This window comes from Leuciscus leuciscus (genome assembly GCF_965113295.1).
Source record: "Leuciscus leuciscus genome assembly, chromosome: 23".
NCBI lineage: Eukaryota > Metazoa > Chordata > Actinopteri > Cypriniformes > Leuciscidae > Leuciscus > Leuciscus leuciscus.
Window position 1 is genome coordinate 10,726,229 of NC_138747.1, and position 60,948 is coordinate 10,787,176.

The 60,948-nt window shown below is 35.7% G+C and overlaps 1 protein-coding gene across 4 annotated transcripts; it reads right to left on the bottom strand.

Moving 5' to 3' along the window:
* Nucleotides 1-31,298: 31,298 nt before the first annotated feature.
* On the bottom strand, nt 31,299-59,336 carry alpl (alkaline phosphatase, biomineralization associated). Of its 4 annotated transcripts, none has more exons than XM_082155024.1 (12): nt 59,180-59,336; nt 53,378-53,503; nt 52,515-52,634; nt 50,621-50,736; nt 49,367-49,541; nt 48,437-48,612; nt 47,445-47,585; nt 46,950-47,019; nt 45,410-45,544; nt 35,570-35,761; nt 35,346-35,465; nt 31,299-33,540 (listed from the first exon to the last, which is right to left on the bottom strand). In XM_082155024.1, exons 2-12 carry the CDS (start codon nt 53,445-53,447, stop codon nt 33,275-33,277), a joined length of 1,581 nt encoding a protein of 526 aa, XP_082011150.1. In that variant the 5' UTR covers nt 53,448-53,503; nt 59,180-59,336; the 3' UTR covers nt 31,299-33,274. The 4 variants fall into 4 exon arrangements, with proteins under 4 accessions (XP_082011150.1, XP_082011151.1, XP_082011152.1 ...); XM_082155025.1 differs by lacking the exon at nt 59,180-59,336 and adding an exon at nt 59,013-59,156; XM_082155026.1 differs by lacking the exon at nt 59,180-59,336 and adding an exon at nt 56,554-56,885.
* Between the last annotated feature and the right edge of the window lie 1,612 nt (nt 59,337-60,948).

A 60,948-nucleotide genomic window follows, 5' to 3' on the forward strand; every position in this document is an offset into this window, starting at 1 on the left:
GCAAAAATATAAAGCAGCACAACTATTTTTTTAACATTGATGATAATAAGATAATAAAGGTTTCTTGAGCACCAAATCAGCATATTAGAATTATTTCTGAAGGATCATGTGACACATAATGATGCTGAAAATTCAGCTTTGACATCACAGAAATAAACTACAGTTACTCTTTATTTCAAAAGTCCAATTTAGATATTCTACTAAGTAACCTTGCAACTACATGTCAACTAACTGTCATTAGAGTATTAGTATACTGTTAGTAGACTGTTAGGTGTTGGGTTCAGGTTAGTAGGATAGGTTGACATGTAGTTTCAAAGTTACGGTAACACTTTAGTTTAATGTCCAATTCTCACTATTATTAGCATGCATATTACTAGGATATTGGCTGTTTATTAGTAATTATGAAGCACATATTATGAAGCATCTACCAGCAGAGTGTAACTGGCCCATGCTAACAAGCAAAACCATGACTTCCTGTTTTTTCTCATATTATGTTAGATTTTGAATCGAGCACCAAAAAGAGAGCATGAAAGTGTGGAAGTGTGTTTCTCTGTTCAGTGCAACAGTTAACATGTGATTTGTCATGACGCACAGAAATCTTTTGAGCAAACACATTTGTGCTTTCATCTTTTCCCCTCATGGAGCAGCATCAATGGGCAGCCTGATTTCCCTGTCAGTCTCCCAGGCACGCATTACCTTTCCCCAGCAGCGGCAGGCGGACAGCAGAGGTGAGGAATAATCACCTTAACTGTGATTCTGCAGCCACCATTAAAGCTCTGGCAGAGGCCTGAACAAAAGAGCTGACGGCCGAGAATATTTCTCTAGTTTTGGTGCATCACGCGCTTCCTCATATTTTTCTGAAAACCGCAATACAATTTTGATGAATAGAAAGTTCAAAAGAACATTAGGCCTATTCACTGTAATATATATATATATATATATATATATATATATGATCAATGATTTATGACAACATGACAACTTTTTTTTATAAGTTATTCAAGATTCAACTCATTTATTTCATTCAAATCAGTCAGTTTAGTCATTTAAGTTGAAATTACTTAAACATCCAAGTTGATTGTATATTTAAAAATTTAAGGCAGCAACTTTTTTACAGTGTTTATTTGAAATAGAACATTTAGTAGCATTCTAAATATCTTCACTTTCACTTTTGATCAGTTTAATGCGTCTTTGCTTTATAAAAGTATAAGTTTCTTTAAAAAAGAACTTAATGACCCCAGTCATTTGAACAGTATTATAGATTAAAAGTAAGTGATGTCAACATGAACTCAAATATTTTTCATCACAGAGGTTCTTAATCAAATGATCTGAGCTGGTATGCGAATCACGCTGGCTCTTCATCCTTATATGGCAGCAAATTGTCTCTTTTGTGTGCATTTTTATGTTTTCTAATGAATATAAAGCGAAACAAGTGTCAAGTCGATACTTAATGAAATATAACTCCAGTAAGTGTCATAAGCTTTGACAGAGTAACTTCTGAGCAGTAAAATTGTACTTTAGGGAGGCATAGAGATCTTGTTGCAGGCATAATTGTCTCTTTGTAAACAAGCCTTCTCTCTGTAATGGGCCATATCTTTTATTGCCATCTTAAAGGCTAGACTGTTTTATTGGCTGAATGTGAGAGCACTCCAGAAGTTTTCAGAGTGGATAAGTCGCATTATTATCAGCAAACATAACACAGGGTCATTAGACAGAGGAGGCTGACCTTTATAACGCTCTGTCAACAGTGAAAATCATCAGTCCTATAGACCCCTGTGAGATCTGAGCCAACACGGCCTGCTGTTTCTGAGCGCACACACTCCCAGCATCCTGCACATGGAGCACACAAGTCATGCATCAGTGTCATCAAACATGCATGATCACTCATACAGAACAGTGAGTGAAATATAACAGGGTAAAACACATTACTAATTATATTTTACAGAGCAAAGAAAAAAATATGTATTTAAGTGTGTTTCATTGAATGTTTGGGTCACATGGTAGCCTACAAATCTTTTGAATGAAGATATACTGCCCCCTAGTGAATAAAAACTATTACTATTACGTACATATACATTAGACCTGTGCCCAATCCTGTTCCTGGTGTACGGTGGTGCCACATACATATGGTTTTTTCCACTCGGTTATGTGGTAATAACGAGATGTTATGTATTGGAGATCTACCTTCATGCGAAGTTCAGCTCCAACTCTAATCAAAACTGAACCAGCTAATTAAAATCTTCAGGTACACACAGAGTTAACTGAGAAGGTATTTATTTTAAATAAGTAGGCATGTTCAGTAGTATAAATGTGTGTTGTACGAATGCAATCCTGGCATACTACATTCGCCATGTTGTCATTATCATGTGACCTTCCAACGTCAGTTACGTCGTTTCACTGCCATTCACAAATCGCATATAGCCTACTCTCAGGTAGCCTAGCCTACTTATTTTGAATAAGTAGGCTATGTATAAGGATAATTACTTCGTGACCAAAAAAAATAAAAATAAAATAAAAGAAGTAGTCCTCCTACAGTTAAACATGTTGTAGGCAATTAGATTTATAAGTGAAATTCCAGGCGCAGATGTGCTGGATGGAGTCAGGGTCATAATACCTCAATTATAGCAGACTATAGCCCTCTTTGATACTTTAGAAGTTAGATGCACGTTTTGACATTTAGGCCTATTATAATTCTTCCCAAAAAGATAACCCAAAGTCTCTATCCGCCTTTTCCGAAAATTCTTGTTTAAATCATCATCATCATCATCATCATCATAATTTAGATCCAATAATGTGACCCAAGTATTTTTTTTATTTACCACATTTAAAGGAGACATATCATGCTTTTAAATCGTTCCTTTTTACATATTGTACATTTGTAGTCTATATAAAGCGGAACTGCAATGCTTGGGTCTGAATTCCTCATTATTATAGCTCCACAGGACCCTTTTCTACCCCTTTTCTGATGTGCGTCTGAGAGCAACTCGTTTTGGTGCGGTCTCTTTAAATGCAAATGAGACACTTCATACCCCGCCCCCTCTCCAGGTTGTAGCGGTGACACTCGGTTCAATTCCACCCCGTTCGGCCATTTTTGTAGTTTGATGGCAGAGATACGATTATCTAGCGGCACAGAAACGTTTTATTCACACGTTATTAACAAAATGTCAACAACGGAAGACTTGTCCATCCAGCCTTACATGTTCGGGCCAGAGTCGGAGCCGGAGCGAGATGAAAATGAAGACGACGAACCTGCAGAACGTCTTCATATGGATGTATGTATCACAATGGTGTGTTACTGTATTTACACATGAAACTTTGGTCTTCCGACCTTTTACCACAGTGTCGATTTATTTTGATTAATATGTGCGAGGGAGAGAGAGCAAGATGGCGCCTAGTTTGGAGACGGTGAAGTCTTGTTTACACTTTCGCCTGGCTCCGAAGAGAGAGAGTGCACGCGCGCGACCGGGTCTTTCTCTCTGCTCGTTCTTTCAGTTAAACATGCGGCAGTTCATCTACATTAGACGGTGTAATGAAGCGTGTGGGTTACTACATCCAACAACCGAACATTTTAACTTACCCTCTCGTAACTTCTGCATCCTTTAACTTGGACTACAAAATTGCAGCGAGAAATAAAAATGGCGGATTGCTCGAAGTGGTGGGCCGGAGGTCAATGTCCTTATTTGGCAGTTCCGCTGCAAATACGGTGACATAATAGTTTAAAAAACGTCATAGATGACAGAAAAATCGGAACAGGTTGAAAAATATGACCAAAACAGAATATAAAGATATCAACGAAGCACCTGAAGAGAATAATTTCAACTTTTCTGTACTTCTAAACACTCCAAATATACAACAAAATGCATTTAAGGGCTAAAAAAGTGGATTTAGCATGATATGTCCCCTTTAACACCTGGTCACTTAAATAAAAAGAGGGAAAGTTTTGCTTAAGGTACTCTTTAGTTTTAACAATCATAATCACACTCTTTTTAGTATTAAATTTAATATCGTACTGCATACCATAGTATAACATAGACGAAGCAACTGTTGTAATCCAGCACTATAAGGGGACAGAATAGATCATCAGCATACATCAGATGGTTAATAAGACTATCACCTATTAAACATCCGGTCTCACAGTTATTTAAGTCAATAGAAAGATCATCCATCCATATACAAATTAAAAAGAAGAGGTGACAATATTCCACCTTGCTGAACCTCATTTGTCATATAAAAGGGTGCCGATACATTCCTACCCCATGACTTGTATTGATGTATTAACCAGTAATGTAAAATCCTAATCAAATAAGGGGGAACCCCTCTGTCTTGTAACTTTATAAACTGCTTACTGTTATTAATTTTATTAAATGCCTTAGAAGCATGCATCTAAAAAACACATAAATAAAGTAGAATTGTGCCTACTTACTAACCTTCCTTTATTGAATATATGCATTAGTTCCATGCTTTCTTTTAAAACCAAACTGATTATCAGTATCAAATATTCTTTGAGCCTATCCTTAAGTAGCCTATATGCTCAAATACTTTTGAAATGATGCTTGCTAAGGCAATTGCCCCGTAATTTTCTATACTCAAAATGTTACCAGTTTTATCTTTAATTACTGACAAGACTGTTAACATAGATTGAGGTAACACACCATATTAAAACATGTATTAAAAATCCTGTGAAACACAAAGCAAACCCAAATGTTTTGGCTAGCATACTTCAGATGTTCGCTGCTATTCAGGGCCACTTACTTTATTTAATGCCAATTTCAATTGATATCATCCTAATTCAAGGGGGGGTTTTTCTTGATAATAAGAAAGTTTAAAAATTCATCCTCCACTATAACTTGGCCATCAGTAGCTGTGTAAATCACTGATTTTACTGAGATTTACTCGCAGCACTATGTGCGTTCTTGCCACCATAGTAGGCCTAGAAATCCAACAGAACAGATCAAACAAATGAATTAAACATGGCTTTAAGTGTTTCAGGTATAGCCTAGGTCTAACATTATTCAGGTACAGAAATTGAATGATCAAATGTAAAATAACACTGTATATCACCCTCTTCACCCTATACTTTAAATACAGATTAATCCTTGTTAAAGCTACAAAAGTTTTTACCCATCTCTTCCAAAATGCATTTACCCATCTCTTCCACTAGAGGACAGCACTGTCCAAAGTAACGTTTTGGTCTTTCATTGATGTCCAGCTCTGTTGAATATTATAAACAGGTGTTCCATAGAGTACATTTTAAGTACATTTCCTTCAGGCAAGCACTTTCTTTGCTTATAGCAACTAAATGTTATGAACACATAATAGCCTACTTGGCAGGACAGAGTTGCCTCAGCTCTTTTGGGAAACTCCATGTATTTTTGTATACTTGAGAAACAGATGTACTATAGGCCTATTTGTTTTCACATCTCATGATTTCAGTGTTTATTGAAACACATTTGCATAAACAACCTGCGCCACACAATTCATAACGCACTAATAAGAAACGTATGCTCAAAAAGACATTACACTTGTGAAGAAAGAACACGTGTTTGCTCGAAGCTTCCAAAAATGCTGAATGTATTGACCACGAGTTGATAACTCATCAGCCTGTGCGGTTTACTCACATCAGATCTACGAGAATCAAACGGCAACTTCAGACAATCCCGCACAGAATACTAACAGCTAATGTGTTGTTTCGAGAAGCAGTTATGTAAGGAAATCAAAGTGATGTTTATAGGGAGCTGAGAACAGCCTATTTGTACTTTATTGTGCTTTATTTTTTTGATGTGATTTCCATACTCAACAAATCTCTCCCTCTATGATAATAAAGAAGAGTCTGTGGAATACTTGTCCATAAGTTATTTTTTTCAGGATTTGTAAACTAAAAATGCTCGAAATCTCACAAGAAATGACATGTAACACATTGAATTAAATGTGAAATTTTGAAGTAAAAAGACTGAAATAGTATTTTCTTGTAAAATGTGAAACAATTTTCTCTGTTTTATTTACAACTTCCGAAATCATTTGATGTCCAGCTAAAAAATATATATTTAAAGAACATTTTGCTAACATTCCCATTAAGTTATGAAAACGTTGTTTCTGAATGTTACCTTATTTTCAAGACATGTTGGGTTTTTTTTACGTTTAAAATTCCACTTTATCATTTTGGAAACATTATGGGAATGTTAATTTTGAATGTTCCATGTTATTGAAACAAGAAGTAACATTTAAAAAAAAATTTAAGCTAGATGAACTAAAATAATAATAATAATAAAAAACGTTAATGAATTTTGAGAACTTTATTAAAGATCAGACAACTTTGAACAAACATTCTGGAAGAACGTTTGTTCATAACTTTGAGAGAACCTTGCCAGAACGTTAGCGAAAGTTCTGAGAATGTTCACTGTTAGGGTGTTTTGTTCAATAACTTTAGGGGGTTCCTTGATGAGAAGTTACTTAAAGGGATAGTTCACTTTGAAATTAATTTTTGGTATGTTTTAGCTTATCTCAAGGGCATCCAAGATGTAGGTGTCTTTTTTTCCGCAGTAGTTTCAATTTTTATATTTTTAGGTCAAACCGTTCTTGTCTGTCAGTCATATAATGCAGGTCTATGGTCATTATCTCAAAACACAAGCACAGAGTCCAAATTAAAACAATTCCCCGTCGTCCAAATTAAACAATTCCCCATCGTAAGTACACATTGATGGCCTAAGACACAAAACGAGCGGTTTGTGTGAGAAAACGAACAGTATTTATATAGTTTTTACCTCTTATACACAGCCATGTCCGAGTGATCTGATCTGACGTGTGCGCAGACTGGTGCATAGATATATACACACTAGACGTCGCCTTGTCTACGGCAGTTCATTGGAACGAATGTCTTTAAGGCGACATCTAGTGTATATATCTATGCACCAGTCTGCGTGCACGTCAGATCAGATCACTTCGACATGGCTGTGTATAAGAGGTAAAAACTATATAAATACTGTTCGTTTTCTCACACAAACCGCTCGTTTTGTGTCTTAGGCCATCAATGTGTACTTACGATGGGGAATTGTTTAATTTGGACGACGGGGAATTGTTTTAATTTGGACTCTGTGCTTGTGTTTTGAGATAATGACCATAGACCTGCATTATATGACTGACAGACAAGAACGGTTTGACCTAAAAATATAAAAATTGAAACTACTGCGGAAAAAAAGACACCTACATCTTGGATGCCCTTGAGGTAAGCTAAAACATACCAAAAATTAATTTCAAAGTGAACTATCCCTTTAAGGACACCCCTTTGCTCGAACATGTTTATTATGCCCAAATACACAATGATGTTGTAACCCAACCTCATTGTGTCCATCTCAGTGGGTGGCATTTTCAGAAAAGGGTCTTTTGAACTGTAACTTAGCTTGACCTGCTGTGGTCTTGGCTCCTTGCAATGATCTAACTCAGAACAATATACGCATACAAACAAGCAGAGCAAGAGAACTTTTAACAGCAGAATAATTATGTTAAAGAAAACTAAACAAAAACCCAGGACAAAAGTCAGCGGGTTGGCTGTGATAACATGCAGTTCCTGAAATCTGACAGAATCCCAAGAAATCACATTCTCATGCTCGTCCTGATCCACACACTTCTGTTTGTTATTTTGACAATGCATTGGACTTGGGCATGCCGATGGTGACATCTGAGTAGAGAAAATGTCCTGGGTATTCCTGAAATTTTGACAGATGGAGTCTTGTTTAGGCTTCTGTTATTTCTGTTGCTGTTACTCTGTTATTATCATCTGCCTTTATATTGAACTTCTTGAACGAGGTGTTATTTTACTGCAGTTTGGCAGATTGATGTAGCCTATTCATTCCCTCCCACACAAATAGCCTTTCAGTGACTCGGTTGGAAAACTGACTCCTTATTTTTGAGATGAAATAAGCAACACTGTGTTTGAAAAAGGTGCATATGTTTTGTTCATATTATTCATTGTTTGTGTTGTGTAGTTTGCGTGTTTTAGTCAGCCTATACTGTGAATTCATGTTTGAGTGATGACGTTTCATTTAAGTCAAGTCAAGTCAAGTTTATTTGTATAGCGCTTTTCACAATACAGATTGCATCAAAGCAGCTTCACAGTATTAAATTAAAATAATACAACAAAGTTTGTTTCAAGAGGAATTTATTGATTGATAAAATTAAATTAAATATCCCCAAAATATCCCCAACTGAGCAAGCCAAAGGCAACAGTGGCAAGGAACCGAAAAACTCCATCAAGTGACCTAATGGTGTCCTAAAACTCCATCAGGTGCCTTAATGGAGAAAAAAAAAAAACCTTGGGAGAACCCAGGCTCAGTCGGGGGCCAGTTCTCCTCTGGCATTGGATAGAGGCCGGATTGTAGTTTGAACTGTAGGATTATATGAATGCCTGGCTGAAGAGATGCGACTTTAATCTAGTTTTAAACTGGGAGAGCGAGTCTGAGCAACGAACAGTATCAGGAAGACTATTCCAGAGTTTTGGAGCCAAATGTGAAAATGCTCTCCCTCCTTTGGTGGTTCTGGATATCCTAGGTATGACCAAAAGCCTTGAATTTAGTGATCTTAAAGAGCGCGATGGATTATAGGGCGATAGAAGATCCGTTAAATAGACTGGAGCTAAGCCGTTTAGGGCTTTATAAGTCAGTAGCAATACCTTGTAATTAATACGGAACTTTATAGGTAACCAATGCAGTGATGATAAAATCGGTGTTATATGATCATATTTTCTTGATCTCGTAAGAACTCTAGCGGCGGCATTTTGGACTAACTGTAGCTTGTTTATTGAGGATGCAGGACAACCAGCTAATAAAGCATTACAGTAATCCAGTCTCGAGGTCATGAATGCATGAACTAACTTTTCTGCATCAGAAACTGATAGCATATTACGTAGCTTAGCAATGTTTCTAAGGTGGAAAAAGGCTGTTTTTGTAACATAAGAAATATGATTTTCAAAAGACAGGTTGCAATCGAGTATAACACCCAGGTCTTTTACTGTAGAGGATAAAGTAACAGGACATCCTATGATGTTAAAGTTGTATTGTGCGAGGTTTTTTGGGCGGTTTTTTGAACCGATAAGTATTACCTCTGTCTTGTCTGGATTTAATAAAAGAAAATTACGCGTCATCCAATCTTTTATATCTTTAACACACTCTGTCAATTTGGAAAATGTAGCGTTTTCATCCGGCCGTGATGAAATATATATTTGAGTGTCATCAGCATAACAATGGAAACTAATTCCATGTTTCCTTATAATATTTCCAAGTGGCATCATATATATTGAAAATAACAGGGGGCCTAATACAGATCCCTGCGGCACTCCATAGTTTACTGGAGTTATGATCGATTTTTCTCCATTTAAATATACAAAATGGTAGCGGTCAGATAGGTATGATTTGAACCAGCTTAGTGCTTGTCCTTGAACACCAGTATAATTTTGTAGTCGATCTAAGAGTATTGTGTGATCTATAGTATCGAACGCAGCACTAAGATCAAGTAAAACTAGTATTGAGATACAGCCTTGGTCAGAAGCTAAAAGTAAATCATTTGTGATTTTAACGAGCGCAGTTTCAGTGCTATGATGCGGTCTGAATCCAGACTGAAACTTTTCATAGATATCATTTTGTTGCAAGAAAGAGCCCAGTTGAGCGGACACCACTTTTTCTAATATTTTAGACATAAATGGAAGATTTGAAATGGGTCTATAATTTGCTAGATTATTATGATCTAATTGTGGTTTCTTAATGAGAGGTTTTATAACTGCCAGTTTAAATGTTCTTGGAACATGACCTAAAGATAAAGACGAGTTAATAATATTGAGGAGAGGCTCTTCCACTACAGATAACACTTCTTTCAGTAGTTTAGTTGGTATAGGATCTAATAAACATGTTGTTGTTTTAGATGAAGTGATAAGTTTATTTAACTCTTTTTGTTCTATAGTTGTAAAGCACTGTAATTGTTCTTTCGGGGTGATAATTGAAGCTGAATTGTAAGGCGCGATTGAAGATTGAACGTTTATAATTGTGGTTCTGATGCTTTCTATTTTCTCAGTGAAGTAGTTCATGAAATCATTACTACTGAACTGTAACGGGATATTTTGTTCGGGTGACGTCTGTTTATTTGTTAGTCTAGCCACGGTGTTAAATAGAAACCTTGGATTGTTTTGGTTGTTTTCTATTAGTTTGCGGAGGTGCTCAGCCCTGGCAGCTTTTAGGGCCTTTTTATAACGTGACATACTGTCTTTCCACGCGATTCTAAAGACCTCTAAATTAGTTTGTTTCCATTTACGCTCTAAAATACGGGTTTCTCTCTTTAAAACATGCGTAGTATTGTTATACCATGGTGCTTTATTTTTCTCTCTGACCTTTTTTAATTTAATAGGTGCAACCACATCCAATGTTCTAGAGAGAATGGTGCTCATAGTGCTAGTTAGTTCTTCTAGTTCATCTGTTTGTTTGGGTTCAGGCAGCAGCTGAGACAGATTAGATAAGCAATTTGAGAAATTATCTATGGTGGATGGGAGGATTGTTCTGCCTGGTTGATAACGCGACGCCGCATGACATATTACAGCAGTACGTAATATGCAAGTTACCATGTAGTGATCAGTGACTTCATCACTTTGTGGAATGATATCTATATCGGTTGGATCGGTTCCGTGTGATATAATTAAATCGAGTGTATGATTAAGACGATGAGTTGGTCCGGTGACGTTTTGCTTGACCCCAAATGAATTTAATAAATCTGTAAACGCAGCTCCTAACGCATCATTTGGATTATCTACGTGTATGTTAAAATCTCCAACAATTAATGCTTTTTAGCCTACATTGCAGAACAAAACATTAGTCTTTTACAGCAATGTTATCCACTGCTATTCAGTTTATTTTCATAAATCCAAAAGGCGTTATTTTAAAAACCCACGAGATATTCAGAGGGAACCATGACTCGAAAACGCTAAACTTGCAGGGTTTTTTTGCCCTACGGAATCGCTCTACCCATTGTGGCGCTGGGTAGCCCTGCCCACAGTGAAATCTCATTGGTCCAAAATTTTGCTCCACCCTGTCCCAAATGGCGCACTTCATGTGGACTTTCGGTCTCGTGGACTTAAATTGCGCGTGCTTGCCCAGTCTACGAGTCCGTAGGCCGTCCCATTCAGCATTTTAACGCTCTGAAGTGTGCTCAGCAGCGCCCCCTTTGTACCCTTGAAGCGGTTTCCCGCATAGATGCAGGCTCCACACACTTTAACTACCCAGGAATCCTTGCGAAAGGCCAATCAGACAACGGATGGGAGGAGATTTCGCTCACGGATAATTGTTGACATGGCTGAGATTTTACTAACTGTAAAATTAGGCTGTGTAGTTGACATGGAGATAAGACGTCGGAGTGCAAAAATGTGATTTCTCCTGTCCAACAACAACCAGACCGTTATTTCTGGCTTGACGATCAAGTCTGTCCCAAAAATACCTCTCAATGCGCCCTCGTGGACTCGCGCCAAGGGCCCTACAGGTCTGCACTACATGACTCTGAGGAAGTCCACAAGTCCGGAGTGTGCCCTTTGGGACAGGGCCAGACTCTTTCAACGGCTCTGGCTCCACATAGCGGTACATCACAGATCAATGTGTCTGATTGGCTGTGACCGAATCATGTCATTGAGTTTGGCGTCCTGAACGGATGCAGATTAAAGGTTTACCCAAAAATGAAAAGTCTGTCATAATTTACTCGTTCTAAACCTGTAAGACTTTCGTTCATCTTCAGAACACAAATTAAGATATTTTTAATGAAATCTGAGCGATTTCTTTCCCTCCATTGACAGCCACGCAACTATCACTTTGACACTTCAAAAAGTTCATAAAGACATCGTAAAATATATCTATATGCAGTTTAGTCCAAAATTGCTGAGGAGACCCGATAGCTTTTCACATGACGGTGAGTAACTTAATATCTTAATATCTTAATATCTTTTCAAACTGGAGTCTGCGGTTATGGGAGAGGGAAAACTACAAAATCTGTTTCTTAAGGCTGTCAAATTTAAATTAAGATATGAATTAAATAGGCTATGCCTAAACCAATATTTTTGATATTAGGCTATTACAGTTTTGTTCTGATTTCTAAAAAACTGGTTGAAAATCATGAAATTAATCTCAGTTATTTTGTTTTATTGACATCCCAATATTTTAACAGCAAAAATTAAAAGCTAATAATAATAATAATAATAAATACAGTTATATTTTTCTTTCTATCTGTGTCATAGCCTTGTATGAACACACAGCAGTATATAGGCCCCACAGTATGTTGTGTTGAATTTATCTGTGTTGTGTTGCATGGCAATGTAGCATAAACTGTTATTAGCTATTGCTGAACTGAACGGACTCTTATTTTCTACCAGGCCTACTCTTTGTAAATATAAAACAGGGCAAATTGGCAAGATGCTATTCATGTATTTGCTGAAGAACATAGTGTAAACAGCTATTTGAACAGAGTTACAGAGTTCGTCCTCCAAAACATTACAGTCTAGTCTACATACATAAACAGAAGACTATGAGGGGACTGTTAATATTTTCCTATTTTGACTTTTGACTGTTCTTGTGTAAGACTGCCCATGTGTAACTTCTTTCAATTATGTTAAATGCACATCGTGGACACACCTAGACAAAACAAGAACCAGACCTTGGACACATTGGGACACTCAAACTCAAGATGTGGACATGTGTTTGCTCACACACATCTCTTACTTGTTACTATATTTCTTAATATGTCAAATACGGCTCAATAGCAATGTTTCAGATAATGAAATTAACTTAACCAATTATGTTGTTTACAGATCGGATAGGTGCTCCAGGGGTGGAGGTGTGGCTATATGTTTCTACAGGTCTTGTATGTGAATGAATTATACCTTCGATTGATCCTTTATATTTTGAATGCATTTTTGTTAAGGTGGTTTTTTATTTAAATAAATGTGTAATCATCGCTAGCATATACAGACCACCCTCTTCACCAGTGGAGTCCTTTAACTGCCTGATATCCACTATCAATTCAGTTTTTGGTAAAAATGAGCTAATCTTATTAGGCGACTTCAGTAAGAATTGGTTGGATACATCATGTAATAAAGAGAAAAATATATTTAATAATTTAAATCTTACCCAATTAATTACTGAGCCTACTAGAATTACTTCTCGCACACAATCTCTTCTTGATTGGATACTTGTCTCACACCCAAATAGATTTTTAAGGTCAGGTGTGATGTCTGATTGCTTTAGTGATCATTCGATTATATTTTGTGTTTGGAAATTAAAGTACCTAAATTGTCACCAAAATGAATTAAAATCAGACAATATAAAAAACTGAATTTAGATTTATTTATTCATGATCTGATTTCTATTAATTGGAATAGATATCATTTAATTCCTAATGTACAAGACGCTTGGGATTGTAGACAAGCATGCACCTTGGAAAATTGTTAGGGTTAAGGGCAATCATCTTCCTTGGATTAATTCGGAACTTATTAGTCTCTTTAGGCAAAGGGACAAAGCATGGACAACATTCCGTCAGACAAGAAGTACTGCTGATTGGGAAGTCTATAGGTATTTGAGAAATTTGAGCAAGACAAAAACTCGAAATGCAAAGTCTAATTATTATAAAGAATGTCTTTCTTTTCATTATAAAAATCCTAAACAATTCTGGAATAAAATTAAAAACATAATTAATACATCATATAAACATTCAGTTAATCAAATTAGAGTTAATAATAATACAATACTTCATGACTCCTTATCTATTGCGCAAGAATTTAATCAGCATTTTTCTTCAGTTTGGTCTACTTTAGTATCTGCCTCTTACTTGAATACTGATATTTGTAATGAGACTGCATCATGTAATAGTTCATTTTCATTTGGGAAGATTGCTCCAATTGATGTTCAGAGTGCCATTGATGAATTAAAAGTGACTAGTGGTGAAGGATTAGATGGAATTGAAAATAGGTATCTTAAATTAACTTAATTAACTCTTAAATTAAATAGCTGATTTATTTAATCTTGCTTTGTCTACATGTGAGTTGCCGGTGATCTGGAAATGTGCACGCATTACTCCGCTTTATAAGAGAGGTGATGTACTTGATCTTAATAATTATAGACCAATATCTATTATATGTTCTATATCTAAAGTTGTTGAAAAATTAATTTATAAACAACTTTCAAATTATTTATGTATTAATAATATTCTATCAACATCTCAATCTGGTTTTAGGTCTAATCATTCCACAACTACTGCATTACTTAAGTTTACAAATTATGTGTTTTCAGCTTCAGATAATGGCAAGCTCACAGGTGCTATTTTTCTTGATTTGACTAAAGCTTTTGATTTGGTTGATCGTTATTTGCTTTTAGATAAACTTCATGCTATTGGTTTTTCAAAAAATACAATTTTGTGGTTTAATTCATATCAGCACAACAGGAAACAATGTGTTGTCCTAAATGGGAATAAATCTGATTTTCTGATTCAGCAAAGAGGTGTGCCTCAAGGTTCAGTTTTGGGACCACTTCTTTTTTCTATTTATGTAAATAATCTACCATTACTTCTTAAAAACTGTCAGGTTCAACTTTATGCGGATGATACTGTCATATACATGTAATTCTGATCCTATACAAATTCAATCATCTCTTCAATCGGATTTTAATAGTTTACAAGACTGGCTTTTGGCTAATAAATTAGTGCTTAATAAAACCAAGTCATATACTATGATTTTTGGTTCTAGAACTTAATTCCAAAACCTGTTCTTGTGTTATATCAAATAAAGACGGTACTCCTCTACATAGAGTTGACACTATTAAATATCTTGGTGTATGGCTTGATTCTAAACTTTCCTTTATACCACACATTAATCATGTTTTACGAAAAGTCAATGTTGGAATGAGTATTTTGCATCGATCTCGAAATTGCTTCTCTTATAGTGTTCGTAAGAAACTAGTTGCTCAATTAATATTTCCGTTTTTTGATTACTGTGATGTGGTTTATCAGACGGCATTAACATCTGATCTTGTCTCACTTAATTCGGCATATAATAGAATTTGCAGATTCGTTTTAGGATGTTCTTTTTCCACTCACCACTGTGCAATGTATGATGCCCTTCAGTGGCCATCTTTGAATGTGAGAAGGCAGATTCACTGGCTCCAATTTATATTTAAATGTATTTAGTTTGATTATCCTAGTTATCTACAACAATACTTTGTACTCTTTTCTTCAAACTATCAAGTTAGGCATTCTGTCCAGACTTACTTTCTCGTTCCTCGTGTTAAAAAAACTATTGGTAAGAGAGCATTTAGGTTTAAAGCCGTATTAGACTGGAATAATTTGCCTGTAGATATTAGATCCATTACTTCATTTCGGTTGTTTAAACAATGTTTATTATCTTATTTTAAAGTAGATTGCACATGCTATCACTGAAACTGTCGTTGTTGTTGTGTACTGTTTTTTTCTTTTCTTTTTTTGTGGTGTTTTGTTGTTTGCCTGGTTGTTGATGTATTGTTCATTGTAATCTTGTTATGTTCTTTAAGTTGTAATTGTTTCATTGTAAGGACCCCCTCGAAAACGAGATGATACATCTCAAGGGGTTAATCCTAATAAATTCTAATAATAATAATAAATATGTTGAGGTTTGACCTCTGAGTAATATGACTGGATTCCCAGGACATCATGGATGTTATTGCCTGATTGTGTGTGTATAAATATGACCCATCTTCCTTAATATAGTATGTTATGGTATTACACTGGCTCTGTCTGCTTGATCGTTCTTCAGAGATATCTCTCTCTGCTGCTGCTGCCACACATCACAGGGGTTGAGGCGTCTGTATCTTCAACTGATGACTGATAGCATCAAAGCTTTAGATTAGATTTCGAAAAATGAATCGAACAGGGACCAATTTTATTCTTGCCAGATGCTAAAAGGCTACACGGCACAGAGGAGCTTCTCACATTGTGCCATCCCATTTCCGATGTGGATACAGGAACACCTCTCCCAGTCTAAACCAAAGTTTTGTTTGACTGACTGTTGGAAGACTGACGGGAACCTGGGACACTCTGAATACCGTCCAGTATCAATATAAGGAGGGGACATTGTTTGTAAGGAAGGAAAGTGTTTCCCTCTCAAGCTATACAATTTTTTGGAGTTTGGGTTTTTGGAAAAAGAGCTAAATATATCAATTCCACCCGGAGTCCCTGGCAGTATGCTGCCGGTGGTTGTGTAGCTCTCTGGAGTTCCACTAATAATCCCATTTCATGGGCAGATGGAAGAGTATGGTAGTGGAGAGGGGATTAGAGACTGTTAATTATCGCCTGATTTACTGAGGGACTGTTTGAAGGCACAAGCCAAAGCCAGGCATATACAGTAGTCACTGAGAGAGAATGTCCTTGGATTGTCTGAGGCAACTGCTGAAAGACATTTTGAGCACGAGCAAGGTGTTCAAGGATTTCATTGAAAAAGTGTTTGATCTGATGATGAGAATGGAGGTGGAGGTTGTAAGTGGCTCTGAATCATCACCCGTCAATTCAATTTGGTCCTCAAACTTACTGACCTCTCAGTATGTAGTTAGTCAGCTGTCATTGTTCCATCTAAGCACAAAATTCATACTGTTAAAAGAATAGTACAACAAAAAAATGTAATTCTGTCATCATTTACTTACCCACTTGTTCCAAACCTGTATGACTTTCTTATTTCTCCTGTGGAACACAAATGAAGATTGTAATGAAAGTCCACTGAAGGCGAGCAGAGTTGAACCCATGTGCAGTAGCTATTCATTAAATCCCAACAGATACAAGTAAACTAAGACTTGGCTTGACTTGATACATGAACTGGACTTGAGCATGAACATGAAACAATCACCATCAGCGGCCACTGGAAACACTAGACAAAAGAAAATGAAAACATGAGGGCTATATATACGAAAGCTGCATCCGAAATCACGTACTCTGAGTAGGTACTACATTTGAATTTTAACTTTGCAACGTTAAAAAAGTATGTTCTATATAGGATGAATGTGTGTAGAATGAATGTAATCCAGATGTACTACATCTGCCATGTTGTCATTACCATGTGACCTACCAGTGGTGATGGCAATTTCAAAACAGTGCCTCATGAAGCTTCAAACCTTTACGAATCGTTTGTTCCGAATCAATAGTTCGGAGCGTGTATCAAACTGCCAGAGTCACATGATTTCAGTAAACGAGGCTTCATTACATCATAACTGTTTTGAAACGTTTTGAAACACTTCGAAATTTCAATGGTTCACCGCTAGGAGCGATGATCTCTGTCAACCCATGAATCATGAGGAGGCACTCAGAACCAATGAACAGATCAACATGAAACTGTGGGTTTTACCTGATCTCTTATCAGTTTTATACATTTGTATATGTTTTAATTACATATTAGTATATAATAAAAATGAATAATGGTAGTTAATAGTCTCTTATTGGCCTGTTTAGCTGAGCCATTCATAGAACAAACAAAACAGACCTTGATAATTGATTAAAGAACATATAGACACTTGATAATCTTATTTGAAAGATTTTACTTTTAATAAAAATATTGCAATAGTTTTTTAAAAGGTGATTTTATGCATGTTTGGCCCGGTTTTTGGTTGCATTTATACTGTTCTGACCACTAGGGGGTCACCATGGAGACGGGTCTTGGATTGTTTGGAAGCCTCGACACAAGACGGCACATTTGCTTAAACTTTTTCAGTGTTCCACGAATCCTTGATCTGCCCTCCACTACCTACCAGCGTCAGTTGTGTCCCTTCACCTCCATTTATAATTCCTCTCCCGTGGCCTCATGGGATAGTAAAGTGTCCATCGAATGCCTACTTCAAAATCCAAGGACTTTTGGACATAGAACTCTGTTGGCGTACTGTTTTTCACATACTATATACACTCACCTAAAGGATTATTAGGAACACCATACTAATACTGTGTTTGACCCCCTTTCGCCTTCAAAACTGCCTTAATTCTACGTGGCATTGATTCAACAAGGTGCTGAAAGCATTCTTTAGAAATGTTGGCCCATATTGATAGGATAGCATCTTGCAGTTGATGGAGATTTGTGGGATGCACATCCAGGGCACGAAGCTCCCGTTCCACCACATCCCAAAGATGCTCTAGTGGGTTGAGATCTGGTGACTGTGGGGGCCATTTTAGTACAGTGAGCTCATTGTCATGTTCAAGAAACCAATTTGAAATGATTCGAGCTTTGTGATATGGTGCATTATCCTGCTGGAAGTAGCAATCAGAGGATGGGTACATGGTGGTCATAAAGGGATGGACATGGTCAGAAACAATGCTCAGGTAGGCCGTGGCATTTAAACGATGCCCAATTGGCACTAAGGGGCCTAAAGTGTGCCAAGAAAACATCCCCCACACCATTACACCACCACCACCAGCCTGCACAGTGGTAACAAGGCATGATGGATCCATGTTCTCATTCTGTTTACGCCAAATTCTGACTCTACCATCTGAATGTCTCAACAGAAATCGAGACTCATCAGACCAGGCAACATTTTTCCAGTCTTCAACTGTCCAATTTTGGTGAGCTCGTGCAAATTGTAGCCTCTTTTTCCTATTTGTAGTGGAGATGAGTGGTACCCGGTAGGGTCTTCTGCTGTTGTAGCCCATCCGCCTCAAGGTTGTGCGTGTTGTGGCTTCACAAATGCTTTGCTGCATACCTCGGTTGTAACGAGTGGTTATTTCAGTCAAAGTTTCTCTTCTATCAGCTTGAATCAGTCGGCCCATTCTCCTCTGACCTCTAGCATCAACAAGGCATTTTCGCCCACAGGACTGCCGCATACTGGATGTTTTTCCCTTTTCACACCATTCTTTGTAAACCCTAGAAATGGTTGTGCGTGAAAATCCCAGTAACTGAGCAGATTGTGAAATACTCAGACCGGCCCGTCTGGCACCAACAACCATGCCACGCTCAAAATTGCTTAAATCACCTTTCTTTCCAATTCTGACATTCAGTTTGGAGTTCAGGAGATTGTCTTGACCAGGACCACACCCGTAAATGCATTGAAGCAACTGCCATGTGATTGGTTGATTAGATAATTGCATTAATGAGAAATTGAACAGGTGTTCCTAATAATCCTTTAGGTGAGTGTAAAAGGGAAGTATTTGATTTCGGTTGCAGCAAAAGACTAATGACTAACAAGAAACACTGGAGCATGATCAAGACAATGAACCAATGACAAAACAGAACTGATGAACACATGACCAAAACAACCAATCAGAACATGACACATTCACAAGGGGAGCACATGGCAGGATAACATGAGGAGCAAGGGAAGCAGATGAAAAACAGGAAACATGACTGAGAATTACAAAACAAAAGTCAAGAAACCCAAAACAGACGTGACAAAGATATTTTGGGGAAATAAATCTTAGTGTTTTGTTGTTGTTGTTGAAAATCACTGTGGTCAGATGTTGTTTGAGCCCCAATTTTTCCTCAAAATATCTTCTGTTAAAACCCATGCTAATAGAAAAAAAAAAGTGCTTCTGGTGACAGTTCTGCAAAATGATAATGTCTTACTTCAAAGGGAAATTTCCAGTAAGTGCTAAAAGCGTGTTCGGTTTTATCCGAAACTGATGAATGTGAAACTGATAAAAATGTAGAGGCATGTTTTTCCAATGAGCCTATAAGTTGTTCTTTCGTGTTCCAAAGGAGAAAGACATTTTGGGTGCACTGTTCCTTTAAATAAAAGTGCTATTGTTGTAACTGTACAGCTCATAATTTGAATTAATTCATGTGAATGCATTAACGTTGCACTGGAATTTCATAAAATAAAGCTACCATGACTGAACAGTAACATGAAGAGTAGCCTGCTGCTCTTGGATAAAGATACTATAATGAAGTCTGGCCTAATGTCCTCTTTAATTTGCTACATTATCCTGTGTAGTCACTCAGTGGGCATCATTCAGGTTCACCGGCCAGGTTAATTGGATGTTAACAGAGTTACGCAATGCATTTGAAACAAAGACAGCCAACATGAATCCGAGAGGCTGTTTGTTATGCATTCTGTGATGTGATTTACTGTCAACTAATGAAAAACGGCATTTACATCGGGCATCATCATTGTTGGAAGAATGTTGTGACAGAGATGATGCAAACACAGACTCCACAACAGGCACTTTGAGAGATTTTGGTCTGATTTTATGTGTCAGCCTTCAGAATGAGTATTTTATCATAAAGGAGAAATCTGCTCTGACTAATCATGTCAACATTCTTGCGTACAAAGACAGAGCATTGATCCACCCCACCCGTCGAGATTCACTTATCAGGAAAATGCAACTTTAATAATATTTTATGTTGTAGATAAATGTAATTAAATAAGAAGATAATATTTCAAACGTCATGTCTTCCTACACCCAAATGGTTTCAAACACATTGAGCAATCTTGGCTTTGATACATGACATGTATTGTCACAATCTGACCATGGTTCTTTGTTAATGACTTAACTGTGTAGGACTAGTAGTCGTTGTAAAACATGTCTTGGATGCCATTATGGCCCCACTTTGGAATGTAATTCCAAAGCCCCCAGCTTCTTTTGTTATAAATTGGTAAGGAGAAAAAGACTTGGCACTGTTTCATTTAGCATTTGGGGGGATGGTAGTAGCTTCAGTCTCAGTGGCGTGAGTGCTTGACAACTGTTATGAATGCAGAGTAGACTTAGACTTCATCCTGACTTCTGACTATTGCTATGAGTCATGACACTTTTCATTAGTATGTGGCAACTGCTATTATATTGAGTGGGCTTTTTGAAGGGCTAAGTTTGAAACTTGGAAACTCAATCATTTTTATTATTTATTTATTCACAAAGTTAGAAACCAAACCACACATCCAATGAAGCACTGCAAATTATGCGAATTATATCAAATAAAAAAATGATGGTGCACTATAAAACTACCCAGACAGTATGGTAACATTGATTCAATGTTGAGTTTTGATACAAACCATCATTTTGGTTGACATCAAAATTTCAATGTTTAAAGTGTGTTGGATCAGCATTTAAATTAGGATGAAAGGGAACAGCACACATGGGTGAAGACAGTGACATTGAACTAACAGTGAGTCTTAGTTTGTGAGCACAAGATCTTGCACGCATGTATCTGTGCAAAACACTACTGGGTGTTTCCCAATCAGTGGGGCGTTTCAGTTCATGATGGACACTTTCAATGGTGTTACCTCATTTGCTCTAATACACTGTGGGTTTGGTTTAGGGCTGGGCCCTCATGATGTTAGCAAGTCTTTTGAAAAATGGTTGAAAAAACACCAATTGTAGTTTGAAAATTAGCACTAATTGGTATACACCCATTTTGGTTTTGCATGTGGGCTTATCAGTAGTTAATTGATGCTTCCTTATTAGAGAGAAAACACAAGGTGTGTCCTATAAGGAAGTCTGGTGTGTTTGACATGCATGAACTCTCTGAGTTTCAAACAATAGTGCATATAATGTATTTCTGTTTTTAGCTTGCTTTTTACTTGCATTTTATTTATTGTTACTAAATCTACTAACATACATTCATTTTCAAAGTAAGTAAAGAGTTGAAATAAATCGCACAGATATGGGGACATTGATACAATGTTGAGTTTTGATCCAAACCATAATATTGGTTGAGATTGACATTTCAGTGTTTAAAGTGTGTTGGATCAGCATTGAAATTTTGATGAAAGCCAGCAGAATACATGGGTGGAGACAGTGACATTGAGCTAACAGTGATTTGTAGTTGATGAGCACAAGATCATTCAGGCATGTATCTCTGCAGAACACTGGTGGGTGTTTCTCTATCAGTGGGGCGTTTTCAAACCACAATGGGCATTTTCAACCGCTTCACCTGATTTACTCTAATCCACTGGGGGCTTGGTTTAGGGGTGGGGTGGTTTGTTGCAAGTCTGTTGAAAAATGGTTGAAAAATATTTATTGTAGTTTGAAATTGGCCACTGATTGGTAAACGCCCATTTTGGTTTTGCATGCACACTTCTCAGTAGTCTAATGCTTCCTCATTAGAGAGAAAACATAGGTGCCTCATACAGAAGTCTTGTTTGTTGAAGCACCTGGAATACTTACATGACTTCTCTAGCACAGTTTAAAAAAATGGTGCATCTACAGTCTTAAAAAATGCACATTGCTTTCGTAAAGTTTATTACGAATTTCCTGAATAAAGTTCTAACTAATTCTGTCATCATTTATTCACCCTCAAGTTGTTCCAAACCTGTATGAATTTCTTTCTTCTGCTGCACACAAAAGAAGAGAGTGAAGAATGCTGGCATCCAGACAGTTGATGGTAGCCATGGACTAAGCCATGGTATTTATTTTCTACTATGGAAATCAATGGCCACCGTCAACATTCTGGTTACCAACATTCTTTAAAATATCTTCTTTTGTGTTCAACAGAAGAAAGAAACTCATACAGGTTTGGAACAACTTGAGAGTGAGTAAATGATGACAGAATTTTCATTTCGGGCTGAACAATCCTGAAACCTGAACCGTTGGACCACCTGTAGTTATGACATCAGACTTCTGAAGCCAATTTTATTTTTAAAGGTTGAAATGCTTTTGTCCTATTTTTCCCCCTTTCTTTTTTAAAGAATTATCTTTTAATATATTTTTTGTCATTGATTGATTGAATAAAATAAATTGACTCAACTGCTGGAAATGTGTCATTTATATTTGAAAAGGTTTTTGCCAAATATTTTTTGCCAAATATCAACATCACATTGTAACATTGATCAAACCAAATACCAAAGATTATTTCTGTTAATTTCAGTGTTAATTCAACAGCAATGATGTAGATTCAACATCATAGTGTAACGTTGATTCAACAATATTACCATTGATTATTTTTGTTAATTTCAGTTTTGATTCAGCATCGGTGATGTAGAATCATAGTGTAATGTTGATTCAGGAGCATTACTATTGATTTTTTGTTCAACAGTTTCAACATTAACCGAGGGTGCAAAAGTGATGTTGATAAAATATAACTTTGTAATGTTGAATCAATACTATTACCGTTGATTTTTGGTTGAAATCTCAACATTGCTTCACCATTAACTGAGGGTGCAAGAGTAATGCAAAAACAACATCACTTTGTAATGTTGAAGCAATATTAACACCATTGATTTGTGATTGAAATCTGAACATTATTTCAATATTAACCCGAGGGTGCAAGAGTGACGCTAAAGCAACATCACTTTCTAACGTCATTTCAATGTAATCAGCGTTGACACATGAACACTGACTCAACATTGTTTCAATGGTTACATGCTATCTGGGTATAGACTTAATTTAAGTATAAAAACAATATACATCAATGATGATTATTTTATATCTTTACGCCAATAGGTGCCAGCAAGTGACTGTTTTTATGAGTGAATCGTTAATCATTCATTCAACGATTCGTTCAAAACACTGCACAGACCGATCGGTGTGTGGCATCAAAGTACCGCGAGAACGATTCGAAAGCATGCAGAATCGTCCTCTCTATAATTGCTCTCGAAAGCATCGTAAGCATAAGTAGAGCGAAAAACCATCATCACCATGGTCTCTATAATCAACTTGGCTCATGATGCTTTTGGAAAAGGCAGCCAATGAGTGAATCACTGAATCAGTTACTTAACCGATTTGTTATTCAATATTCATTCAAGAACGCCCCGATTATACGCTTGGATCCTTGTTTGCAGAGCAAAAATAGACAAAGTAACTTGTGTCGTATATATAACAACTTGTTTTTTAAACTGCTCAACTGAGCTCTGTTGCAAATTGCCACATTTTTCATTGCCATTGTAACCAAATCTCTTGACAAACTTAGGTGTTAAATATCTTTTATGTATGAAGTTACACATATTATGGGCATATCACCTACTATAGACAGAGTAAATAAGTAAAAGGCAGTGAAATGCTGAACTTTTGTCATCATAAGCTCACTCTGTCAAAAATATTAATGTTTAACAGTCTTTGGATAACAGATTTCCTTTGAAAGGTCTCAAAGTCCCTTACTTCATTATGTATGTTTCTATACATAAATGGGCCTTACATTGTTATAGAGTCAAGAACTAAATATTATGGTCACCACAAACAACACAATGACGTCTCAGTCTAAACCAAAAGATTTCACTCTGGCATATTTGTGTTTAGTTTTTATTTCCCAGAATGGGCTGTTCATGATTAAGCCTCTGTCTACTGCATGTAATGTTTGTAAAAGCATTAAACGGATGCCCTTTGTAAGTCTCTGGAGCTGTACTGTTACTGGAGAACTGTGGGAGAGACTAATGAACACTTTTTATATACCATGGCCTGCTCTGTTGTTTGAACATTTGTTTTCTATCACGCAGGGCACGGTACACGCTGTGCGTCTGGTGGTCCTTTTACTGCAAACCCTGATTTCAAAGTTTCTTTCACTGTCTTTTTATCTCTCCCTTACAAGTCAACATGTAACCTGTTTTGACTATTGACTTTTTATCATTCTTGATGAACGTAAAGTTACTGAACAGTCAAAGCCAAAACAAATCATCACACTTAACCCTTTAATGGACACACTCAGAAGAAAATTACCTGAAATATATCTTTTAGTCTGATAAAATAAGACTAGCTTACTGCATAATAGTGCAAAACTGATAAATGTATTTTTATACATTTTATTTTAATTATTTAATTGTATTTTAATTAATAAGTACAGTGCTATGCATAAGTTTAGACACCCATGCTAAATTTGACTAAAAATAGGAATACAAAATAATCTTTTGGAAATTGAACTTAAAGCCTTAATTACATTTTTTTTTGTGGAAAAATCCAACCTTTAAGGACACCAATTTTCTTTGTGAATGAATAATGTATCGTAAATAAATAAATGTTCTTCCTTAAAATATAGGGTGCATAAGTCTGGACACCCCTATTTTAAATTCCCATAGAGGCAGGCAGATTTTTATTTTTAAAGGCCAGTTACTTCATGGATCCAGGATACTATGCATCCTGATAAAGTTCCCTTGGCCTTTGGAATTAAAATAGCCCCACATCATCACATAGCCTTCACCACACCTAGAGATTGGCATGGTTTTATTTCAGTTAGCCTAATAGCTGGTTTGATTTGCATTGAGAGATGATCTTATGGAAAGTACTCCATGCCAATCTCAAGGTGTGGTGAAGGCTATGTGATGATGTGGGGCTATTTTAATTCCAAAGGCCAAGGGAACTTTATCAGGATGCATAGTATCCTGGATCCATGAAGTAACTGGCCTTTAAAAATAAAAATCTGCCTGCCTCTATGGGAATTTAACATAGGGGTGTCCAGACTTATGCACCCTGTATTTTAAGGAAGAACATTATTCATTCACAAAGAAAATTGGTGTCCTTAAAGGTTGGATTTTTCCAAAATTTTTTAATTAAGGCATTAAGTTCAATTTCCAAAAGATGATTTTTCATTCCTCTTTTTAGTCAACTTTAGCCTGGGTGTCTAAACTTATGCATAGCACTGTATGTCAAAGTATTAGTATTTAGTATGTCTTGTATTTAATGGAATATTCCAGTATTCTTTTATTTTTTATAAATGATGAACTCTTGCACATCATTATTATTTAAAAAATGTATGTCAAAATCCAAATCAAGTCTGGGCCGACATTTTTTTTCTCGTTTGAGAAGCCGCTTTATATTCGCCACAATATGGAAGAAAATACAATCGCATCTTCTGCTTTAGGCCAACTTTAAAACATGGTAACCCTAGGTTGTTAAAAATAAATTGCCATATAGAGTCTATAGTGACTTTTACCTGGAATAAAACTGTAGTAATTTGCAATTAGCTACCAATAACATTGCAAATAGGGTCAGGTTGAGTTGAGCACAAAAATAATTTTAACATAATTATCATGGCTCAAAGTGTGATGCCAATGCCTATTAAAGGGTTAAAACAGAGGGGTTAAGTATGAGATGGGTAAATATTTTCATTCAGAAACCTCATGTATTCCCTGTGTTTGTGCTTTCATAATTCACAAGCTGAAAACCATAGAAAAATGTGCAAACATTAACTTGTGGCATAAACACCAATACACCAATGCCAGCTGTACTGTAATTTTCCACTACATTGTGTGATTGTTAAAACTACAGCACAAGTTCTACCAACACAGGACAATGAATGTTCAGTAAACATGTTTGATCCTGTCTGAGGAAACAAAAGATGTATTACTCGTTGAGTAAAATAAAAATAAAACCAGTGTGCACTCTTTGAAGAAAAGGTTCTAAATAGCATTCTGTCACCGTCAGGCGATTCCCATGGGATCATTTTATGGATTTAGTTCATTTTGTTTTAATTCAATTTTTATTTTGATTAAATTTGATGAATTTAACAGTTAGTAAATAATAATAATATCATAATAAAAATCGTTCTCCTTTTATAGAACCTTTTTGGCACAAAAAGGACACGCACTGAGTGTGAATGAAGGATTTACTCGCCCATCTTTCAAAAGTCATGACCATTACAAGCTTGTGGCTTTTGGTGCAAAAGCAAGAAAAGACCATGAAGGATCAGGATTTGGGAGTGATGGATTTAGGAGGAACAGAAAACAGAATAGTGTCTTGAAATCATGCCGGGAAATCCAGTCTGTAATGGCAAAAGATAGACACGTTTCTTTTAGGTGTTAATCCAACTGAATGCAAACTGTGCTTGTAAATAGAAAGATTTAGTGGTTGCATAATTGTGCTTACATTTAAAAATGCAGGGTTGAAAATATTTGTTTTAAATCAAATATAAAACCTCCATCTGCATTAGAAAATGATACGCTTTTGTATTGTAACACTATATAATTTGACAAACTAAATTGGCCTTTTAATAGCATTAAGAATCTTCTCAAAAATGTGCTTTTAGAATGGGCTAAAGTGTTCGGTTGAATTCATTTTATGTCTTTTCATCTGCGGACTCATTTATGGCTATTTCTTCTCATTATTCTCATTATGCTGAGCTCCTATGAAGAACAAACCAAAGCAATATGTGGGGGAGGCCAAGCAGAACTGTTCCCCTTCTCAATTAATTTAAAGACTGAGGCAAAAATCACCCTGGAACTTGTTATTATGTGTATAAATTTAAAATGATGTGAGCTGATGAATGGATGATATTCAATGCCAAAGGCTCTTAGATATCATGCTAGATCGTCTTTAAATTGACGACATAAAGGCGATTTTCTCAAAGTTTCGATTTTTTTTGCACCCTCAGATTCCAGATTTTCAAATAGTTGTATCTCGGCCAAATATTGTCCAATCCTGACAAACCATATATCAATGGAAAGCTTATTTATCCATATGATATATAAATCTAAATAAAACTGACCCATGTGACTGGTTTTGTGGTCCAGGGTCACAAATGAGACAGCCAAATATTTGTGAACTGCATGCCTGTAACTACTTGGAAGTTCATTTGCTTTTCTTAGGAAAAAGGCACTGGATAGAGGATAGTATTCTTGTTTGTGTTGTGAACGTTCATCATGGCTGTCAATGTGGACACTCATTTCTTTCCTAAAATCATAACTAAGAGTAAAGAGAACAATATCATCAACATTCGACAAATCCAGGACTCAATGTCAGATCAAGACTCCAGAATTTGATCCAGAATCTATTAATGAAAAATCGAATGAAATTATTTATTTTATTATATATCTGTAATCTGTCTTTTATTTCTTGATCTGGAATGTATTTTTCATATTTTTAGTCTAAAAGAAAAATTAAAAGTAATAATTTGTTATTAAAATAACATTCTTATTCATATAATCGGTAACACTTTACAATAAGGTTCATTAGTTAACATTAGTTAATGTATTAACTAACATGAACCAACTATTAGCAATACATTTGTTGCAGTATTTATTCATATTTGTTAATGTAGTTAATAAAATAAAATACAGCTGTTCATTGTTTGTTCATGTTAGTTCACAGTGCAATAATTAACGTTAACAAATACAACCTTTTATTTTAATAATGTATTTGTAAATGTTGAAATTAATATTAACCAAGATTAATAAATGCTGAAGAATATTGTTCACTCTTAGTTCATGTTAACTAAGGTGTTAACTAATGTTAACTAATGAACTTTATTGTACAGTGTTACCATATAATCATAACATTTAATTGAATTAATTAAACACATTGTATGTTATAATACAATTATTAAATTAATAATAATGTTGTTCATTGCTATGTTGCTTGTAAAATTTGTTCTTCAAAATGTGTTCTCAGTGTATTGACCACGTTGGAAAATTAGCTTTTGGGTGAGGACAGAGATGACAGAAAATGACAAAAAGATTATATAACATAAAAAGCTTATAAGTTATGGGAAACTCTCATAACCAATGTGTACAGTACTAATGCTTTGTCAACACACTTAAAAGCCCTCTTTTTCAGTAAATACTTCATGGATCCGTCACCACTCCTCATACAAGGATATCATAAAGCAATCCAAAATAGATCAAGACAGATGACATGTTAGCAGTATATTATAGTTTCTTTGACGTATGAACACAAAATTACTGTGTTTGGTTTGCTAAACCACAATAAAGCCCACATTTAATCAAATATGTAGTTTGATCTGAAATATTAGATGCTTTGTTCGAGATACATTGTCACTTTATGACTGCTTCTACATTCTGAAGGCTTGTGTAAGAGGTCAGGGAGAGAGCAATAGGGGTTAAAGAAGGATATGAGTTTTGCAAAAGGGAGCATTACTGTCTTGTTGCAGCCTCAGCACTCCTTTTATGAGGGCAGTCGGCTGTCAGCTTGGCCCTGCTCTCTGGATTTGATCTGAGAGAGCAAGAGTCCGTCCCAAGCCCCTTCCCCTGAAATTATTCAGCCCAGTTTCGGACGCCTTATGCCAGACCTCTCAAAAAGACAGATCATGAGATCAGCTCTGCAGAGGACGCAGTATTTCACACAGGGTCCTTTCTGGGAAAGAGGATTTGGAGAGAAAGCGAGAAGCAGATAAAGTCGCAATGGTGCCACGTGCTAGCGAGTTGTCAGACAGTGCCCTCATTCCCAGCTCTCACAGATAAAGACTTCCTCTGATGGATTCACTATGTCAATCACAGCCGCTCCAAAAGAGGCTTCGAAGATACGATCAAATTCTCTTCAGGGTCATCTGTAACTGGCACTTTCCTGCCAATATGGTATTCCACGTTTTTTTGTTTTTGTTTCAATCAATAATCAAAATCAATAATCAAAATCCAATATGTTTAATAATAGAATAATATTAGATAGGATGATGTTTGTCTATGCAAACGTTGACTGGATTGGTCCAGCTCAACCATTCAAGCCCATTACCCAATTATCGAAAAATTATTTTGAAATAATCAAACAATGAAAAAATGATTAAAAAAATAGGTTACACTTTATTTTATAGTGTAATTGATACATGTTACATGTAGTTACTGTAGTAATAACTATAAATTATGCATAATTACATGCAATTAACCCAAACCAAACTTTCATTCTAACCCTATAGCAAGTACATGTAGTAAATTATTATTACTATTATTATTAGTACTGAAATGTATAATTACACTGTAACACTGACATTTTTAAATAAAGTGTTACCAAAAATATTTTATGGAAAATATAAACAGTATCTAAAAGTAAAAATCCTCATTTGGTCCCAAACAAGCCAATATTTAACCTAAAGCTTAAGTGAGCATGTTTACTGTTTCCACTATTTGCCATAGTTTTTATATCAATGTTCATTCAATGTTTATTGCAAGAAAATATAGTTTTAAACTCTATTTGATGTGTATTATAACAGGGTTAATAGAAATTCAAACCTCCTATAAAATTATTAGATAATTATTAGAAATAGAAATGTCAACATAATAATATTTAGTAAATAGTGCTGTCAAATCGATTACTCATGATTAATCGCATCTTACATAAAAGTTTGTGTGTTTGTATATATATATATATATATATATATATATATAGCCTATATATAATATTATACAGTATATTTACTAACTTTTATGTTAGATGTGATTAATCAATTTTACAGCACTATTACTAATATTTTGTATTGTTTAGCATTTAATATTTTAATAATAATAATTATATTTTAGTTAAATATATTATGTCAGGGTTATGTTTGTTGTTTGTGATCTGTTTCCCTGTTTTGTTCATGTCTGAGTTTTACATGTTCCTTTGTTCAGTTTCCCGCCTTTGTTTAGTTTTAATGATGGTTACCGTCATTATTAGTTCATTGGTTTCAGCTGTGTGTCATTTATTAGCTCGTTTCAGTTTGTTATTTAAGCCTCACCCTTGCCTTCACTCTTTGTCCAGTCTGTTATGTTGAGATGTGTTTGCACTGCCTGTTTGCTTGCTTTTTGAGTAAGAATTAAACGTATTAGTGTTTTGTGAGAACCTGAGTCTTCTGTCTTCAGCTTCCCTGCATGCATCGTATTATTAATTAATATAAATAAATATTAAATATGTATAGATTACATAAATTATATATAATACATTACTATACATATTTTAATATATAAGTTATATATTATAAATATTTATATTTCATATTTTCTATTAATAGTTTAATTGAGGTTTCTCAAGGTCAAGCGATAACTTCAGTCGCCACATCCCCCACTGTTCCTTATCGACAGAAGGACACTAGCGCTCTCAGCCTATGGAAATGAACAGCTTTGGCATTTGAATGTCAGGGTGATATAGGCAGATGTACATTATAAAAGCTGTTAGCCTTGGAGAAGGGGGTGGGGAAACTCTTGGCAAATTGTCATGTAATGCAAAATGGGTAGGTGATGATAAAGTAAACTCGACTGGGACTCCGACAGAGGTCAAAGAAGCTAAAAGAAGATGAGTTTGGGGCCATGATGTCCCCTCATTTCCATAGAGGTAGTCTCTCAGGTGACATCAAATACAAATATCACATTCCCTCATTAAAGCAGCAGGCCGACCGAGAGAGAGTTTGGCTGCTTTGTCACACTCTGGGACAGACATGAGAGGATAAAAATGTGTGTTATAATCTATCTCTAAATCATGATGTAGGACAGAATTTTGCAAGCTGCCTCCACTGACTTGCTTTACCACAAATTTGTTGCAGTCCTGCATAAGTGTTGTTTTTTATGGAAATGCATCTAAACACTGTGGTCACAGTGTGTCATGTTGGACTCCTTTCCCATATTGCTCACTCAGGGCCATTTACTGCGGCTGAGCTCCATGTGTTTCACTATAACCACAACAGTGAATGAACGCCACCTAAAACAAAATGACCCATGCAAAAATGGTTTTCCCAACACATTTTTCCTTTATTGTGAAATCTTTCTTGTATCGCCAGAGCTTTGTATATTTTTAAATGACTTTTGAAATATTTGAATTTCGGTCCAAGTGAATAGCCAAGGAATATAAACTCTCATTTACTTAAGATAAAATCCATATGTTTGTCATTATTCATGAACTGCCAACATTCATAGAGACTCACAGACTGCTATAAACAAACAAACAACGATTGCACCAACATTCAGATTCTGATTTCAATAAAATGTGAAAACATGAAAGATTAACAGTATTTCAAAAATATACACCACATTTGGTCTGATGATCATCAAACATGTTACAGATACAGTTATGTTTCAGATCAATCAATATAATGAATCAAGCATTTCCAATGAATTTAAACGTACATTTTTGTTTTGCATCCAAGGGATTCCTCTAAAAAAAAGAAAACGTGGCTTGACTAGTCCTTTGTCAATAGTAATAGTTGCTCAAAATGAGTGACTTGCTTTTGTTGGAGTTTTGAACTGGTCATCACATGCCAGTGAGGTAGATTGTATTTGATTTCAAATGTAGGAAAAAACATTGAAAAATGCTGAATGAAAGAATCCTTTGAGTCATTTACGCATGAGACTTGATGATATGTTACAAAATCTTTCTTTAATAAGCACAGACTGTGATTTCTTCTTGTTGTACTTCTAATCATTTAATTTATTTATTTTTCTGACACTTTTTGGGCAACCGATATTAGGTAACTAAAAAAGGCCAAGTTCACACTACACAACTGTCAAACTCTTCTGTTGTTATTATTCTGTACATCTCATAAACTTCCCAAAAGAGCAAAATCTCATAAAAACATCATCTGTTGACATACAGTACTGGATCAACAAGGCTGCATTTATTTAATCAAAAATAGAGCGTTCTCTGCAAAACTTTGCGTTTGCGCACACAATTTTGAAGTTCTTAGCGAGTGAATGCAAAGTTTCTCAAGGGAACACAAAACATTTGTGAGAGTATGCCAAAGCATTTAAATATTTTTTTTTTTCTCCCATCCCATTTTTTTTTCACCACTCTGTCCCTTTAGGGTCTCCATAAAAATACAGTATTATTGTGAAATATTATTCAGCTTTAAAATGGCTGTTTTCTATTTTTATATACTTTACAATGCAATTTATTCCTGTGATGGCAAAATGTCCTTCAGAAATCATTCTAATATGCTGATTTAGTTCTCAAGAAACATTTCTTATTATTATCAATGTTAAAAACAGTTGTGCTGCTTCATATTTTTGTCGAAACTATGATACTTTTTGGGGGGATTCTTTGATGAATAGAAAGTAAAAAAAGCTTTTACTTAAGTATAAATATTTGTGTCACTTTTTGTCACTCTCTTTGTCACTTTTGATCAATTTAATGCATCCTTGCTGAATAAACATTTCTTTCTTTCAAGAAAAAAAAAAAAAGTACTGATCTCTTGTGACAGCAGACCTCACAAAATCTCAAAGGTAAAATGCTGTAATGTGAGCTTGTTAAGCAACAATTCGTTCCACAGACAGATGGTCAATCTGCATGTTGCCTTGCGACACAAGAAAGCGTGATTTTTTTTTTGGCGTCCTTCTGAAGTAATTTTGCTGGCCAGATTTGATCTCAATTATTCATTATTATGTTCTTTAGAGAACAGCAATATCACACTCACATTTGCGCTTCTGTACTGAATCACAGCAGTTCTGATATTCAGTACACCAGCAATCTTACTTGTGTGATATCACTTGAATGCCAAGTAAAAGGAATTAACCACGTTTTACAATTTGTTTCCATTATTGCAACAGAATCTCTTCAAACTGTCCTCTTTAAAATGCCCACTCATTGGTCCTGAAGTTGATAAATGCTTTAAAAACGAATCACATATCATAAAAAAATCATAAACTCCACTTGAGAGAATCAGCTCCCGATCTAATCACGGTAGGATAAGAGATGATCTGAAGAAGAGGGGTCAGCACAGAAGCCATGAGACTGAAAGAAGAACGGCCAGCACTGGGGAGATGTGGCTGAGAGAAGAGGAGCCGGACTTTGTACGGCAGTGGTCTTTGTTTTGGCCGATGCACGCGGCGTAGGCCATGACATGGGGAATGTAATGCTGCTCCTGGACTCCATGAAGAAGATGAGCCATGGGGCCTTTGGAGAAGATAGCCACGTCTTCACCGCCGTGAGTCTCCGAGCGCAAGGGAACGGCAGACTGAGCCAGATAGTTGTTTTCCTCTGAGGGCAGAAGAAAGAAGAGTTGTCATGATATCAAAATGACATTTTTTATTGTAATTTGTTCATATTAATCTTAATATTATATTAAAATTAAATTACAATTAATATTAATTTAATATTTAATAAGAACAGTTTACATTTAGTTAAATATAAATATGAATATAAAAAAATTACAATTAAAACAATTATTGCTTTCAGGCTACATACTATTGTTTAATAGTTTACAATTGTTTAGTAGTTTACAATTACTATTTCATATTAATTGTAATTTAGTTTTAATATAAATGTATTAATTTATAGTTATTCATTTATTTATCTTAATTTTAGAGAAATTCTTTCAGGCTACATACTATTAAGATAAATAAATGAATAGTTATATTTTTAAATAAAAACTTAAATATTTATGATACACCTTAGTTTAGTTAAATAGTAATATGAATATTAACAAATCAAAATGAAATGAAATTCTCAATGATTAAGAGAAATAATTGAATAATTATAAAAAAGATTATTCCAATTAATATTAAGTTTAATATATTAACATTAAAATTAAAACAATAGCATGTAGACTGAAAGCATTTCTCAATAATTAAGAGAAATAAGTGTTATATTAAAACTAAATTCCAATTAATAATAAATTAATATTGAATAAAACCCTACTTTATTTAAATATGAATATTAACAATTAATTTCTCATATATGAATAATTATAGTTAAATTCAAATTAAATTACAATTAATATTAAGGTCAATTTATTATTAATATGATTATTAACAAATTTAAATTAAAACAGAAGTATGTAGCCTGAAAGCATTTCTCAGTAATAAGAAAAAAATTGATTAAAAAAATTGATCACAATATATGAGCAATATAAAAAACAAAATAAATAATAAAAATCACTTCATTTTTTGAATAATTCAAGTCAACAGTAATAAATAAAACAGTTATTATTATTAAAAAAATAAGAGTAGTGAGTTTTCTATATTGCTGTTTACTTGTCAATACTAATAAAAAATTGGTACAGTTCCATCTGTCTTTGTACTGGAATATTTGACATCCCCAGAAGAATGTCAACAGTAGGGATGACAATGAATTTTTCTTCATTGCTTTTGGATTGTGTTCTATCAGTGAAAACAGAAATTGAAAGAGTCAAACCTATGCTGTGGAATAGTAATGAGACAAACAGGGAGAGAGAGTGATGGGGAAGAAAATGAGAGAAAAGAAGCCAGAACCAAGCCAGAACAATGGCCATAATTCTATGGCTTGTCAAACATATAGAGAAAGAGTAAGAAAAATGGGTGGTGGGAACTGAGAGAGATTCACTTTACTATCATTCAACTAGATTTTTACATCTGCTCCATCTCTCTATCCATGAAGAAAACCCTGAATGCAAGGTTTTAACCTTTACTGCAATGAAACAGGATGAGAGAAGCAGATCCACAAATCTATAATACGCTATATTCCCACTTGATTTCTAAGCAGGCTCTTTCCATGTCCTCAAAATGAATTGTAAGCATTTCAATCCATCAAGATTAACATCAACATCAGAGCTGTTTTCCCACCCTTATTGTATGGAATGTACACCATCTGGAGTATAGGCTTTTTACATTATGTTTTAGTGGCTAAGTAACATGCCATAGAATAATTAAAAAAAGTAAATAATCTCGGTTATGTCGTTCCCTGAAGAGAGGAAAGAACGTTGTGATGTCGAACGTGACCGAATGAAAGGGAACCCAGCATTCCAAGTCTCCCAAAAGTAGGTCCCCGGGGCAGAACCAGGAAGCGATAAACCTGTTATTACTTACCGTAGTCCACAGTTGAGACATTTTCTCTAGAACCGTTAACCAACTTGAACCCTGGGCCATTTCCATACAAAATGGATGTGAAGGGCTTCTGGTCAATATCACTCAAAGTGGGGGCCAAACCTGCGGAAAGGATATTGAAAGCTCTGAGTCTGGGCCATAAACCACCAAGACATCACTCGGTAATTAAAAGTGCTCCCAACATGCCTTGAGCCTTCAGTGCCTACCAAAGATTGAGTTTCCCCGTGGTGTGTAACCTCCAAAACTGAAGACATGAGAGTGATCAGCCGTGACGACGGTTAGCGTGTCGTAAACGCTGGTGAGGAGATCAGCTCGAGTAATGGCCCGATCCATTTCCACGGCCTCGTGTAAGGCCTGCTTCGCTTTGCCCTCATGGTGTCCGTGGTCAATGCGCCCACCTGGTCAGAGGTCAGAGGTCTCATATAGAGCATGTAGACATACAGTACATTTATTCTGTAAATATCTTTCACTACAGTAGATTAAAGGGTTGTTATAGTGCCAGTACCTGACAGCAGCTGAGATGTTATAGTGCTGCTTTTAAAATGCATTCAATTCATTTAAAAATATTTAATAAGTGGTTGATTTTGACATTGTCACATTGTATATCTATGACCAAACTGGGGCAATCAACAAATGAATTTGAATGAATTATTCCAATGAATTTATTCAACTCTGTCACCATCCAAATGTTTAATGAGACGAATATTTAAATACTGCAGTTTATACTATGTTTGTAGCGGTGTAGTGTTTTTATTTTTCTTGTTTGTTTTTTCTTTTCTTTGAATTTCTTTTAATCTTTTTTTGATCATCGTCTTTGCTGTTTTCATGCTACACAAATACTGCATTTATTAAATAAATTTTAAACTGGTAATATAGTCAAATATTTAATTAAAACACACACACAAACATACTATATATATATATATATATGTGTGTGTGTGTGTGTGTCTGTGTGTACTCGTCTACCTATCTAAGTGGGGATCTTGGTGTCGTTACACACTCACCAACAGGGGACCGCCGAGCCAAGTGGGGACATTTTTCAAATCCCCTGTTGGTCATGCTTAAAATCAGCTAAAAAACGCTCTGGTGAATTTGTTACATTTTTTACCAAGTGGGGACCTATGTGTGTGTGTGTTTAAGTCCTTACTCAGCAGCGCTCCTGTAGGCTGGAGCAGGAACTGCAATGGCCCATTAACACACGTCGTTCTATGGAAGTAAAATAATGTCAAATGTTTTTGAAATAAAAAGCCTGTTGAATTGCACTACTTGAAAAAAATAGGCATTGCATTAACCATGCTTGCATTTTAATGCATTGTATTTTTAGTGCTTACATTTTTATGGGCTGAAATTCAACATGGTTGAATATCTAAGCTGTGAATATTTCAATTAAAAACATTTCAAACACCTTTTCATTATTAAAAATTCAATAATCCATATTCACCTTTCATATTTCACTTCCAAAATATTCAAACTGTTTAAAAATACAACCAATAATATTCAACAGGCAATTTTCGGTCCATTTTATTTCGCTTTGCAAATTCGCTTCCACAAATTCAGAGGTTCAAATTCGACAGGAAATTCAACATTGACGTCCAGGAACTGCAGGAAAAGCAGTAGATTGCCGAGCATACTCTCCATCTGCTGTTAGTCGACCTCACCATCAGATGGTGCAAACGCGCTTGTTGTTGACGAAGACATTCATTCATAAAATGAAAATGATTATCTGTGTCAGTATATGCGGAAAAGATGATAAACACACAAAAGCTGTATTTATGTTTCATTCAATAACTTCATTGTTACTTTCCCTATTCTACATGTCATCAGCTTTCTCTACCATGAACAGGATTATAATCGGTTTTCCTCAATACCTCATACTCAAGGATTTCCCTTCCGTTGATACAGTGATATGAAAGACCAATCTTGCACCTTATTAGGGAAGTAGGCTGTAGGCTATTATATAGGCTACAGGCAAGAAGATGGACTCAGAATATGAGCTTAACGCGCAAAGTTTCATGCTGAGCGTTTCGTGATATACTGGCATAAAATCAACACATACATATAGTATGCATACGTGTATTGCATTAGCTTAAACTGTCACAGCACTTGCATATTGTCCTCCTGTTGTTAGTTTAACTGTAAATCGCTTTGGATAAAAGCTTCTGCTAAATGACTAAATGTAAAATTGGCTTGACATTGGACATTCGCACATTTAGGGACCGTCTCTAAAGTTGCATACAACATTGGCATACACGTCTAACTTCAATAGCAAACTTACATTTATTTGAATAAATATCAAAAATCCAAAGGGTGCACATTATGCCTGACACTAAATTAACACTTTAGCCTACAGTTGGTTTTATGACTGTAAGTCGTTCTATTCAAATGCTATCGGAGTTAGAAACGTGTATACCAAAGTCGTATGTACACTTTAGAGACGGTCCCTAAATGTGCGAATCTCCAACATCAAGCCATCTGTATGCCAATCTATCACTGGGAAACGCTCAGCATTAAGCTTTGCGCGTTATTCTGAGTCCATCTGCTTGCCTGCGAGTTTGGTCTTTTACATCACTGTAGTCCATTAAGCTACGTTAAGCGTTGTATATGTCCAGCAGGGGAATCCTGAAGTATTGAGGGAAACCCTAATAGCCTGCATGCAGCACATCGCCACAATATAAAATTAAGGCAACTAAACAACCAAGAGAAATATATGTCAACCTCAAAAATGTAACATTGGATATCCGCATCGGGGAATAACATTATAATCTCTTTCACGGTAGAGAAAGATGCATGTAGGCTACACAGGAAAAGTAACCGTGAAGACACTGAATTTAACATAAAACAGCCGTCATAATAATCACAAATACACTTACATTGCTGTAAATGAGTTTTATGAATGAATGACTTGTTCTAACTGCTGCTGGTCTTCAACACGCGCTTTTGCACCATCTGCTGGTGAGGTCGACTAACAGCAGATGGAGAGTATGCTCGACAATCTACTGCTTTTCCTGCAGTTCCTGGACGTCAATGTTGAATTTCCTGTCGAATTTGAACCACTGAATTTGTGGAAGCGAATTTGCAAAGCGAAATAAAATGGACCGAAAATTGCCTGTTGAATATTATTGGTTGAATTTTTAAACAGTTTGAATATTTTGGAAGTGAAATATGAAAGGTGAATATGGATTATTGAATTTTTAATAATGAAAAGGTGTTTGAAATGTTTTTAATTGAAATATTCACAGCTTAAATTTTCAACCATGTTGAATTTCAGCCCATAAAAATGTAAGCACTAAAAATACAATGCATTAAAATGCAAGCATGGTTAATGCAATGCCTATTTTTTTTTTCAAGTAGTGCAATTCAACAGGCTTTTTATTTCAAAAACATTTGACATTATTTTACTTCCATATCGTTCACACTTCTCTATTGTTTGAATGTCTTGCTGTCCTAGAGAGGCTCTGAGACTGTAGAGCTGCTGTTTAACTGGCTGCTTAGTTGAGGAACTTTCAGTAACACTTTATAATAACTCCACGCTATTAATCATTGGTTAAGCATTAGTAAACAGTTCATTCATTTATAAAGCATTAATATACATTAATAAGCAGTTTATAAATACAGCTATAAATGCTTTATTCTTGTTTTAAAATCATATCTATAATGTGTTTAATAATTGTATTTTCATACTTTATTAATGATCAATTTATCATTTCTAAATGAAATATATCATTATTTACAAACCAGTTGTTTAGGAGTTGTCAGTGGTTCATAAGATCACTTAGAAAGTGTAAGTAAATGATTAATAAACTATTTCTATGTACCTTCATACATCTTATTATTCAGACATTTAGTAATAGTTACTTAATGTGTTAATAAATGGTTTATTAACATGTATTTCTCCTGTAATTCATGATTAATTCAAGTAGTTATAAAGCATTTAGTAGTGGTCAGTGAACTATTTTTGTGAGCTCATTGTGACTAGTTATGCCTTGTAAAGCATTTATAAAGGAGATTTAAAGGCTCAGTTAAATATTTGTATGTTCTGTATCACTGTGTTGTGTTTGTTTCCTTTTTCTGTTTAGAAGATCAGTGAGCCTTTAAATCTCCTTTATAAATGCTTTACAAGGCATAACTAGTCCTCACTTTAGATGAGCTCACAAAAATAGTTAAATGACCACTACTAAATGCTTTATAACTACCTGAATTTGCAACATTTACTTCCACTTAAGTGATCTTATGAACCACTGACAACACCTAAACAACTGCTTTGTAAATAATGCTATACTTCATTTAGAAATTATAAATTGATCATTAATAAAGTATGAAAACACAATTATTAAACACATTAAAGATATGCTTCTAAATAAAGAATAAAGTATTTATACAAGAATAAAGCATTTATAGCTTTATCTATAAACTGCTTATTAATGTCTATGCTTTATAAATTACGAATTAACTGTTTATTAATGCTTAACTAATGATTAATAGCGTGCAGTTATTATAAAGTGTTACTGAACTTTCAAGTATTTTCAAACATGCCCAAACGCGCGCGCGCACACACACACACACACACACACACACACACACACACACACACACACACACACACACACACACACACACACACACACACACACACACACACACACACACACACACACACACACACACACACACACACACACACACACACACACACACACATATATGCAACAGTTCAAAAGCATCTCATTCATGAAAATTATTCATAATATTATTTTTCTTATTTAACGCTCTCTCTTCATAGATACTTTCTATGCTTGGTTATGCAGTCCCTAACAATTTACTTGCCATTGTTATGTGCCATTGCACACACACACATACATGTATATATTACTAACAGAGCACTATTGCTCTACAATGGCCAAAAGGGGACTCTCTGACAGATGTCTACCTATCCAACAGGGGACTCCCATCAAGGTTATTGTAGTCTGGCATTTTTTTATTAGTTTTTATTTTAATATCATTTTCAAATTTCAGTTTAGTTTTAGTAAGTTTCATTAATGGTTTTGTAAGTTTTAGTTTAGTTTTTATTTTGTGAACACATTTCTATTTAGTTTTTATGTATTTAGTTTCAGTTTTAGCTTTAGTATTTATAGTTTAGCAGAGTTAAAGGAGTCATGAACTGGATTGTTTTATTATTTTATAATGTTGCCTGGGGTGCCCTTATAATGTTAGTATGATTTTTACATCAAAAATTGTCATAATTTATAAATAAAAGCCATTTTTCCAAGCCTAATTTCAGCCTCAGATTTGAACGCTCTGTTTTAAGGGGCGTGTCTGCTGTGAGACTGCAGTGCAAACGCCCACTGCTGTGATTGGCTGACATGCTTGCATATGAAATAGCTAGTAGTATTACATGAACTCTGTCGAAAACTTTTACTACGTTTTTACTATTACAGCTATCGAGATGAACAAATCGTGAAAAGTATCGTTTAAAGCATTATATTTAAATCTATTCCATCACATGAAAGGTTGCAGCATGATGAGCACTGACTGAGCAGATGACAGACAGTCTGTTGATCGCGTGAATAAAGATCTTATCATTGCAACGCAATTTTTGTAAAATGTTTAGCACAGACACCTAAGCCAGTGGGAAGGGTTGTAGGAACCGCGTCATTAAAAATGAATTTAATCCACTGGTCCCTGATAGCTTGGTCCGTTCTTGGAAGAGAAAAAACATTTCCATGTTGATTCTGGCAGTCAACAACAGAGAAACTCACATGTGCACCACGTTTCTGCATCTTTCACGGTCGAGTGCGTACTTCGAATCGGAATTCATGGCGGCGCTCGACTGAATATGAGGGGGAGAGGGTCAGGGCGGGCTTCCTGCAGCATAGGTCTGCGGTGTCCATATATGGTATATCCTGCGCCGACTTGACGTCAAGTCGGCGCAGAAATTAACATCACGTATTTGAGTGCGCGTGCACGTGGGCTGGTTGACGAACCCAGGGGTAAACAAACGCTTCACTTTTAAATATCGGCTTCCCGGCCAGTGTATAATCGTTAGGCAATCATAACATACATTTTTTTCTCGTGGAAAAGTGAAAATTACAGGTCATGACTCCTTTAACAGAACACTTCCAGTTAAAGACAATTAATTTCAGCAAAGTTTAATGTTTGCAGTTTACAGTTAACTCTTGTGAAAACCTCTTAATAATACAAATAAAAGAATAGTTTGAGGATGAACAAAGAACCAAACATACGCAACTAAAAAGTACAAATGATTAATTCATACTCATTCATATAAAAAAATGTAATCTTGTTAAACATGGTGTATAAGAAAAGGGGAAAAAATATGCGTATGATTATTATGATTATTCTTTAAGGTTGTTTCTATGATTAATCCTTTCAAACATTATTCTTGTATTGATACATTTATGCTTTTTGTCTATTGCATCGTTTAAAATCATATACTCATAGTTATACTCATATTCAAATGTTCTATTCAGACCAGACATTTAGTATAGGCCTACTTCTACTCTACTTTTCCGTTTTCTGCTCAGTGTGGTATCTAATCTAATATGTGTGGTTTTGTTTCACATGAGATGGTTATCTTACCTGGAATTAAGGCGAGACACAGCAGGCAAAAACGTTTTTTTTTTTTTTTTTGTCAATTTTGAGATTTTTTGATTGTCTTCTTTCAGACTTGTGGAGAAAAAAAGTCCGAAATACACACTTAGGTCTTTATTTTACTACACTTTGTCTGTTTGCGTCTGTAAAATCGGTCTGTAAAATTGGTCGAAGTCCACAGTAGTTGATTGTCGAGTTCACGCGCGTGATCATAGATCATAGATACTAAACCTATGCGCGTGAATGTGCGCTGGCTGAATTAACATCATTTTTATTAATATCTTTCACATCTACTGCAGTCAGATTAACCGCGTTCACTCTGAAGGAATCACTCACAATGGCTGGGCACTTGTAATGACACATCAAGGATGTTAAGAGGCTAAAAGCAGGTTTAAAACTGGCCCCATTGAAGTCAATAGGGTGCAAATTTTAAAAAGAGGATAACACGGTGTAGGCAACACCGATTTTTGTCGTTGTTCTCTGTACTGACAGCACTCCAAATTTACAAAAAAATTAGCTCAATGTTAAAATTGACCGGAGTTCTCCTTTAATCAACATGCTGCTCCGCGATCGCTGCCGGCACCCTGTCATCACATGCACCGCTGGAAAGCTCTCTCTCTCCTGTACAATGCTGTCGGATCCAAATATGGTCATTTCCTTTTTATCAGCAACCAATTGTGAAAGTAAAAGGACTGAATGCGCGATCTAATTGGCTGATGATAAATCTTTAAAGCCCGTTTTCTCAAAATTATTTTTCTCTCATACTCCAAGTCTGAAATCTCCACTTCAGTAGCACCTATATACACCAAACTGTCCAGTCTTGTACCTAGATATATTATGAAGACATTTACAGAGGGATTTGTAAATATATTATTATATTTATATAGCCTAGCCTGATTTATATAACATTTTATTCCAAAAAACATGGCGAAAATCATTTTTTTAAGGCTATTGACAGTATATTCTGATTTACAGGAAAACAAAAGTAGATATCCATAAATCCCTCTGTAATTTTTTTCCCATCTAATATGTGAACACAATGAAAAAAATATTTTTAACCTGGCTTTATCCAATACTCAGATTTATACTGCAAATTAGCACATATTTAATTAAATATTGCCTAATTTGCATATTTAAACATTAAATTACAGAAAATTTGTAATATATTTTTTTCTCATCTTAATGTATGTAATCAACTGGGAAAGTTTCATGGTGATATCTGCTAGTTAAAATGTTTACCCTATTCACTTGTAGTGTCTCGCCTTAATGTACAGCTGTATTTGCATAAAGTCTAGTCATGATAGAAATATTTAATTGGCTATTTCTGCCTCTTAGGCTGGTTCACACAGAAAGCGGTTTTGCTTGGAAAAACGGAAAAAAGACGCGGGCAGTGGAATGGGAAAAAAGTGCAAGGTCTCGAGACATCTGTCATTAGTTTCGTTTAGTTTTAGTTTTTCATTTTTGTTGAAATTTCTATTTTATTTTAGTTTACGCAAATGTTTTTTGACCAATAGTTTGTCTTAGTTTCATTTTTCGTTTACGAAAAAAACCTTGACTCCCATAGCCTGCAATGGAACTGTAGCCGTTTCTCAATGTCAAGGAAGGATCCTCGGAAGCCAGAATTTCGAGGATGCTACGTCATCGACATCCGTCGAAGGATTGTTCCAATGTCGAGGATCCTCGGAATTTCAACCAAGGACTGAGTCCTTCGTTCGAAAAATATCCCATATACAGGAAAGGATGCATATGTGTAGCCTTCGCCCTCTTCGCGCTCTCAAATCACCCACAATCCTATGCGCGCAGCTTTGCTATCTTTTTTTAAAAATTCTAAATGTCGGACATTAACGGAGTCGGAGCGTTAACGGGGCAATATGCTTTCAAATGTAAGTATATTTACGTTACCAAACATTTGTTTTAAAAAATAATTACATCCATTATGTTATGGGTCAAATTGACCCGCACTGTTTAAACACACTTGACAGTCAAAGAATCAATATGATTAAAAAGGAGTTTATTGATTTAAAAACGATTATATTGCCTGAGTGAACAGAACTGCGTCCATAGCAACGCTCTGTTTTTCATTTTCACTGACGTAATGACGTGCACTTGCTAGCCTGTTCCAGAGCCGTTGAAAAACGTGTTTTCCAAATGCTAAAGAGGAGCCTCGCCTAACCTCTGAAGGAAGTGACTTGGAAGGACCAGTCCTGCCAAGGAAGTATCCTTGACATTGAGAAACACCTTGTGTGTGTGTATATTTAAGTTCAGTAATTTCACTTAAATGGCAATGAAAATTACCTATTAATTGTCATTTAAATGAAATTACTGAACTTAAATATACGAGCTTGATAAAAATGACCATTCTAGAAGAAATTTTCAGATGCATCTGAGCTCTTCATATATATATTAGTATAAGTTACAAAATGAAGACAGACTTCACTGCCAGTTCACTTTACTGTTCACACACACACACACAGTTCCAATGCAGGCTATGGGAGTCCCCTGTTCGATAGGTAGAGATCGGTCAGAGTTGCAGGTCCAAACTTGGCATGTTTTTTTTAAATAAAAAAAAAAATGCATTTTTAAAGTTATATTATGAAAAAAGACCTTAAAAGAAAATTTGGTATGTCATTTTTGTTTCTTCAAAATGACCAGAAACACTAGTCCCCTCTTGGCCAGTGTAGAGCGATCGTCCCCTGTTAGTAATATAGACATGTATGTGTGTATGTGAGTGTGTGAGTGTGTGTAATGTATATATATTCCTCCAGAAGGAAACACAATGCATTAAGCCAGAGGGGTGAAAACATTTGAACAGGATGAAGATGTCCAAATTTTTCATATTTTGTTTAAATATATATAAATATATTTTTCATTTAGCACTCCCCTTCGAAGCAACAGAAGATGCTTACATGTTTCCCGGAAGACAAATTAAGTACAATTTAATGCATCGTGTTTCCTTTTGGAGCATCAGTGAATGTTTGAAACTTTTTTAATAGGTGTGTTTGAGTTCCTCAATTGTCCTTGGTGTGAAAAGATGGATCTCAAAATCATACAGTCACAGCTGGAAAGGGTTTAAATATGTAAAAGATGCTGAAAAACTGAAGAATTTGCAGGTCCTTAAGGATTTTTCTGCAGAACATTGCCGTTTAACTGCTCAGGACAAACAAGGGACTCAAGAACAACCATCACAAAACAAAAGAACAACACAGTATTAAGAATCAAGGGTGTGTAAACTTTTAAACAGATTAATTTTTATAAATTCAGCTATTTTGCAGATTCTGCAAGGTGTATGTAAACTTTTGAGCACAACTGCATATAGAGTCGTATAGCTTTCCCAGCACTAAAAAAATGCCAAATAATTGATACTAGTTTAATTAGATGTTAAAATGTCCTTCCGTTGCACATCGGCGGTCTAATGAATAGTGATGTACAGTATATTTTACCTTCCACCAGCAAGTAGAACCCGCGTTCATTTTTTTTCAGGATCTTAATGGCCACGTCTACCATCTCAGTGAGGGAAGGGTCGGTTTCTATGTTTCTCTCAAGCTCATAGGACAGGTCTCCTGGCTCAAACAGACCTGCAGCGGAAATAGAGCAGGAATTCAGTAAAACATTGGGTTAAACTTTATTACACCTTATTTTACAGTGTCCTTGTTACATGTACTTATCAAAGAAATAACAGAAAATTATGCATAATTACATGCAACTAACCCTCACCCAAACCTTAATCCAACCCTAACCCTATAGTAAGTACATGTTGTTAATTAATATTACTCAGTACTTTAATATATAATTACACTGCAACACTGTACAAGTGTAATCCTTTATTTTAAGAAGCCGTAGTTACGGTGTACTTACTCAAATAAGTACTGAGTAGTATTAATTAACTACATGTACTTACTATAGTGTTATGGTAAGTGTTAAGAGTTTTGTTTATGGTTAGTTACTTGTAATTATGCATAAATGTCACGATTTGGTCTTGTTTTGGTCATGTTTCATGTCATTGTCATGTTTCTGTGTCTTGTCATGTGATTCCCTGTTTGTCATGTGATCCTGCCATGTATCTTGTCATTGGTTAATCGTCTGTTCATTGTTCACAGGTGTCCCTTGTCTTTTCACTTTTTGAGAGTGAGCAAAAACGCACCGTTTTTGTGTCTGTCCCTTTAAATGCAAATGAGCTGCTGCTCCCAGCACAGGGGGCGGAGCTTCAAGAGCTCATGTCCGTTTACCTCACACAGACATGCACTGAAAATTTCTAAAACTTTTAGCCTTTTATGTTCAAACCGGAGTCAGACAAAGGTGGAGAGACTAGAAGAAGTGACAACATGTAGACAACATTTCTGAATGGTTAGTTAATGAATTTATGTACCTTATGTGTTATCATCCAGTCATTGATAAGCATATTCTGTCATGATAATCTATAAATCGCGTTCCCGGGGACAGGGTTTATGTAAATTTTAGGGTTGGTGATGTCACTAACCCCGGGAGGAAGCCTACCAGCCGTTTGTTGTAGTCCTTAAAAAACGATTTCTTTAAAAGCAAATATCTCCCTTTGCTTTGAACTTTGAGCATTGTAACTTTGCACATGTTGTTTATGCAAACAGCAACATTACATACTAACTAAAATTAAAAAAGTGAAATCATAATAATCAACCACCCCTTTAAGCCCTCATGTTTGTCATGTGTCTTTGACAAATATTGTTTCCTTTTATCTCTGGTTGTAAGTCTATGTTCATGTTCCTGTCTTTCATGATCTGAGTTTTCATGCCACGCCATGTTTTTGTTTCATGTTTGATCTTGTTCGTAATAAACTGCACCTGGGTTGTCAATAACCTTGCCTCCAGTGGATCCCTATGTTGCAATAATTTACTGTTATTACTATAGTAAATACATGTAGTAACGTGTAACTAAGTCACCTTAAAATAGTGTCACCAAACATTATCTCAAAAAAGGTCACTTAACTAGAATGTTTATAAAACTCACCCAACAGATAATCCACATTATTTGGATTCAGGGAAAGGAGATCCTTCTTGTTCCAAACATAGTAACCTCTCTGATTACGCAAAGGTTAAGAGAGAAACAACAAATAGGTTAGAGAAATAGCAGTACCATCTTATATTTAGATGCTTTATAGAATGTATAACAAAGCTTTGATCCAATATCCTGCAACCAAATCTCTATAATCCAGTTTCACAACAAGTACAAATTTGTCTTCATTTGTTATTAAGTGCACAGTTGTAAAGCCTGCTTTAGAGGCCTCAAGAGCTTCAGATTCAGGGAAGTCAATAAAGAGGGCATCATCAAAAGAGCACAAATACACTGCCAGAGTCAAGCAAAGAAAGAAAATAAAAAAAAAGATTTGTCAGCAAAGGCACAGCGTGGAATCGTTTTTTTTTTTTTCTGAAATGAATTGAACATGACATTGTAAATGAAAAGATGGAATGAAGTGCCCTGTTTTTCCCTTGTTTCATCTTTCACCTTATCCTTCACTCTGTCAGTCCACTCCCCCACAAGGTTCCTGCCATCCTTGCGTGTACCGTTGTTTTTCTTGTCTCCTGGGTATTCCACATCTGGTGTGTTTTTGGGGTACATATATTTCCGCCCACCCCCCATAATTACCTGCCCATCCAAAATGAAGAACAAAAGAAAAACATCACACATTTATTGTACACACTGCAGTCTAAAAGAAAATCCAAAATTAAACAAAACAGTTTAAGATGTTGAAAATGTAAAAACATTATGATGTTAAATACAGTAGAAATATTTAAGATTCTGCACTATTAAAATGTATGCTACTCAAATAATTTGTAATTAATAGTTTAAAAATTATATAACAATAATAATAGTTCTTATAATTATTAATAATGATATATTAATAATAATAATAAATAATGTTACTAAAATATATCTAATTTATATAATACATTTTACAATATGACAATTATATTAATAATAATAGTCACAGTAATAATAATAATAATAATAATTATTATTATTAATATTAAATCATGTTAATAAAAATATAATTTATTATTATTATTATTACTAGTATCATTATTATTATAAATGATTATAATAATAATACATTTTTAAAATATAAATATTATCTATAAATTATTTTACCATAATTATTATTATATTATTATTAATAATAACAATACTATTTTTTGTTATTTTATTTTAAATATTTATTATTATTAAATTGTATAATACATGCTTAATGATAATAATAATAATAATAATAATAATAATTCATATTTTAAGTTATTTTATTATTATTTGTTTTTAATACATTATTTGTTTAAATATTTATTATTATTATTATTACTAATATATATTAACATATACCATGGTGGAATAAAACTAGGCAAAGAAACACAATACTAACAGAAACAGACATTGAATGACCAAACACAACACTATATAAAACCAATTCATAAAACTGGGGGGGAAATCATGAGAAAACTCACATTAATGTCAGGGATATTTTCAAAGAGTTGCCTGGCAATGTCTTTGCATCCACTCTGCAGTGCTTCGGCTGGCATATCCCCGTCTGAATACCAGTCCCGATCTACACAGTGGGCATACGCGGCACTCGGAGTGGCATGGTTCACTCTTGTAGTTGTGACGATTCCCACTGATTTGCCTGGGGAAAAATACAGATACTATATCTATATTCTAGTTGATTACTTGTTTTTTTCCTGGTCTATCTACTGATTAAATGATGGATATTTAATCAACAGACTAACTTGCAGAAAACTATCTAAAGGATGCACTGCATCAGCTTAGAAATGTTGTACAGGACAAGGAAACAGCTTGATTTAAAGCCACGTTGTCTGGCTAAGGTCAAGCAGTTGTATGGTACACTATTTAAATGCATTCTCTGAACACAAGCACCCAAGTGAGAGAGCATTTTCCCCTGTACTCACATCAGGTCAGGTTATCAGTTTGACACTGATTAGACCGTCCGCCTTTTAAACCTCTCAGCTGGATTTTAAAATGTTTATTCTGGTCATGTTGTGCAAATTCCACTCGGCTACATTCACCTCTACCTTCAGCGGAGGACTTCCGTCTTATAAAACGCTTCATTTGTTTTTATTTTCAACATGAGAATAAAATATGAGAAAGCCGCCTGCGTGCTGCGCTCATCAGTCAAACTGTCACTCTTCTCATTTATTCCTATTCCTTCAGATAAGGACGTGTTTTCCCACTTTCTGAAATCCTTTATCTGCTCAACCTGGGTTTATTTTGTGCAAGTGTCACCTTTGTTTCATTCATGCAAAAATAAGATTAAAAAAATAAGACCAGAAACAAATATATCATCTATATTCTAATTATAATAGAAGTCGGGACAGAGGCATTATAGCTGCTGTATGAGAGGATTCAACAAAGCATCTCACCTGAGTCTTTGGCCCATTTAAGAATGGAGGTGACCTCGTTCCCCTGAGTGGTGTTGCACTGGGATCTTACAGATGCTGCGCTCACTCCAACCGTACCCTCGTTGGCTTTGACCCCACACAGATATGCTGTGGCAGTGCCTGCACTGTCTGGTACCTGAGCATTTGTGTTATATGTCTGGGGAAAAAACATGCACAATTTTAATAGCTGAAGGGATTATTTCACAAGAGCACTTAGTGTAGTTCTATAATTGTTTATTTAGCATTATTATGCATTTAGCATTATCATAAACATCCACAATGGAGATTTTTATGAGTCATAAAGACTAAAACCACTTGCATTTTTGTGAGTTATCTTGAGTGCGGAGTGTGGTGTTCGGACCCTCGCACTTCGGTCTTGTTTTATTTCGGTTCTGTGTCGGATTCGGACATTCATGCTACGAGTGTTGATATTCTGTTGCGAGCGCACAGGATGAGTATTCTCCTGTTCTCTCGCGCTCTATCTTGCAAGCGTGCGGTTTCGAGTTGGCTTGGGCCGTACGCTCTTCTGTCTGTGTTTGTCGCTGTGTTCGGTCGGTGTGCGGAGCAAGAGGAGAAAGGCTTCCTCCATCTTCCAAAATCTGGTGGACCTAGAGCTTCCTGCTCTCCCCGATGGCCACAGAGGTCACCCCCTAAACTGCTTGCCCTGCCGGCTCCGCCCAAACCTTCTGCCGTGACGGCTTCACCCAAGCTACATGTACTGTCCTGTGCCCACTACATCAGCTGTGTCTCTCTTGGAGCTGTTATCTTTGTGGGGTTCTCCTGACCAATCTGATGAGATTATTTGTCCTGGATTGACTGTCTCGCCTGATTCCAGCCGGCCCTGCCCTGATGTGTCTGCCTCGCTTTCTCTGCCAATAATTCTTCTTTCTAAAATCTCCCCACTGGATCTATCGGTACCTTGTTAGTCTTGTTAGTATCTCCACCATGGCCTTCCACTAGGACTCCATATAAAGTATAATACAGAAGGCTTTATTGGATTAAGAGAAAAATATACATAAAGCCAAAAAGAAATAATCAGAGATAATAACTGACCATAGTTCACCATCCTCACTTTTAATAATGGTTAACATCTGTGAAAAATGAGAATCATCATCCCAGAACTGTGGCTGAATCAAACTATGATTTAAGTCTGTTCTCTGTGAACCGGGATGGGCGACAGCATGGATTATGAACACAAAGGAATGGCATGATGGGATTACAACACAAGGGATGTACCTTAGAGAGGGCAACATAGGGGAATTTGTCCATCTCCAGTTGTGTTTCCTCACCGCTCAGTCCATTCATTTGACCCTTTAGAATCCGTGCTGCTGTGACCGTAGATATACCCATACCTACCAACAACAAATGTTGCCATGATTAAGACAGACTATTTTGAACAATAATGCTTTCCTTCAAGCACCATCTGTCATGAATAACATGGTCTGCCTGTACCTAAGAAAGGAACAAGCCATTCTCAAATGAATTCTTGAAGTTTATCAGAATAGTGAGATGAAATGACTACTTGTCATTTAACAACCTACTTAAAAGCACAACCAAATTAGAGTACAGTTAAAAGTCTCAAGCTTGCAGAACTGTACAAAACTGTATAAGAAGAAATGTTCAAAAAGCACAATCACATTGAAAAGAGTTCACAGAGTCTGTCTTCAAACCTTATACTCGTAGAACGCTTAAAATGAAATTATAAAATATTACATAAAATGTATTTACTGCAATGTGTTAATAATGCATTAAATGAGGGTTGTGGCTTGAGTTGCAACTATGAATTGAAAACGTATCTGAAGTACTCTGGACTATAAAAAAGAGCAATTAAATTTGAGTACTCTAAATGTTGAAGCAAATGCTTATTAATTTACCTTGACATCTTATGTAAAATATATTCCAATCTTCAATAAAACTATAACTTGAAAAGCAAGTAATCATTGACTCTTAATACCCCAAGATCAATCTTGCCAGCATTTTCACAGTCAACCGGCAAATAAAGTCCTATTATATCCATGTGTGCAGTCTGAATTGAATGTGATGAGATGAAAAGACTGTGTACTGCTAAATAATGGCAATATACTTTTTTATTGAGTTGTCCTTGCGGGCACATAACAATGCTATCAGTGTATGTAGACCAATTCATGAACAAATGGCTCTTGTCTTTTAATATGTTCTTTTTTAGTGAATGAAATGCACACAGTGTGCCGATCCTTTTAATGTATCATACAAATCAGTTACCATTTGAAGTCAATCCTTGAATGAACTTAACATCATATGATCATGACTCCAAATGATTTATATCATCTATAGAATGACAAAACACATATGAAACTTCAGAAGTCTTTTCTGAACTTGGTTGGCTGACCTCCAAGAAAATCATAAGACACATTGTCATTTAAATAATCTTAATGCATGAACCAAACAGGTCAACTGATCGAAATGCTTTTGTGTCTCTATTTCAACAGTCGCTTCTGGAAAATCCTGTATGTGAAATCATCCTTTTTTGTAACTGGTATGTGTTTATTGTTGTTGTGGAATAAACCCAACATGACAGTGGTTGAACTGAGGGTTTATAAGATATATTCAACTCAGGTGTTTTATACCAGCATTGCTCAATGCTTTCCTTTCACAGGGACGTAGTGTACAATAAGCTAAATAATTTCCAATAAATATGATGATTTCTATTGTTCCTGTGATAATCTTCAGTTTTCAACCAGAATAAATCAAACTGCCTCTTCCCTCCATCCTTTTAGTGCCCAAGCTCACTTTGAAACGCATTGCGCTTTCAAATTTGTCCAGAAGAAACCTGACGTTCAAGCTGACGTTGACAGTGGTTAATTTGCTTATTTCTCATTAACTTGATATCCATCACTGCCTGTGTTAATGCTTAATTTTGAAGCAGGTCCACACTCTGTAACGGTGCTTTTAAAAATATTTAACTCTTTTTGTTGGACCTAGTATTGCACAAACAGTTTTCAAGGCTTGGTTTAAAAAATCTAAATCAAAGTGGATTGATATTGTTTGAAAGAACAGAAATGAAAATTTATTTTAACTTACGGTCCATACTATAATCAGACAAATATCTCATGGTAAAGATCCACAGGGATCCATGGATGCCGTGACTTACCATCACCAAGAAAAAGGATGACGTTCTTGGCAATGTTCTTGTTGAGCTCTTGGAGGGTCAAAGCAGTTTTTAGTGAGCGCTGAGCCCAGCCCTTCCAGAAATCAGGGTCCTTCTCTTGTTCTACAAGCCGTAAGAAAACATGTTTATACGTTTGCCCACAAATGAGAACACAAAACCAGCAAAGATGCTCCTGCAAAACAAGATAATGATAATGGCCTTATACGGAAGTCCACATTTAGGGATGATGAGTATGCAATCTCTCTCTAAACTTAACTGAGCTGAATATATAACAAATGCTGGACAAGAACTGAATTTCGATTTTATGCATATCTTCTTCTGTCCACATAAGCTTCTTAAACCCACAATCACGTAAATGAACATATCTGGGACCATCTGACCTGAGGGACCAATCTTCTTATAGAAGCTGTCGTACATTTGAAATGAGTTTTATTCTATGCCCATACTTGGAGCAAGGTCGAAAAGAAGACTATTAACTCTATGAATCAAAGACACTACAAGCAAACTATAAGGCAGGGCTCATTCATGTTCCAAAAGTCCTGCTACTGTCCTGCAGAGTTTCGTTCTAAACATGCTTCAACATAAATGTTTGTAAATATCCTGAAGTTTTCCAGAAGATCTTGACTAGCTGGTTCAAGTGTATTTGATTTGGGTTGGAGGTAAACTTTCCTGGAAGTTAAATATCCAGGAATAGGATTTAGCACCACTTCTATAATGTGCATTAGTATCTTATTCATTTTTAAAGAGACAAAATGCTTATCATTGCAGAGAAAAAGTATAAAAGTATGCAATTGTCCTATCTAATACAGGCAAAAGACCAATAAACAAAAAGTATCTTAACTGACCTGGAAACTGAGGCTTTGCCAAACCTTCCCAGACCAGGCAACCGAGGATAAGGAGTGCAGCGACCTTCATTTTGTCACCGTTTGCAGAATAACTCACGTTCCAAGGATCTCAGAAGACTCTAAAACCTGCGGTGAAAAAAGTTTTAGTCAGTACTAAAATATTTCTTCTATTCCCAATTTAAAGTTCAGAGATAACTAAAGTAAGCCGTTCATATGCTGATTTGAGCTCTGTGTCAGTGTATTTGTTAGAGCGGTCTGACATAATAATATTGGCTCAACCAATGCCGTGAGTTTGGGGCGGAGTTTCCTTTCTCCAGCTATTATAGACCTCCTTGATTTGAAAACAATCATTATTGTTGCCGTTACGTTTGGTGACAGAAATGACACACTTCATCTTTAAGCACAGAAAACAACTATTTAACATCCCAAGACTTGTTTTTTCCATTTAATATTATATTCATGTGTGAAAACAACTGAAATAAGAGGACAGATTGTTTCAGCTGGGGATGTATGTCACAAAAACTGATACAAACAAACATTTAGGGCCATATTTGAATACAAGTTCACACCTGCATTAGTATTAAACCTCTCTGTCTTCTACTCTTTAGTCAAGGTCACTTTAACGGGATTGAGTGCCGTTGCACACAGTGCTTTAATAGCCATGACAAAGCTGATTAACTGGACACCTCGGTTCTAAGACACAGGACCGCACGATTTCTATTATGAACACACAATTCCTCAGCTTACTTCACATCCTTTTAATGAAGTCTTTAGTCATTGCGCAGAAAACATCAATCAACATCAAAGCCATACATTCAATCAACCTATACATTGCCCATGCTGGAGCTTTGACCACATGGTGTTGTTTACATGTAAAACTGGGGGGAAAAAGCCACGTAAAACATTGAAATGCACAGCTATATGGTTTACATAACTGTTTTGGTGACACTTTATATTAGGTGTCATTAACTACTATGTACTTACATCAAAATTGTTAGGTATTGTAGGAAACTCAGACGTGAAGACCAGGAGACTCTAAAGGAGCTGTATTTTATAGGCATTTGGTGGGCAGTCCTTAAAGGTATGGACTTTACACACAGCCTTAGTGACCACTAAACAAAAGCATCTAAAACATTACAGAAACTTACCCCTGGCAATGAGAGATTAAATCATTAAAGATTAAATCAATATCACTTATACACTTGACTTCCATCAAAGAGAAGAGAACTTAGAATAGAAAACACAAATGGTTAATTGTTATTACACTGTCTTTTAAAATTATACTTTCCACAGTATACAATGCTACTTATTGTGTTCAAGTTGTATTGAAAAACAATTTAGTGGCAGGCTTCAATAGTGGTGCAAAGGTTCAATAAACTCACGGTTCGGATCATATTACTGTTTTTGAGTCAGGGATCGGATAATTTTTTGGATCAGCAAAAGAAATTGAGGGAAGGGGGGGTAATGTAACTTTGCTTTTCATTTATTACGTAAAGCCTACTTTAAGTACATCGACACCACAGCAAAAATCTTGTTTTTAATAATTAAACATTATCAAAGACAAGTGAATATTCAGTAATAATGTTCATTGTATAAATTCAATTTAGATTAATCTTTGTTAAAGATGTGTTTTGTTGTTTGATTAACATTAATTACCTAGCAGCAGATATTAATAGGCTGCTGTCACTTTAAGCCCTAATGAATGAATCCAATATAATGATACACATCTGATTTCTTTCTCAACTGTTTAGGTTCACTTATGACATAAAAATGACTGTGTTTACGAGAATACCAGCAGAGATGGGTTGTTTAACATAACTTTTTGTGTATGTGTCTGTTCAAGCACAAGGAGACGCGAAAGAGGAATAAAGCCTCAGTTTATGCGTGCTTCGGGCGCGGGTGTGCGCACAGATAACAACGCGCGATCAAGTTTTCTTTCGCCTCTTCTTGTGCTTGAATGGTTTAAAATCGTAAATTGGCAAGAAAAAAAAAAACGTGCAAACTGCAAATGATAAACTTTCACTCTAAGATGGTTAAACTTAGCAATTAATCTGCGAATCACATGCGTGCCGAACCGCAGGGCCTGGTCAGTAGGGATCACGGATCAAGCGCGATCCGTTGCAACCCAAGGTTTCAGGGTATGATTATGTTTAAGGGTGGGTTAAAGGGATAGTTCACTTTGAAATTAATTTTTGGTATGTTTTAGCTTACCTCAAGGGCATCCAAGAGGTAGGTGTCTTTTTTTCCGCAGTAGTTTCAATTTTGATATTTTTAGGTCAAACCGTTCTTGTCTGTCAGTCATATAATGCAGGTCGATGGTCACTGTCTCAAAGAGCATGCACAGAGTCCAAATTAAAACAATTCCCCGTCGTCCAAATTAAACAATTCCCCATCGTAAGTACACATTGATGGCCTAAGACACGAAACGAGCAGTTTGTGTGAGAAAACGAACAGTATTTATATCGTTTTTACCTCTTATACACAGCCATGTCCAAGTGATCTGATCTGACGTGTACGCAGACTGGTGCATAGATATATACACTAGATGTCGCCTTGTCTACGGCAGTTCATTGGAACGAATGTCTTTAAGGCGACATCTAGTGTATATATCTATGCACCAGTCTGCGTACACGTCAGATCAGATCACTTGGACATGGCTGTGTATAAGAGGTAAAAACGATATAAATACTGTTTGTTTTCTCACACAAACCGCTCGTTTCGTGTCTTAGGCCATCAATGTGTACTTACGATGGGGAATTGTTTAATTTGGACGACGGGGAATTGTTTTAATTTGAACTCTGTGCATGCTCTTTGAAGTGGTGACCATAGACCTGCATTATATGACTGACAGACAAAAACGGTTTGACCTATAAATATCAAAATTGAAACTACTGCAGAAAAAAAGACACCTACATCTTGGATGCCCTTGAGGTAAGCTAAAACATACCAAAAATTAATTTCAAAGTGAACTTTCCCTTTAAGATGTAAGGGACCAATATTGGTCCAAACCCTTTGGTGTTTGATTATAAAACAGTTCACTACCCAATCACTAATGCAAGTCATTTAGAACATTTGTTTCCTGTGTTATAATCGACACACCATTGCACATCGACTTGAACCAGTAAACTTCTAAGCACCCCCCACTAGTTCTAGTTCTGTTACGGAGAGATTTTTACCATGAGGCTCATTCACAAGCTCTGTCAAAAACGCAGTGGGGCTCCAGCTGGCACTACTCTAGAAGCCAGTCTGCAGGTGAAGAAACACAGCAGTGCCAAAACACAAAGGAACAGCAAACCGGAGAACAAAGTTGTCAACAAAACAGAAACTCCTTCTCGATTCATGGCATCTGAATGTAGAGATGTTATTCTCTTGGAAGAAGAAAAAAAAAAATCACATCCAAAACAGAAAAAGAAAACCACCTATCCTTCCGGCACACTGGCCTGAACTACAACCGCGAATTAGAGCTGCAAGTATGTGCTCAAGAGGATTAGATTAGTGTTATTACTGATGGAGACAATCTTCCTTCATGCCTTCATCTTACAAAAAGAGACTTTACATTATTCATAGGAACATTAGTGAATAATATATTCAGACCTATCAAAATCAATGCTTTCTGTAGGACATTTCATCATTTCAGACAATTTCATGTCTACCCTAGAGTGGCATCCCACACAAAATCAGTTATGTTGTTTTGTCAGAACCTGTCCTGCTTTGTTAATGCCAGTAAACCCCTGAAGGCATAACTGCAACTCAATCGCTCTAATAAACAGGAACATTAGATCACATCATGTAACATGATTTGCATTTTTAACTCTTAACATCCTAGAGGCCATTCGATCACAGAACACTGACATAAGAATTTTATTAGGCTGTACATCTTGGTAAACACGACAAAACAAAACAAAATGAATCTAATTATGCTGATGAGTCTCTAAGAACAACAAACCGTTTTAAGGAAAGAGCAGAAATTTTAAATGTTATCAAGTTTATATAAACTGAAGCTGCACTGGGCTTTCTAATGGTGCTATTGTTACATCTACAACTACATTAGTATCAGTGCATACAAATCAGTTGGGCACATGATCAATAAAAAGCTAACAAACTCATATTATGTCTGGGAAGCACTTAGGAAGTTGTAAAACAAAACCTTTTATTCCTGTCCCTGCATCGCATTGTTTTCTCTTTATGCTGTTTCTATTTTTCTTCTAATTCTGTTATGCTCTGATTTAGACAAGAAAACCTTTTCTAAAAGCCAACAATCACAAATATGAGAAAGCAGAGAAAGACAAAAGTGAGGCACAAGGCTGGAATTCATAGTCTGACAGAATGTCACAGACCTGTCTCAACAGTTTGATCCCTCGTCCAAACTTTCTAAAGGAATGCCAACGGAATTTTTTATAATAATTTGGAACCAATCATAATGAGATCAAACAGGAATCCTTGTTGGAATCCTTGAAAATCCAAATAAAATCCTACATGAACTAAAATTCCTATTTTTCAGGTTTTTCATCAAACATGATTTTATTTGATTCTTAGATGCCTTTTGTTTTTGTTGTATCCAGTTGGGATTGTTTCCAAATTACAATAGAAATTACATTCGTTCAGATCAGCCAGGAAAACAAATTCAGTGGTTTAGTAGGGTAAAACTGTACAGAAAAGTGAATTTGTGCCCTAAAATGACATAAATGAATACATTAAAGAACCATTTCCAATCTAATATACACAAAGTGTAATATAGTTGGTGTACATGAAAAAATAAGAGTAATATTCAAAGGCATATGCATCGTAACCTCTAACATGTTGGTTTTTTCTTTAGACTGACCAACATGCACTTAGACTATTACGTTATTCATAAATAGATTAAAATGCAATTCATATAGACAATTACTTAAATACACCTCTTTAATTAAATGTTTTTTTTGCATAATCTTTTAATATTGATTCTTTAAAAGTGATGAAGTGTTATAAAATAGCATTCAAATATAAGAAAAAACTTCTGACCACCAAATCAAAGTTAATGTGATTTAACCAACACGCAGGAAGCCATTACACTGTCATGTGACAAGGACACCATAAAACAGAGAGCACCCCTTCAGACCTTCGGGAAGGTGTCAAGGTCATTAAAGTTTTTAAAAAAAAAAATTTTTATGTATAACATATTTAAAGCCCAAAAACTTATGCCTGACATGAAATTTGTAGCAAATGTTTTTGCCTTAAAATGAAAGTATTTTTGAGCAAGAAAGGTATTTTAGTATTTGATTGATGTATTCAACCAACATGAATGAGTAGCCTACATTTCTTCTGTTTTACATATCTCATGTCTGACATTTATTTGTCATCAACCTATATTTTGTCTTGCTTTGTCAGATGCATTAAATCTATGTCTTTACAGTTATAATCATCTGCCACTCTATAATGTACCAGTGTCTCGTGTGCAGTGGTGCACAGAAAAGCGATTCTCTTTTCAATTACATCCTTTCATCTTTTGAGATCATATACAATGTAACCATTGGATGCCAACACGCGATTACCGCTCGACAGAACAGGAAAACCATCAACATTTCCCACATCGCTGGAGCGAGTCATTGTGAATCGCGAATTGTTTAATTGCAGTAAAGTTGGAAGAGCGACTCACCGTTATACAGAGATCATTCACAACGCAACTTGTTGGATTGGTTTGAATGAATAACAGCACAACTCCCCAACTCTTCCCCGCGTTGTCATTAGAACTCCAGTCACATGAGGCGGTGTATGAACAGAGTCATTCAGCAGATAACCAGCGCTAAAAGTGATCCTACTCACCCCTGTGCTCGTGTGCTGTGTCCGTGCACCTCTGAGATTCCAGCAACACAGGACTCACGTTCACGTACAGTTGTCTAGTCGGGCTTTTATAACGCTACACAACGCGCCAGCCCAGGAGAGAGAGAGAGAGAGAGAGAGAGAGACCCCCGGTTAGTAGAGTCCACTATAATTAATAGCGCTATCTGAAGCGCGAGCTCCTCCTGTTGATAGGAGCCGTTTGAGTTGAAGAAGAACATCATGTATTCGATTTGCAGTTTTAATTTCACCTCGTACATATCTCCTCTTTCATTCATTCTTTATTTGCTTTAAACAACAATATTTTCAAAGCAGCAGACATGCCAGATTGCAGATTCACTTAAGAATGAAGCAGTGTAAAAGTAATGAATAGATTGCAATGAAATATAAAGATATAATAAAAGTGATATGTGCATCAGTGCAGCCTTAAACATTGAAGTTGGTATTTTTTTTTAATTTCACGTGTTTATGTATCCTATATATAAAGGTCATATGATAGCCTATATAAACCTAAATAAAGGTCAAGTGGTGTATCAAATAAACAACACTAAAACGTACAGGAGTTTTTGGAAATTCAGTTTTATCGCAGCAATTTAGAAAATAAATTAAAATCAAAAATCAAAAAAGCTTGAAACTTATAGGGGATGGGGTTATTAAAAAGAAAAAAAAAACATATAACAACAAATGTGCAACATAATGTGCACTCATTACCTAGAACTCATTATAAGTGTTTCTCTATGGCAAAAACAAAAATAAGCTTACAAACAACAAGGTCTCAAGAGACTTGATGTGCTAATGATGTGTCTAAGGCTTGCATTTACCTTACATTACCTCTAAACTTTCTACCCTGACTTTCTAAACTTCGTTGACATTCTGATCAGACTAACCACAAGATGTCACTAAGAACGCAACAATGCGCTTGATTGCCCATCAGAGAACTATCTCGCTCATTGAAAGTCTAACGACTGGTAATCGGCTGGCCATTGACCCTACATTACTGTGGGCATTTGCTTCCCTGTTATTTCCAGCTGTGAAAAGTCTAAAGACTCACAATAATCCACATAAACCTCCTAATAACTTTAACAGCGCATTTTTTGCGATAAATAGGCTACTTAAAGATTGACATCATGTTTACACGTGAAGGATGAGGTCATTTCCGAAAGGTTTTGCGTAAAATTAGTTACCAATACTGTAATCGCTCAGAATGAACTAATGCAGACTTAAAAGCTCTTCTTAAAAAGTACCTCTAATTGGTATTTACTTCATGAATGAATCATTTATGTGAACAAATCTTCCGTTTTCGAAAAAAGATGGACATTAAGATGAAACCAATGTTCGAGTGCAGGCTGTGAAGGAGCATTTCATTGGTTGGGCCTGCTGAAACAGAATGGATCAAAGGTACCCAGACTCTCTTTTAATCATTATTGGGGATTTTAATAAAGCAAATCTCTCCTATGAACTGCCAAAATTCAGACAGCATGTTACATGTCCCACCAGAGGCTTTAATATACTGGACCACACCACAATAAAAAATGCATATCACTCTGTCCCATGTGTAGCTTTGGGGCTCTCTGATCACTGTCTAGTTCATTTTATACCAACCTTCAAGCAGAAACTGAGATCAGCTAAACCTGTAATAAGGCTAATAGAGCAGAGCGGGATTTACAAGCCTGCTTCGTTTGCACTGATTAGAGTGTTTTTGAAGCAACAGTTTCTGTGGGGATACATGCATTCCTATCAAAACATTCTTATCA

Excerpts from the sequence above, each read along its gene's own strand:
- alpl (XM_082155024.1), bottom strand. The coding sequence starts at position 53,447 with ATGAAGGTCGCTGCACTCCTTATCCTCGGTTGCCTGGTCTGGGAAGGT. Across the intron at positions 35,466-35,569 it reads ACGGGGAAACTCAATCTTTG|GTTTGGCCCCCACTTTGAGT; the intron begins GTAGGCACTGAA and ends TCCTTTCCGCAG. Across the intron at positions 33,541-35,345 it reads TGTCTCAACTGTGGACTACG|AGGAAAACAACTATCTGGCT; the intron begins GTAAGTAATAAC and ends TTCTGCCCTCAG.